The 72089-nt window shown below is 39.5% G+C and overlaps 2 protein-coding genes across 2 annotated transcripts; one reads left to right on the top strand and one right to left on the bottom strand.

Moving 5' to 3' along the window:
• The first annotated feature begins 30975 nt into the window (after positions 1–30975).
• On the top strand, positions 30976–54516 carry POU1F1 (POU class 1 homeobox 1). Its single transcript, XM_075033954.1, has 7 exons — positions 30976–31117; positions 33861–34010; positions 36004–36249; positions 38131–38295; positions 39771–39831; positions 42619–42872; positions 53569–54516. The coding sequence occupies exons 1-6, from the start codon at positions 30976–30978 to the stop codon at positions 42830–42832; spliced, it is 978 nt and encodes a 325-aa protein (XP_074890055.1). The 3' UTR covers positions 42833–42872; positions 53569–54516.
• Positions 47762–59567, bottom strand: CHMP2B (charged multivesicular body protein 2B). Its single transcript, XM_075033955.1, has 6 exons — positions 59411–59567; positions 56104–56195; positions 52941–53135; positions 50306–50408; positions 49166–49272; positions 47762–49009 (listed from the first exon to the last, which is right to left on the bottom strand). The coding sequence occupies exons 1-6, from the start codon at positions 59442–59444 to the stop codon at positions 48896–48898; spliced, it is 645 nt and encodes a 214-aa protein (XP_074890056.1). The 5' UTR covers positions 59445–59567; the 3' UTR covers positions 47762–48895.
• Between the last annotated feature and the right edge of the window lie 12522 nt (positions 59568–72089).

Raw genomic sequence — 72089 nt, 5'->3', positions numbered from 1 at the left:
TTCTTCCATGAGCACAGAAGTTTTTGAAATTACTATTTCGATATTTCTGATGTTTTTTAATATATAGCCTGAAATTTATGTCTCATATGATTTAATTATATAGTTCAGGATATAGCTCACACTGTTTTCAGTATCCTCTCTTCTGCTACTTTGTAAATAACGGGAAAAAAAAAATAATTTGACAGTTAAAGTACCCTTAGCTTCTGTACCAGTTTTCAGTTTCCAGAGTGTAAAGAACAGATGCTGCTGTTGACTTGGGCTTTGAGTTCTGTGTTTTGCCAGAGATGAGGAGGAGGGGTGCTTTGGCATTTTCCTAAAGATGCTTTCAGAGTTCATCTCGTGTCAGTTTTCCCTGCTCTCGCAGGTTTCAGTCCACTGAGGGGTCTCATCCATGAGTTACCTCAGTTTTTTTTCCCTGTGTTTGCATATGTTGTTTGCTTATTAACAGTAATTAAATATAAATGATGAAAATAAACTAGGAATAGGCAAGTGTCCTACCAGAAGTCAGTGAAGAAATTAAACTTTTTTTATTTCTTTTGTGAAAACAGTAACACCTTGTATTCAAATGGCTCTTCATCCAGGGAACTTAAAGCTCCTCAAGTTCAAATGTCTTCTTTCAGAAATGGAGCAACTGAAGGACAGATGCACAGCCAAAATCCCTTCCACAGAGTACAAAAAAAGTTCTAAAACCCAGTAGTCACTTATTCATGTGGCCCCCCACTAAAGGCACTGGATGGTGCTTAGGAACCTGAAACTTTTGGAAGGGTATGGAATACACAAACATAGATAGTAAATCTGCTTTTTCTCTTGGATATATTCCTTCCACATTCTAGAATGATCTCTGACTGCCTTTAGGATGGCCTGCAAACTTGCTTTACTCTTCTGGATCTCTACTGAGATTATCAGTGAGAATGCCAGCACTAACTTTAATGGGTTTTTGTTTGGGATCTGGATATCTGCCCATTAGGAAATTAATTGGAACAACTTGGTCTTTTAAGAATTAAGCTGGGGGAGAAAAACAATCTGCCAGTTTCAATCAATGCTTAATTCATATTTTTGCATTGTACAAGAATTAATTTTCTAAAGTCTAGATTCTGAACTCGCTGAGAATAACATTTTTGGATTTCAATGGCAGTTTTGCAAGAGCAAAGGCTCTATTTCCGCTTATCACAAACAGGGAAATGTGAATGCAGGGTAATGCAAAATTTAAAAGGCTAATTCTAGAAGGTTTCCCTTACTGTTCTCCTGGAGAGAAAACAGTTTGTCTGAGACTCGACAGATCTGAAGTCGGAGGGCCTACAAGACATCCTTTAAGGGCAACACTATGTCTTGTACTTTATGCTTGGTTTTGTGTTGTGGGTAGTTGGGTTTTTTTAATCTAAAGACTAGCTTACCTTCTGGAAAACACCTGTTTTGGCAGTTTTGCCACACTGTTTGCTTTCAAGAAAATGTTAGGCAGAAGTTTGAATATTATCCTATCTTTATTTTTCCTGGTTTAACATTTTCTTTGCTTTTATGTATAAGAATGTGCATTTGGAGCAGGGGTTGATTTAGCAAGCACTTCACAGATCACCTTCTGTTGTTTTATGAGCCACCAGCAGTCCATGAACTATGGGCTGAAAAACAATTTAACGCACTGGGCTGGAGCCCTCTCCCTGTTTTACCATGCAGAGTGGTAGGACAAAATTTTGGCCTGATGTTCAAAATCGGAGAGAAATAGAGGGAGAGGTTTGGCTGACTATATCTGTTAGTGTGCCAGGAGTCCTGATTTCTAGGCTAGTGAGTGATGGCCAGCTCTTTCCCTGCACAGCTAGGGGATTTGCTGCAGTGACTCAGGTGTCTTGTGCATAGGCTGAGGTGCCTACTGGAAGGTACACACACTGTGCTGTATGCCCTCATGGCCATTTCCTTATGTCTTAGGCAGCCTTTGATCCATAAGTAGTGAGCATTGTTTTATAATTAAGTTTCCAATTCACAGACCTGTTTATTTGCTTGTTAAGAGTATTCATTTTCTTTCTCTCTTTCTTTAAAGCATTCTAGATACTGGTGCAGCTCTCTGGAATTTTAATAATTTTCTTCATGAGCTGGTCACTTTTCTAAACCACTAAGATTCAGAAAAAGTCAGAGTCCCTGGTATTGTTACTACAATGTGCACCTTCATTGCACTATTTTTCAAACTATAAGCACATCAGTGAATTTCCAGGAGAGTCATTTCTGTTGAAGATCTGGTTTCAATGCTCAAAAGGGATGATGGTTTCTCACTATAGAGTTGGGACATCAGGCAGGAAGGGGGTCATAGTGTTAATGAAAGCAAAACAGATCCCTTAGGGGAAGGGTTGGGGAAAGCAGCTAAGGTTCAGGATCTTTCTAGACGAGGGAAATCCTCAGCAGGGGGAAATCTGAGGATCAGAATGTTAAGAGTAGGACAGATGGTCTTCCTTGTTAATACCCTGGGAAGCTGTGAACTTCCTAGCATCTATTCTCTAGTGATGATTCTCTTCTGTGCCTAGCAGTGTGTAATGCTTCCCTGCTCCATAACTGGAAATCACCATCCATCTTAGATGTAGTAGCCCTCCAGTAGAAAGAAAACTGACTGTCCTTGCTTGGAAAAGACAGGTCTTTCAGCCAGTCATGCCCTTTAAAATCATAAAGATAGCCATCTGGATGAATAGTCCAAGGAGCAGAAGATTAGGAAGTTGTCATGTACACTCACATACTGTGTCATCTCTTCTGATTATATAGAGTCAACCCTTGCTACTCCTATGTTTTATATTCTGGAAATGAATCAGGAAGTTATGGGTTATTTTAAATCTATATGCAACTATTTTCAGTGTCATCATCTAGCTGAGGTGGAATCAACTAAAGTATATTTAGACTACAGATCCTGGCTTATTGAGCCTTAGACTGATTAGGTCACTAAGAATAGCTGCCTGAAGTACAGTGGTTTCTCTTTTTTTATGTCTCTCTAGACGGACAAATATCTAAATCAGTAACTGAATATCAGATAAAGTGTCAGTGGCAGGAAGACAGATTGTATTAATATGGATGCAGTTGTGCCTAAGAAAAATATTACAGAATAATGAAGGTAAATGCAAAACCATTTGAGGTGATTACAGGTTTATTGTCTCTTATGGTTTTTTTTTTTTTATTTTTACAGCACAAAAATTCTGTTTTCAGTTCTGCCTGGTAAGATATCATACGAGGACTAATCATTTTCCTGTGACCATCAGATCCTTTCAGCAAGCATCTGTAACTTAAACATATCTTGATGGGTTTTAGACATATTAACAGTCAACATGACCCAGAAACTGATTTGACCTGATGGCCTAATAAATAATTTAAATGAAAGAGTATATTTAGGAATTGACAGAAGGAAAGTTCAATGTGAAGTTCAATGTAAATCTGTCCATTTTCTGGAGGAAACTCCTTCATTATTAAGGGTAATACTTCCTGCCACCCCCACCCTGCCAACTCTCTGTTCAGGTACTTACTGCAAACCTGGTTCTCTGCTTATCATTGTCTTTGGAAAGATTCCCCACCCTCCAACACTCAATTTTTGTATCTCTGGCTTACAAGTCTGGGCTCCATTGACATCTTGAGCTCTGGATCAGGCCCTGAGTAGCTTTGCTTCTGAAGAACTAGGCTGAAAAATGGAAATTTTCATTATATTTTTAGGATTAAGTGTGGGTCTAATTTTCTCCATCTATGCCTGGACTAAAGAGCATCTTTAAAGTTCTGGTTGTTTTTAGGCAGAGAAGGGATTCAGTTGCTGAATGCTCTCCCTTCAGCCCTCTACCTTGAGAATCTGCAGAGGAGGAGGCAATCAGGAGTCAGCATCCCCATACAGCACCTTTGGGCACCCTCTACTGGGTTGCTAGAAGTCTTTAGGTAATGGCCCATTCTTATCAGATTTATCTTCCCGACGTTATCACTATTACAGCTTTCTCTTTCAGCTGATTTTCTGGGAAACCCAAAGAGGACGTTTCCTGAATATCAAAGTAAATGCAGGGAGAGCTGTACCATACTCCCCACTTCCTCACCACATAGATGAAACCAAAGCTTTATTTGTTTTTTCAGCTCTGTTTACAAACTAGGATTGGCCATAAGAGAATAGTAATTGGTAACTGCTTCTCTCCTCCTCCCCCGCCCTCCCTTCCTCCCAATCCGTCCATGGTTACAGCGTCATTTTGGAAGGAGAACATTTTCTGCTTCTTCTGAAAATTCTCTCTACTTGTAAAATTCACAAAATTACAACCTTTTTCCAAAGCCATTTGAGGCTTTTGGTCTTATGAGAGCCATGTTAAAATTCTAGGGTATTTTATTGCTGCTGAACTCTAGTGAACACTATGAACTTTAGGTTGTCATTTCTCTAGTAATAAAGAAACCACATAGAATTTTGTGCATGAGAGATTCACTTAGTTATTGTGGTTTAAAAAAGTCACATCAGAAAAGAGTAGTCCAGCTCTAGTGGTTAATGGATGTTGCAATACCTGTGAAATATTATCTCAGACCAGTGATGTTTGCTATGGCTTATTATTACAGGTGTGACAAAAGGACTGCAATTTATCCTGGATTATTATTGATACAGGCATTATTTACGAAGGTAGAAAAGTTACTTGTAAAGTCTGCAAATCTACTGGACAAGAAAGAAATGAAAGTTTATTAATTTTTATGAAGTAAGGAAAATTAAAGGGCTACCTGCAGGTTGCATAAGAAGCTATGAACTGAATTGCAATTTGTCAGGCTAATCCAGGTTTGAATAGTCTCAGGTGCTTCCACATCTAATATTCTGGCATAAAAGAATGTAAAAAATGCTTTTTAAAGTATGGCTAGGTAGCTAGGTTTCCTAAAGAAATGAGAATTTGCAGTCCTGCTGTTTCAGTAGTTTTTGAGCTCATTGGCCAACTTCAGTCCAGTTTGACAGGAGGCTGGCAGTCTTAGAAAGCATAAGATTTCATGAAAATATTCATTTAGTTGAGTAAAATAAAGCTGAAGAAATGAGCCTATTTGGTGTGAGACATTGGGGAATTAAGGGAGGAAAAAAAATATTACTATTGCAGGAAAAGCTTCATACATGAACAGGCAATCTGTGGGAAGCCAGACATCATTTGTCATCCTGTACAAGAAATTACTTGTTTTTCTGGAGAGACTGTAGCTGTTTGATGCCACTTGAACTGGACTTCTCACTTTATTAAACTTGTATTTGAAAAAACTAGAGGGTTCATTGCTTGATTGTGGTGGATGAGAGGGAAACTCAGGTTAGGCACGAGATGAGCCCCATACACTGCCCCCATATTTACTCCATGAGACTGTGCTGGGGCTACTGCAGTGGAGCAGCTCCTCCCCAAGGACACCCTGGCAGAGTGAGGGCACAGCACAGAGGACGTCCTTGCTCAGCCCCAAGCAGGGAGTTTCAGTATTCACTGTGTCATTCAGTGTAACCTGTGCCTCAAGTGTCCCATTTTAAAGAAACTTCTAGGGTACTGTATTTTCTAAACCCTAACAGGCAGCACTTAGTGTTAGGAAAAAGGATTTTGAGAAGTGTTGGTGACAAAATCTGAGTGTCTGATATATCTTAACTTATATTTTCTAAGTTGTCTTTTTAAAGAGGGGAAAATTAGGAGTGTCAGAGAACTCAGAACTATATTTCTAGGATCTCCAAAACTGGAGGGAGCTAACTGCCACTGTAGGTTTCATGGTTTGATGACATCCCCTTAAAATAATTTTATTATTCTCCCCAAATGATTAGCCACCTTCTTCATTGAATATGAAACATCTCTTTTTCTGACAGTGTATTTCTAACACATAGCAGGGATTTAGGCTTCTGGGTTCCAGCCACTGTGATAAGAATCGAGCAGCAAAATTGCTGCTCATTGCTTTGAAACTGTGCTTTGTGCATTCTATTATACCAGTGTCAGATCCGTGCCCAGATACTCTGTCACTGTCACCCACTTCTCCACAGACAACCAAACACAGAGATGTATCAAGAGCTGGAAAACAGATCTGTTAACAATACAGAGGTTTCCATTGATTTGTCAAGTCCTTCTTTATTTCTTATCATGAAAGTTGTGATTGACCAAAGCAGCTCTTTTTTTTCCATGTAAAAGATAACAGGATATTTGCAATTTAACCTGGTAAATAACTGTGTGTGGTGGAAGCAATTCTAAGAAGGTCTGTGTGATCAGAGGATGGTTCAGAACTGACATGAGTGTGCCGATTCCTTTAAAGAGAGGGTCAGAAAGAAAATTCTTGGACTTTTCCCCCTCAAATTAGCACACACTAGTCTTTGTTCCCTTTCAGTGCAGCAGGTTTACAGAGAGGGGTAAAAAAAGGAGGTATGGAGAGCTTAGTCCGGTAAGAGAATCAAGAACAATATCTAGCTGTCTTGAGCATTAGTACTGACTCTTAAATTAAGTCATTGGTCCAGCATTAATTTAGCAACGTGGCACTGCAACTGTCGAAGCTTGAGTTGAACACAAACACACACACACAGGCTCTCTTATGTGACCCCTGGGTTGGGGTGGCTTTTTCCTACAAGTTGCTTCCACAGTCTGGAAGTTTGGAAGCACTGCTATAGTGACATAGTGATAACTATAGTGATATAGTGCCCCCTTTTTGACCATAGTTACATTTTATTCAATATTTAAAGTTCTCTTTCTGCCATGGGTCTGCAGAACAAACAATCAGTGCTGACCAGTGTTTGTTTATGTTTGTAACAGTTGTCCCACTGCTTTTAGATAGTGAAGAATTGTACACCATGCAAAATACCACTCTCTCCTTGTCCCGACTCTTCAATACGAGAAGTCTTTTGAACAGTTCACTGACACTTCCATGACTTGGCTAGTTATAAAACATTTGATTCCTTAAGTGCTCTCGTTGCAAAATGAGTATTCACGGCAGCAACACATGAAATGACAGTGTGTGTAGAAATCTGTTGGGGAGCCCAAACCATATCTGTCAACAGGTGTTTGGAAAGTCTTGCTGGTTATGGCTAAAAGTTTTGCTAAAGTTTTCTAAGGGAGAAGCTAAAAATGTACAAGTCCCTAGCAGATGTATCCTTTATTGCCTTCTCCCCCATACCTTTCTAGGCAGAAAATGTGGAAGAAGCTACCAATGTAGCTTCCATTCGTCAGCTGAACCTAAAGGAGAAGGTAGAGCTGGCAAAAATTTGGCAAAGTTAGCTGCACTGGGGATGGACTTACACTACTTTGGAGGAAGGTGTAAGCCACGTGTACAAATTGTTCTCAGGAACTTCTACCTTGAAGTGATGATCCTAGCACAATGGACAAGATTTTCAATAACAATAACTCTGAAACTCCCTAACTGCATTAAAGCTGGGACTGACTTGGATCAAGTGTTTACAGCACACTTAACTCATCTTAAAATGATGTTGCTAGGTGCTACTGTGGTTAGAATAAATACTGGATTGAAAACTGGATGGACAAAGAGTTGTAATTGTGGTGTGATTAATTGAGATGGATTAAACTATTCCCACAGGTTTATCGACTTATGCTCAATGAGATAGAAATGAATGTAATTAGCTAAATATCACGAATGAAGAAACTTTTCTTCTCAGTGAGCAATAGGCTCTTTTGAGAGCAATTATGGCTTAGTTCTGCAAGACACTAAATAAATATAGCTTTGAAACCACTGATGATGTTTAAGACTTTGGAGGATTGAACCCTTTGTGTTCAGAAATTGTCAGAGGCTTAGAGTTTAGCTTATGAGAAAAAACAGTTTGTCCTGTTCTTTCACTACCTTTACCATACATATGTCCATGAGACACTTTTATCAAAGGATTAAATCAAATACTTAGAGGCTAATTCTCTCAGCTTTACTGAGGTAGTCAACTTGATTTATTGTTCCTGACTTATACGGACAACAATTCTCAACAGAGAGAGAAATTCTCTCAACAGGTGGTCACATAATTCAACTGGATTTTTATTGCAATTAGGTACTCCATGTAAAGCATCAAGCTTTTCTTGTTTGCCAGGAATCCTTCATGTTTTAAACTAGTGTATAAGAGCAGCGAAGGTATTTGGGGGATGGGATGGAATGGCTTAAGGTCGGTAGAGAGAACTTTTATTCCTTGGAACATCTGACCTCTGCACATGGGAGGTTCTGGTTCTTCGACAGTCTGTCACACTGAAGTCTGAATGTTGGTTCCCTCAACACCTTACCCTTGTTTTCCCTCTGTTGAGATGGTGCAGCAGATAAAATCATGTTGCACTACATGTTTCCCTGCATTATTACCCCTTCAAAAATTATGGTGGTGAGTGACTGTTTGCACTTACAGTACCCATGAGGAAAGTTGGTAAAGAAAGGATCAGTGCCTATTGTACTATGTACTGTGTATTTGTATAAATAACCTCTTAGTGCACTATGAAGATTTCACGGAAAAGCTCTCAAGACAAGTCAGGTAATCTGGGGAAAGGAGAGAAATCTCCACCTGTAAGAAGTGCCTCTGACTGAATGAAATTATGGAAAACAGGCCTGGGGCACTTTAGGCATGTTGTAGCCTGAGACAGTTGACCAACAGTACAGTGGTATACATACCCTAAGTAGCTTACTGAAACACTGTGTTTGTGTACCAAAAAATAGTGCTAGGTTCATGCTTTCTTGCTTTAAAAATACAGATGGTGTTTTCATATGCTTTTCTTTCCAGCACTGCACCTCTTAAAACCTTCTCTGAAGATGCTTGTTTTTCTGGGGAGACGGAGAAACATTTTATAAGCATGTGGCTGGGTTGCTTCTGAACTGATGATATTAATGGTGCAGAGAAGTGTTAATGGCTCTTCAGAGCTCCAGGGAAGGGAAGGTTACACTGAGAAAATGTGTATAGGCCTATTATGTCTGACCTGGTTGTCCTGGATCTGCTTTACGGCCAATGGACAGAAACAGGCACTTCTTGTTGCAATTCATTTCATCTGGGAAATAAAAGTAGTCTAAAATGGGTGAGATAATTGGGTCCTGAAGTACTTATTTCTCACCGTTGATTATGAAGAGTCTAAGGTGACGGGCTCAGCTGCTGACAGCTTCGCTGTAAATTTCTAAAGTTAAGTGAAATAAATCAGCCTTGGAAATAAATGGAAAATGAATCCCACTTTGGCCACAAACATAATTTGTTTCCTGTCCTTGACTCTTTGGTCTTTAACAACTAGGCTGTTCTATGTACTTCCCTCCAGCCTGAACTATCCACACAACACTAGCCAGAGGTTTAAAACCAAGCAAGCTGTGGTAACAACGAGTCTTTCTACTGACTTCTCTGGCTTTGTATCTTTCTTATAGTCTGCTAGTTTTTGGTATTGTAGGGTTGGGGTTTTTTTTTGGTTGGTTGATTTATTTGTTTGAACAAATGAATTCTCTCTCTTGAGTGCTGGAAATATTTTAGTAATGGGTAACCCTCACCTGTCCTGGAAACTGGGGACTAGGAAGTATCACACGGTCCTGGGCACAGCTGAAACAGCGTGTGCTGAAGTAAGGATCAGTGTCTGGCATTTGAGACTCTGAGACCTGAATGAACCTGCTGATGTCCTGTGGGTTGTCAGGTCTCTGATGGGCTGAGCTTACACTGCACCTTCTCCCCCACTGAGCTTTGTGCTCAGCTGCTTTTATTTTGTAGCCAAACCTGGAAAAATGCGTACCACAGAGAGAATGTTTGATATGCAAAAAGATGTGTACACATGTGCATGTGAATGCACACAAAATGTGACTGCAGAAGCCTTGTCTTACTGAGAAACCAAGGTAGTTACTTGCTAGCTCTTGTGTTTTTTGGGGAGGAGTTTGGGGATGGGTTTTTTTTTTTTGGGGGGGGGGGGGGGAGGAGAGGTTCTAGGAGGAAAAAGGAAAAAAAATCATGCAAAAGTGTTGGTGCAGTAAATATAACCACGAGGGGGATGCCATGACACAGTGCTGTGCCTGTTTTCTGAACGTGACCCTGTGAAGATACACTGTGTGTCTCTGGAGCATTTTGTAGTGTTTTGTTGGCTGGCTATTTGGGGTTGCCACCTGCTGGTAAAAATACTGCATAGGTTGCTTTTTCATCTTGCTGGAAGGAGATGAAAGTACAAATGAGCTGCAAAACTACATGAGTATTTTTTTTCTGATTAAATTATTTCTTTTTTTCTTGGCAATTTGTTTTATGTGAGGCTATAGTTATTATTTTTTCTCAAATATCATTTATATGGTTTTACTGCTTTCTGGTTTTTGCAGATTATGCAAATTGCCAAATATTCAAAGAGCAACACTTAAATTGTGTAAATTGCCAAGGCCCAGTTCTCATTTATTGCACTTTTTTAACCACTGTAACAACTGGTTTTTCAACAGGACCTAAAAGACCTGAATTTAGCAATTCCATTAGAAGTCAAGGGTTTCAAATTGCCTACAGCAGCTTTAGAGAGCTCATCCTGAAATATGTTTCAAAAGCTGGTCAGGACAAAAAAAAGCATTTTTGTGCCCAGAGTTGAAGTCACCATGAAAAGATAACATATATTGCACAGCCTTTGTTTTTGTCCAAGGAAGATGCCTTTCATGTTAATTTTTCAATTTTTCAGTGTAACATTCTCCAGAGCATGACTGAGATGACACGAGAAGGTAGGTACTCTGGATTTCCTCCTGGAATTAAGTGTGACTGCCTAGCAGCCCATGCTGTTTCTGTCTCAAGCTCAAACACACAACTTGTGGTGATTTGCAAGTTGTCATATTAATAGTCCTACTGTGATAACTGCCCATGCTCCCTTTGCGTACACAACCTCCGCTAGCTTGAAGATCTTATGCACCACATGGCATTAAAAGCTTGCATCTCTGCTGCAGACATGTCTAGCAAATGTGCTGGGGGGCTGAGGAGATGTTCTTTGTTCAGGAAGGTGTAAGGACTCCACAGGAAATGCTGCTTATGTGTGCTACAACACTGTGCTGACCGCTGCCAGTCAACGTGGACCTACTGGTTGAAGCAGGTCAGCTTTGACAAACAGGGAACTGGGAGCCCTGGGAAGGGGGCAGTGGTGGCATTGGAGTTTGGCCCTTTACTAGCCCCCAGTGAGGGGGGTGTGCATGGGAGAGGGGGCCTTGAGGATCGTATTGCTATCTAAGTAATTACTTGTAAGTCCTGGCTTAGTGTTGCCAGCCCATTTCAGGAACTAATCTCATTGTCTTCTGCATAACATGTACTTTCGCACAGTACAATAATTATCAGCTATCTCCTGGCAATTAATAATTTTAAACCCTGTAGAGCCTGTGCCATTTGCTGCTTGAGCAGCAATTTGATGACTTGTGAAGTGGGAGCTGGGTGTGGGTGAGGTCCAAGACCTCCTGTGGCAACCACAGGGAAGAGGAGACATTTAAATGACCCATGTGAGGACCTGCAGGTCAGATGCTTGCAGGGGACTTGTCATAGCAGGGTGGTTTTATTGAAGGCCACAAAGTCTGTGCTGTCTGGTCCTGCTCCACACTACTGTTCGTGCCTGCCTTTTGCCCCTAACTGGCACAAAATTAATTTTCAGGTGGATTCAGCTGGATATGTGCGTATGAGTTCATGCAGCAGTTCTGCAAGGGGGCCTGCAGACCTCCTCTCTGCATGGGTATAGGGACAGGGCACACATAGGGTTCCCTCTGCCTTTTTTTTTTTTTTTTTTTTTTTCCCCTCCCTCCAGTTCTTGAAAGGGTTGTTTTCCACTCCTCTCTCCTCCCCTGTTGAGGTCTGTGGTGACTGGAGGCAGGGCAGGTGACGCCTTGGCCTTCAGCTTTGTTTCTTTCAAGGCATTATAACAAATGTCTATTCCCTTCCCTGATGAAAAATGGGTTGAGTTACAGCTAGGGTTGCCTGTTGTTAAGGCTGTCCAGCCCTTTGTCTGATTGTGTGTTGCTAGTGGTTATTTATAGCTGTCAGGCTTTGGCAAATCAGGATGAAATTTTTCATGCTTAGTGGGAGTCTCAGATGAATTTTTATGGACAGTTTCACCAATTCCACTTTTTGCAAGAGAAGAGCAAGGGAAATTACTTCAATCATGTTTTAAAAAAACAGCAAAACAAAAAAAAAACCCCTCTCTTAAATTGTGTCTATTTCTTCCTCATGCTTAAAATTTGGAATATGGAGAGATGTGTTTTAACGTCCCTTTGAAAATTAGCCTGTGCTTCATCAATGAAATAGCATTGAAAAACTAACTTGCTCCAAAACAGCAAAAGATTTCTGGAGGTTAAAAGGATGCAATAATGAACATTTATGAATCTTTCCTCTTGAAGAACGTGATGAGCAGTGTTGATGAGCTGGATGTGTGGGGATAAATATGAGATAGGGGCAGACTAGAGAAGGCAGGACAAGAAGGGGTCAAACATATAAAGAATCAGCAGTGAAGACCATGTACGTTTGTGCCACTAAAGCTTTCTCCAGGATATGTTTATTTTGAAGAGGTTCGGTGAAGGCATCCTTCATTTTGAGATATCTGCATTCTGAGTATTTGACTTTGCAGATAGGGTGTGTGCCTAGGCTAGAGCAGATAGTTGTTTTGATCTGCTTGTAACTAGTAGGTCTATGGTAGTCAATAGAAGTTGACCTGTTAATATGTCAGAAAAGTTTCTCTGAAGATAGGACTTACAATGTTTTCTTAAATATTTTTACTCTTTTACAATACAATCAATACCACAAAGATTACCATTCTGCCCAGAAGAAAATGCAGGTGCATATAAAGAACTGTACACTGGAGTGTGCACAGCCCCAGCAGAGCAGGAGATCAGAGGCTGTATGTTAATACGACTGCATCATGTTAGAGTAGTAACTTTCACAGCGGCCGGTGCTTTAGCAGAGATCATAGACCTCTTACACTCCTTGCTGCTTTGCAACTAAGGAACATGTACGACTATAAAATGTTTCAGGTCTGACATATGGCATTGACTTTGGATAGACACTGAATATGCTATTTGAAGGAGGAGGAGGGGAACTGAAAGGAAAGGGTAAGGAAGACCTTGTTGTTGACCACAGGAGAATGTTACGCACTCGCACCTGTATTTTAAGGGTCCATGGCGAGGCAAATGTCTCTCTCCTTTGCTGAATGCAGATGAGGAACTTTTGAAAGCAGTCCAAATAGCTACTACTGAAAGCCTAAAGCTTTCAAAGATTATGCCTTAGTGCCCCCTAACAACTGCAGCTCACCAGTGCAATACAGTCATCCTCAGACTCCAGCCCCAGGTCTCTAAGCTCCAAATATAAATGGCCCAATTTTAAAAGCTATAGTGCAATGGATGAGACTGCTGAGACCAGAAAGGTGATGCTCTTAGCAGCTCGCTTGTGGCTCTGGGGCTGCCCTTGGAGCACGTTGGAACAGCTACCAATTTCTCAGCTTTCAGAACAAATCAACTGCTCCAGGCATGGGCATTATGTACGCTCCTGGCTTGATAGGTAGGAGAAAAGGCATACATTTTTTATCTTTCTTAAATAACAACTCACTTGAATTCAAAATCAAAGCTTTTCACCCTAAGATCAGAAAAATGAACAGAGACCATACTTCACTTGTTTAGGATGGCAAAACCCACCATGGTGACCAGCATTGCACAAGGGCAGTGGTGGTATCTTCCAGTCTTACTCACTCGTGACATGTAACTTAATGTATGTCTCTGCTGTGAGGGGTGAGGTCCAAATCAGGAGCTGCTGCCCCTGGTGAAGCAGGCAAACTTAAGCTGTGTCAACAAGCCTCTTAACTTGTGCTACTAGTTCATAGCTCTGCTTTCTAAGAAGTGGATCTGCATATTATGAGAGAGGTATTCAGACAGACTAGCTTAAGTGTGTGTGATGTTGGGAAAGAAAAGGTGTGGGACACTTGCTAAGGCAAGATGTCAAGTGTTGGGTGATCTGAGTTTCCACTTCTGACAACTACTTGTTATTTTGTGAATCCTGACCTAAATTCTATAGAAAAACTTGCAACAACTGTTGGGTACCAATTCTTCGAATTGTGGGGTCAGTAGGTGCTAGCACAGCACAAAGAATTTGTTGCTTCTGCCTGAAGTATTAAGCTGACATAAAATTAGAAGAGAAGACAGTGAGATCGACCTGTAATTAAGTTTTATAGTATCTGATTGAGTTTGAGCACTGAAAACTTGCCAAATTATTTTATCATCTGTTATTCTAAAATGAAAAGAGTAATGGTGCAAACGTACACCTTGAATCTCTGTGGGCCAATTTTTTCTGGCTCTCTATAGAAAAACTAGATGAAGACTGCACAGAATTGAACTTTGGATTGACAATGAGGGGGTTGATTTATCCACTGTGCTTCAGTTTGAATATAGATATAAAATGCCTGCTGAAACAAAGAAACCTTACTTTTGATTTTTGATGTTCCAAAAATTCAAGCTAATGCTATGGAAAGAGTACAATGTAGAGATTAATGTAGAGTGTAGAGATCAGCTTTTCATAATTGGTGTCTTTGTAATGCTCGATTCACTTTTATGCTAATTTTTTCTATAGAAAACATTTGGTGTGTTGTAAAATCTGACATTAAAGACATACTGAATGCTGCCAGCTACTTCTTTTTATGAAAGATGAATCTCAAATCAGTTTTATTGTTCCTTAATTTTTCAATTACTAAAAAAAATATAAAATCCAAGCAATTCCTTTTTATTAATGTTTCACTTTACTTCATTTAACCCTAATTCCCAATTTTTTCCCTATGTATTTGACATGGTTTATCTGTTACGTGTCCGCATGTCTGTACTCTCTCTAGAGGTGATCTTGACACTGCAGCATCTGAGCACCTTCCTGTATTTGATTGACCACTGTGGCTGACTGGTGTTGTTAATGGTGATCATTAACACTAGTTCATTAAAAAAAAATTAAAGGCTTGCAACAATTTAAGGTGTGGAAGAGTGTTTTTGAAGAGCTAAGAGGAAGCGTAAATGTACGAGTGAATTAGTGAGATCTGTGATCATTCTGTGTTGAACCAGTTGCTAAGGAAGTTCTGTATGTTACACAAATAACCTTTATTCCTTAGTGAATTTCATTCAAAGGTTATACTCAGAGATCACATTGAACCTCAACTCTTGGTGATTTTTTTAAGTATATTTTGAAGTATTGTATTTAAAGTATGCAATAGCTCTCACTACCAGAGAACACAAAATTATTGGCTTAAATCCATATTCATGAACATACTCTTACATCACTTTTTACTTCCCAAATTTCAATGGAGAAGGTTGCTGTATTTAGACATTCTCAATAAAAACAGACAAAAGCTCAAAAATGGGCATGTGCTTTTTTTTTTTTTAAAAAAAAAGGCCTTCATTAAACTTTTTCCTCTCTGTAGGAATTCAGGTTGGCAGCTGAGGAAAGCGGAACAAGCTGATACGTTAGAACAGACCCATAGTCCAGCTTTCTTCCAATTATGGAAAGGGAGGGTAATTCTTTTCTTGTTTATATACAGGTTTCAGTGTTAACTTTCCAAAAGTGACCTGTTTGTTGGATGGTGTTTGGGTACGCATGAAGTTTGGAATAGAAGCTCTAAAATCCCCAAACCAACTTGCTAAAGGGAAGAAAACTTTTGAAATGGAAGTTTTTAAACAGTATTTTCTCTGAAAACAGTAGTGAAAATCATTATTTCAAATAATATTTCAGAATAAATTTGCATCACTGTAAGAACAGTGAAAAAAACTTGAATGACAATTAAGCACAAATAGATATTTATATTCTCTACCAGTTATCATAGTGCCTTGACATGCCCTGGTATCTCAGTGCTCTCAATACTTTTCTATCCTGTGCTTAATGATATGACCAAAATGTGTCAAAGCATTTTATTTTATTACTCCTACTATGCCTTTTTTGCTAATATTTTGGTTTCTTCAACTTTTCTCAAAATGGTGAATATTCATGAAAACTATGAAATTATTTGTTCGGAGTGTCCTTTCATGGAATTAACAAATATCTTAATTTTGAAAGAGGCTGTATGGATATTAAACAGCTTCTTTATTTCAACTGTATTTGTGATGTAAGCACACAATCAGCTCTTTGTCCAAAGCAAAGCTGTGAAGTATATGTACGTATTTGTACATAAACACATGTATGTTGTTAACTTTTACCATTTTTGCTCATGTATTTCCTACGCTTACAGGATGATTCTTGATCATGGAAAAATTCTGATCTTGTAGAAGTTACCTTCTGAGAGTTGACAGGCCCGCAGTGAGAGCCAAGCATGCTGCCAAAACTGCTGTCAGAATAGTAGCCTTATTTTTAACATGTAGTTTAATGTAAGAACATGGAAAATCTTACTGGATTATTTATGTGTTTAAATACAAACTCACAGTAAAATGGTGTCTTGCCTACCTCTTTCATGCCAAGTATTTTGTGTCAGCATATACCTCCTTTCTAATATCGCTCTAGTATCTTTCACTACAAAGGCGATACTTTTGAAACAGACATCACCTAATGTGATATTTTACTGGTTTATGTCATTCTTAACCATTGAGAAAATAGTGAAAATTAAATAAGCAATCTTTACCTAAGAATGATTATTTAAAGCTAAGCTATTAATAAAATCCTCTGACAGGTGGAGGCTCTTAGTAATATCAATTAGTTCTCTCTTTAGATATGAAGTATTCATTTTATAAATTTATTTATTCTCTATATAAAGTTTGTTGCCTCTTGAAAAATGGCTTGCTATTGGGAATACGTCATGCTATTCATTTAGAAGAATATTCTGTAGATGATATGGACGTGCTTTCAACAGTTTGGGGAAAAAAGAACAAGTGGCTATGTTTTGCAAACATGAAGATGAGTCTGAGTGTTGGATTAAGAAAAAGATTAAAAGATGGCTTTGTGGAAATCTTCTGCTCAGGTACCGCGTTTGCTATGTGGAGATGATAGGTTATCATAGGCATTACTAGTAACATATGTGTTTTCTATAATGCCATATTTCTTAGTTAGCTTTCTCTTTTAAAGCTTTTGTGAACTCAAAGGTAATTTGTCTCAGGCTAGTACAAAACAGTCACTGAGAGTGGTAGAATTTCATTGTAAGGATTTAATTCATCATTTGAATTGCTCAGCTGATGATCTGCATGAAAGCTGTATAGCAGAATAAATAACAATAGCTGTGAATTACATCAGTATGGGGATGTTAAAAAAATCAAATGTGTTTTTTTCCCGGGCATTTGGAAAAGTCATTATGCTCTCAGTGCACTGGAATAGAGACGAGCGATCTGATTTTGTGTTCCTTTCGCTCTGTGTTGAGGTGCATAGTGCAAACAGGGGGGCAGATGCCTGTGTGCTCTCTGGCAAGGAGCAGTCAGGTAGTTCACCAGCTTTCTTTAAACAGCTCCAACAAGACTGAAAATCAAAAGCTGGTGTTTATTCAGATCTAATGAAGCCTCTCTCCTGCGGGGAGAGTAGCTATTTAGTCAGTCTGAGACAATCCAAACGGAAGTTCTGGAAGAAATCAACTTATTGTTTATAAAACTGTTAAATAAAAGTAATTGGGATATGGTGGTATTACTATGATCTGCTTCTAGTAAATGCCAGCTGGCAGAGAAGATGCTGGTAGTTTTCACCTTTACTGTAGCTTTGTGACGGGATGTGCTGGGGTTTTCATTACTTTCTTATTTTCATTGAGGAAACAGTAATATGCCTCCCAAATTAACTTCCAGTTAAATATAAAAAGGTTAGACTGTAACTAATCTCTGAACAATTGTGCTAGAACTGGCTTTCTTTCAGACATGCCAGCTCTTTTTTTAATATATTGTATATTTTTGTTCAACTTGTAGTTTTAAGTTTTACTGCACAACAAGAAAAAGGTGGCGTCTTCTAATGCAAGTGATTTTGCACCATGTGATTGAGTCAACTGAGTAGTTGGAGGGAGCTTAGAAAAGCGAATCGGAGCCAGTTCCGAGTTGGGGGGAAGCAGGGTTTGAAAAGAGGAGGAAACAACAAAGAGAAGTAACAAGGTGGCAGAAAAGGGAAAAATTTCCTTATCTGTTTAGTCAACCAAAGGGTGTTGGGAAGATGCACTCAACTAGATTACATTTTGCAGGGTAACATGTTTCACATAGGTGCTTGGCTTGAGGTTTTTCTTGTGGTTTATAATGGATTGTGTTATGGAAATGTGAGTAAAAGTGGCCTTTTCCTTTTCTTTTTTTTTTTTTTTTTTTTTTTTTTATTCTTCACTTGAACTGTTGAAGTCCACAACTGTAAATGTATTTCATAGTGCAGTGGTGGGGATATGGCACCACTATCAGTGCAGATCTTGAGACCATGCTGAACTCGAAGACACTGTTTGCCAATCATCTCCCTGTGCTTGCTTCCCCTTTTCTTCTGAAAAGACTCATTCACACTGATCTGAACAAGGGAGGGTAAATGGGGAGCTGAATTCTGCTAGTACTCTTCCTAGACAGTGTTATGTGGATAAGGAATTCCTTTTATTTCTGTATATTTACACCCTTTGTCCCGGTAGCACATGTAGGAAAGGAGAGTATTTCCTTATGTATAACCCTTTTAGAGTATGTAGTCTACACAGAATCCTCTGTTTACTGGCTTGTTATTCAGCATCACACATAGATAATTATTATTCTTGTAAAAGAAACCCAATAGTCTGACAGTGACTTAAGAAGAATGCTATCCGTGTTTCTTGGTGTCAAGTTACTGCGACGGTTGGTTTATGCTTCCTTGCAATAACTTCCTTACTTCCCCTCATCCACTGCAATATCATGGTAAATGGTGTAAAAGTTGTAGAGAACGGTGGTCAGCTTGGGCACCCTGTTCCTACCCTACCCCATCCTTGCTATGCAGAGGAGGCTGCAATGGTGAATAGTGGAATTTCATTGTGGTAAAATACTTCCCCTCATAGGAAGGAGTGCGGGGAGAAAAATCATGTTCTAAGTCCCTAGGCTGTGTGTATTGTGCTCAGTACTATTGGAGTCCCCTGACTTAATGCATCTTTTGCAAGAGTGTCCTAATGGAGACTTCCTTAAAAGCCCAGCACCTGAGATGCTATGCAGTCCCAAGATGGGCATGGCCTGGCAGGTGAAGGAAGAGGGCATCACTTGGGAAGATCCTTTAGGTTCCTTGCGGAGCTTTTGCAGGCACTGAGGAATAACAAGCTGGGGAGTGTTTGACTGCTCTGGAGGGGAAGAAATCCCCCTCCAAAAGGGAATTCCTACAAAGTTATCTGACCACTACACCTCACGCGTGAAATGTAAGAGTTCCTTGGTGGCTTTGTCTCATGCTGATGCTCCCCAGCTGCCTGCTGGCTCCACAGGCTGGCCGACAGCACTGGGAGGAGGTGGAGACTGGCCAACTGCCTCTTCCTGATGGTGGTGGAACAGGATGAAGGCCACCATGTTGCATGACAGCTTCAGGTATGGTATGAAACAGAGGAGGTCACCCATAATTCAGTCATGCTGAGAGACATGTTCCCTACCCACAGCCTACTGCTGCTCTGCATGTAGGGCTTCTTTGCATGGGAAGAAAGAGGGGATTTCAAAGGTCTAAATGCTGTTGAGCTAAACTTAGGATTTCATTTACATGGGGTGATTCTCTGTAAAGACGCAGAAGGGCTCCCCTCTTCTGCTTCCCCCCCTCACGTACATGTTTGAGTTGTGCTTGTTTGTTTTAACACCTGGAAAATGGCATAGTATTTTATTTAAATATCAGCTCCTTCAGGCCAGCACACCTGCTGGTACAGTGAGAAGCTTCTCACTATGTGTTACACGTGTATGCTGTCAGATTAAAATGCAGTGCTGTGATTTAAAAGGAAATTTCAAAGCCCTGTTGCGCCTGCCTCCCAGCATGGTTTCCATAAGCACACTACCTGTGTGGTAGGGCTTTTTAAAAGGACAGTGAGGCCCTAGTTAGCAGAGCAGTGATGTTGTGAAAGGACTGTAGATGCAGTTCCAACAAGGAGCATTAAAATACTTGCCCTGGGGAGAAAGGAACACATCCAAATGCTTTCAAACAATAAGTACTTCTTATAGTCTCCTGCAAATTGTTTATGAAACTCTCTCCATCGTTATTGTTTAAGTTTAGCTGTGTTTTGCTTTGGGAAGGTTTCCACTTGCCAACTTTTACCTGAGCAATATTTTAAGAGGGGTGCATATATGAATGAGATCATTTTACTCTTCACCTTTAAAAAATCAGAAAGCCCCCTCTCCCTAACCCCCATTCTCACTTGTATTTGATATGAGAGGATGGATCTCCCAGCTGTCAACTTGTATTGAGACTGAAACTGCTCAGATCTTGGACAGTGGCTTCTAAATTTGGAGACTCGACAAGTATAGTCCTTTGCCCTTAGATGCACTCCAGATAGTGCAAGTCGAATTTTTGAGTCCTTATGCCCACCTAGTGAGACGTTTCAAGCTTTCCCCTATGGTATAGGAATACATTTAAAAACTGTATAGTTTTATAAGTAAAGCATTTATTGAAATGTCATTGATAGATCTGGCTGCATTCCGTAGTTTGGCCACTGGTTTTGTATTCTCTTGGGCGAGCACTTAACACATCAGTTTCCTCACCCACAAAATGGAAGCAATACCTTCAGGGACAACAACGAGGCCTTTAGGTGAAAGGAGATTTTGAAGGGCAAAGTGGCGCTATACCATGATGATTATTCTTTTACTGAGAGGGTGCACTTTTCAGGTTTAACACTGCTTGGTAATGATTAACCGGGTTGTGTGGATTAAATTTTTAGTGAGAGTTATGAAACACTTTCCTAAAGAATAATGCATTTTAAATGTTATGCGAGATTTAAGAATTAAAATTTTGTCTTGTATTTCAAAGAATTTTAAATGACCTTCAGACTGAGCCAGTCAGTGGTTTGAATATGCTAATGAAATCACTTTGCTTGCAAGTTGTTTTGTTTGGTAATGAAACTCAAAACTACTGACCGTGTTGAGCTGATGATGTTTGTCTGTCTAATACACTAATATTCATCAATGTAGTGTGCGCAGGCAAAGTTCAGGTATGAATATAGATGACTAGGATTTTCTGGGAGCTCGTGTAATAGTCTCTTTTAGGTTTTGATCCTTGTAGCCAGCTGATGACCTTTATTTTACACTGATAATGAAGGAAAGCAGCATTATTTTATCACTTAGCTCCATGAATACAGAAATCATTGAGTTCTCATCACTAATCATTTTAGCAAATTGGAAAGCCCCATTTAGCCCACATCTTGCCAGCTGTACACGTACTGAGTAGTGTTTCTGAAGTATTTTGAGACTGTTTACTGCTTAACATACTGCTCAGTGAGGATATCAAAGTCCGACCCTAATATTTTGAAAGTATTTCAGAGTCCGGTTTTGGGTTTGTTTTTTTTGGAACTGGTTGTTGCTGTCATTTTCATTAGACTGAACCTAGATGAATATAGGTAATTTTTCAGTATGCAGAATAAACATTACAGTTATCTTGGTAAGAAAGAGCAAAATGTATCTGTGTAAACTGTGATCTGAAGTATTAGAGTTGTTTAAAAAAATAAAAGGCAGTAACCTCAGAAGATTCAAATTAAATTTACAAAAATCCACAGATTTCTTTATCTGGTTCCTTTACTACTGTAAATCTTATTAAGTAACATTGTAATCCTATAATTATCACAAATTTGGATTAATCCCAAATGAGTGGATGTCTAATGTTGCAGTTTGTCTGGAAAGCTTTCCTCCTACCATTTATTCTATATAAGCTATCTGTACTATCTGCATTAAACAGCACTGGTAATGTTGCAGATCAAAAATCTTTGAATATCTTATCTAAACCAGCCTCCGGTAATTAAAAAAAAAAATAAATTATTTTATTTACTTTATGAAAGCTCATCAAAGATTCCCAGAGCATTAGGTGAGGCCTTTGATATAGTTTCTGAAATTCTGAATGACTTTTTATTAAAGGTGAAACTTTCCATTTAAATATGTTGATTTCACTTATTTTATGCCAAAATTGTTGAAACTGAAGATTTTGCTTTTAGTTTTGGAACAATTTGATAGCTGAAAAGTGTTCCTCAGTTCCGCTGGTCAGATATCCAAATATAATTGGGAACATATCAACCTGTTCCTGTTTCCCGCGACACGTGATGAAGGAGCAATGGGGAGTAGGGACAGGAGGCATGCAACAGAGGAGGGAAGCAGATGAGCACATCTGAGGGTGATTGTTATGCCAGAGGGAAAGGAAGTTAAAAAAAAAAAGAAAAAAGAGGATTCTCATTATTCATTACTTTTCCCATGAGTTTTAACTTACCCTTGTCCCAAGTTTCCAATAAAGTTGAGCAATGGGAAAAAGTATTAATCAGCCTCCCAGAATGCAATTTCAGTTGTTGCCTATCACATGCCTCTCATGCTTCCCTAGAGAGGCTTGGGTATAGGAGGCATGCATTTGCCTCTGGCTGTGAATCATGTGAAATTGCTGGCAGCTTATAGCAAGTATCTAGACTACCAAATTTTCTTTGGTATTCATTAGAATTAAGTTAATTGTAAAGAGCTGGAGATGAGCTCACATAAAGAATATATGGTAAAACACATTCTTTCACTATGTGGCATGAAGGTGGACAAGATGCTCCTGAGGAGTGTCTTGCTGTAGCAGAAACTGCTGTGATCCACCAAGAGCTGGAGATGGGCCTAAACCCAGATTATGAAATTCATCTTTGCAGGAAGATACAGAAGGTGTACATTATTCAAAGAAGGCATGTGCAGTAATGCCAAAGGCATCTTGCTGTGATAAATGGCCATGAAGGAATGTTTTGAGCCTTTAAATGTACTCTGATCTTTTCAGGAAATTTCTGAAATCCTTTCAAAAGATAGTGAGGCCTAGTATTCAATGCCCTCTCTGGGAATTAAAAAGAAATTTTGATTTTGGAGATATGTGAAGTGAAAGATAATTTCAAGAAAAATATTTGAGGGTTTGTTCATTGTCATTGTTTAATACAATTGCTTAATTGTATAAGCCCAGTTTCTGAGAAAAAGTTGTGTGTGGTAGATTTTTGTACTTTGGATAGGAGAAAGCTGGTACTGCCAGTTTAGCTTCTGGCTTTTCTGACAGATCTTGCCATCTTTAATAGTCATTGGACTAATTCACAATAAAGCTGCAGAGATTAGACGATGTGGTCTTAGGCTATATGTAATGTTGAAGAATTTCAGTATTACATCAGTAGATATTCAGATGACCTATCTGGGTAGTTCCAAGGCATTTTCTGGGGAGAGCTTCATGATCTCAGGGATCTGGGCTAGCAGCTTTACCCTGGCAAGCTGTCTCTCTTAGGTCTGATTCATTTACTGTACTTTCTTTGCCCTGGTGTGCTTATGCTCATTCCTTTACATTTTGTTTCCTTCCATCTTTGTGTCACTTCAGGGTATAAAGGGGCATTTCTGTAACATTTCAGACCTGGAGCCAGTCAATTCCCCTTCAATCAAATTTTTTTCTTTAATTGTTTTTTAAATAAACATGACTTTTTGATTGCATTTGGGGAGAAACCATTTTGCTAATGAAAGTATAAACTGAGAAGCAGGAGATTTATATGTTTGCACCCGTTTCGGGAATGTGAAGGGACCTTTAAAGTACAAGTGAATGTAACTCATTTCTATGCTATGGTAACTTTTAAATGTTAGTTTTCCAAATATTTCATGTTATTATCCAGCAGGCAAAAAAACCCATACCTAACCGTTATTTGTTTGCTCAGGTAACATGTTGAGAGTTTTCCTCTTTTTAAGAAAGTACCGTGAAATCAAATCTTAGCAAGTGATACCATTTTACAATGTTTGACCCTTGCAAAACTACTCTGATTTTCTTGTTGTTTGTTTTAATTAAGTTTCAGTAAACATATACTGTATGGTATGTATGAATGATCTGATCTTTTGAAAGTGTTTTTTTGTAGTTGGGCACACTTTTGAATCTGAAAATATCAGGAACTTCTGACTGCAGTAGTTTGATTCATAATTGACAACTCAGATGCAGCTAGATAATGAAGTCAAGTACTTGTGAAGCTGTGGGGCAATGTTGAATTTGCAAGATTAACAGTACCATTTACACTGTATTCAGTGTACGTGAATATTTACAGAAGCTTTGTGAAAGCTCTGTTTGCCTTGTAATATGAAAGGGAAAACTAGGAAAGAATTAATGGTCTGGCTACTGTAGCAAAAGCACATGTTTGCATGATAAAAACTTCCTGGTGTTACAGACACCCTTTCTGAAATGACATAAGAAAAATTGAAAGAAGTCACTTGGACAGGAATAAGAGTGCTCACTGAAAAGTTAGGTTTTTAGAAATATAGCACTGTGTGGATTTGGATTCATACCAGGAATATGAAAATCTTTTTCTGTGTGGAAAAGTTCCAATTTTCCAAATGAAAAATTACATGGAAAAAATAGACTTTTGCCACTGAAAAGCACATTATGTGGTCCTGAACTAACTGAAAATGAGTCAATGATAACACATCTGAGTTTTAAACCTGGCCTTTAACAATTGTGAAATCATTAGTAGTATTTTGTAAATGTTTTAAAGATGTTAACTATAACTTTTCTTTCCACAGACTCAGCTAAATTCATGTCTGGTATAGGTGTCCACTGTCTGGACCCAGTCATAACTGTTTGCAGCCTGATCCTACACTGCTTTTCACTGGAGTTACACTGAAATGAGCTTGGGCCACTGCTATGAAGTGTTGGGGTCTCTCTCTAGCAGTGCATGTGCATTTTGAGAAGCACCAGTCTGAGTGGGAGCATGGAGCAAACCAGTGGAACTTGTATATCTGTGTTATTTCAGTTTGTAGATTGTAGATCTTAAACATATTTTATGATGCTCCTTGTATGGGGAGCTGCTGACAACAAGGCTCACGTTGTTCTTTGAGAGCCGTGGGAACAACACCTTTCCCTGCAGATAACAGATCATGTCTGTGCTGTACGTTCAGGGGCTCTTTTCTGCAGAGATGATCTAAAGTTAAGGACAGGTGGTTGGGGGAAACAAATAATCTTATGGTTTTTTGGTCTTTATCAACTAGTCCCACTTGGTCTAAATCAGGCTTTAAGGCTATTGTTTGCTCTAATGCAATTACACATGTTTTTTACTGAGACTCCAGCGAACCAGACTTTGGCAGCAAGACCAGATAAACCAGATAGGTTTTTAAAAGTGAATTGCATTGTGCTGGTCCCTGGGAAAGTGTCTTCCCTGAAAATGTTTAATCTGCCCTCCCTCCCCATCATTTGTGGATGAAACTATCCATGGCATACACTGACAGTTAGTCAATTTATGTCTTACCTAAGAAAGATTTATTTTTTTTCCTGTGCACAGTGTAATGTACTTAGAGATGTCTTTTTCATTTACAGTGTGGGAAGTAAAGCATAAATCTTTGATATTCCTCTGTCTTTTTAGTATTTCAATAGCATGAGCATAGCAATTTCAGTTAGATCTTTGTGGATAATAAAAATAAGGGGAAGAATTGTGTAAACATGCAGATTTTTAGAGCAGTTGAGAACTACTGAAAGTATTAAAATGTTGCGAAAAATGACATAGCATCTGCAGTTATATCACTAGTGCTTATTTCTATCCAGGTCACTGGTTTTGTGTGGTAATATTGGCTTATTTAATGCTTATATTCTGAGATGTGCTGAAATCTCTCTCAGCTTTGCCTCAGTACTTCCAATGCTCAGTACTTCCAGCTCCTATTGATGCCACCTACCACTGGGACTGCTCACTCTGTGAAGACAAGTCCTTGAAAAATAAAGTGCACTTGCGATACTGAAGATCGGTTCAAGCATGTGTGTTTAAGGGGCTGCCCTCGCCATTACTGTGGGCTTCACAGACCAGCTTTCCAAAGTAGCCTGTGCAGCAATGATAGAGTATTTCTGCCTGAGACATGTGGACAGGAGGAACTCTGCACTTGCTGTTCCAATAAGGATCTTTTGGAGTCTGTGCATCTGAAATGACCTCCACTATGTTTTGCAGATGGTCTTGTTAAACAGCATAGAGCAGGCAGAGCTTGGGTGCTTCATGTGAAAGAGTTACAACGGACTCCTCAGCTTTGCATGATTGCTGAGCAATGCAGAGTGTGCCAGGAGTACAATGAATTAAGAAAATCACCTACACAGAGGAATGATACAACTGCAAGCCCTGGCAGAGCTGGGACTCTTTGGAAATCTGGAATGTTGTTGGAGCATGCTCAACCTGTTGTTATTGTTTGTCTGCCAAAAGACTGTTACTGGCAAAATAGAAACAAGTCAGAAGGTAGTTTTCTGTTTCCTTTCTATTTATTTTATAGTTTTTACGCAACCTGGTAAAAACTAACCATGAAATTATGGAATTAAATCCTGGGAAGTTACGTGTTCTGCATAAAAATGAATCATGTGACAGAGGAATTTTTACATACAAGTACATTGTGCAAAAACATACAGGGGTAACAGGATACAAATTGTAGTAGTATCAGAAAGAGTTGAAGAACCCCAACCCCACCCCATGTGCAGTAAAGGCAAAAGTGAAGCTTACTCTCCAAGGAACCAGTTGTTCTCTGAGATGCATTATTGGGAGAGAGGGATACATGGGTGTGTGTATATCTTGGAGACTCAGGAGAAGGAATGAATGAATGAATGATGCTGCCAAGACCTGCATTGTGCCTGATTTCCTTTGCAATTATGTAGCACTTGGCAAAGGTGAGGCTGAAAATCCATGGGATCATCTCTTAGAAACAGAGATGCTGTGCTCCTGTGAGCAAAATGATGGTGCTTTCCCTGGCTGTCTCACAGCCAGTCCTGAGAGCCTACAATGAGAGGTTATGTCTGAGCTGAGAAAACCATGTAAAGGGATCTTTCTGCCAAGAAAACGAATAGCTTAATTCTGTATAAACAAACACTCAAAGGTTTTTTGAAGGGTCTCTTCAGTATTTTGGGATTCAGTCAGAACAGTTTTAGGGGGAAAAGAATCAGTCTTCTGACATGAAGTAAAAATTGGAGATAACTTCCGTGAAGAAATTAAAGTGAGCTCAACGTTATCCCATAATGGACAGTGTAAAAAGGGGCTCAGTCATTAAAAAAATCTTAATTTTCCTTTGTCCTCCTTATAGAAGTAATAGCCACTTGGAAGGCCAGTTTCAACTGAGGATTCAGGATAGTGCAGATGGGCTTTACTGTGACATGTACCAACATCACATCACCATCCAAGTGGAGAATGGGGTCTGTGTCTCAGGGCAGAAAACCCCCACTGAATTTTGGAGACCACTTGCAAGCATGGGGAAGGGATGATCTCTTTCAGTTGGTGGCAGCAGGTCTGAAATTGCTGGCAGAAGCCCTCAGCTGAACTGCTACTCTTTCATTTTTAACTGTTAGGAGACAATTCAGAAATAAAGGAAGAGAGGGCTCTCTGGGTGACAATAACTTCCATGCACATTTATTGGTCCACTTGGGTATGTCCAGTGAAGCCTTTCTCATTCATAAGGCCTTTCTCACCAGAAAATGACACATACATTTGGTTTCCATTAGCTGTCCAAACTTGGGGTGCTGAGTGTTGAGATTCAGATGGTGGTTGGGATTTATTAGTACATAATTAGGACAGTCCTGCCTTTCTTTTTAAGATCTGGTCTTAGACTGCAGTTTGGAGGGAGGACAGATACAGGTCATATAACGAAGTGAGGGGGAGTATTTATGCTCTAAGGCTGTAGATAAGCTGGCACATCTTGTTAATTTCTGAGGAGGAAGAAAGGACCTTGAGTAGCCTTTACAGTCCTGTAAGATTAAGACTTTTTTTAAAAAACAACCAACCAACCTAAAAAAACCCCATCACTCCAGGTCTCCCATTTTTTTGTCTACCAACCTGGAACAACTTGGGTGTTCTCTGAGTGTAGTCAGAAGAGAGAAACTGCTGTTAGTTCAACCTGACTTCTCCAGTCCCAAAGTCTGATTGCTTATTGACACAGGAGAAGACCACTGTATCATCCTTTTTGCTTATGATTAGCAAGTTCTTGTGGCCAGAATGGAGTGTCCTTGGACAAAGACCTGGCCCAGGTTCCCAGGATGTCAGCATGGGAGTAAAGGAGGTGCTTCTTAGGTCCATGTGGCCCCAGGACCTCCCTAAACAAGCAGGAGAGTATCTATTACTGCAGATCTAGGTAGGAGATGGGATAAGAAGAGCAAATGTTGGCAAAATCCTTGTGAGTTTAAAATTGACCATGAAATTATTATCTACAGAGTCATAGGGTAACTTTGGGTAAGACACAGTCTGAAGCCCAGCCAAATTAGATGAGCGTGGCTGGCATGTCAGGGCTTCACCACCAAGGGATTCTTGACAGAACAGAAGTAGTAACAGATTAGCATCCACAGAGGGTTGTAACGAAGCTTTAGGAGAGGCGCTGTTCTCTTTAGAAAGGAGCTCCATTATTCTATCTGATGAATGGGAAATTTGTTAAACACCTAATATTGGTAACAGAGTCTAGCTATTCAGGATCCTCAGAAATGCAGCCAAATCACTTTATTTTAAACCAAATGCAAATAAAAACTCAGTCATAATCAAAACAAAAAGAAAAATATTGAAGTGGTTACCTGTAGTGAGAAGTAGGCAATGTAGCACAAACACATAAAAATAAAAATCCAAATATGAAACACAACACTGAATAGCAGTGGCATGAAAAAATCATTTGAAATGATGTCTGGGATGGTGTCACAGAACAGCTTTTTACCATACCCTGAGGCAAAGTTCAATGCTTCATGATTGCTAGCTGCATGTACTTTCCCAGTCTATCTTGGTCACAGCCTCTGCTGAGGACCCAGAGAGACTCTGTGAGCATCCTTCATGAACCTACTACAACCTCCTATGATGAACTGTGTAGGTGTGGAAAGCTTGAGCACCTGGGCAAAGTTACGTAAGTCTCCTGACCTCAGGAAAAATGGAAATCTGGAAGTGAGCTCCATCTTGCACTTGGGGAAGGTTACAACCTCTTTGCATCTAGCTATGAGTTTGCCATAGAAATATTACCTGCTGGGATTTGAGAAAAAAAGAATTGTCAAGGACAAGGCTGTAAAGTTATTCGTAGTGTTTCTTTTTCTCCCGTGGCTTCAAGGCCCCAGTAGATAGGTGGACTGAAGCCCTTCATCTATGTATCATGCTCCTTGCTGAGGGAGAAAGGGTCACCAGAGGTGAAAATGCTTAAAATAATTGTTGAATTTCCACTCAGTTGAGTAACAGTTTATGCACTTTCTATTAGGTGTAGCACTCCAGCCAAGCGTGCTACACATCTGCCATTGGGGCTAACAAAATTTTTTGTGTCATAAAAAGGATATACTATTTGAGAACTGATCATAGTCTGTAAGGTATTATAAGGCACTGCCATCATTGTTAACTTGTGTCCTAGTTTCCTTCAGTACCATGCTCTGGTCTGAGAGTATGAGTTCCAAATACACCCTCAGCTGAATGACATACAAGAGTTTAAGACTCAGTTCTCATTCATTAATTAGTGTACTTAATGAGTCCACAGACTTTAATAGATATCAGACCAAGTCCAAAGTAATATAGATGGCAGTTCATTTGATGACAGAATCTTCCATAATATTGCATGGAGTATTTTAAATTTTTTGTATATTTTGCAGTATGGAAGTGCATATATGGATAGTAGTTACGAGCATAGAGCCTCACCACTGTTAGGGCATATGTGCAATTTGCCATATGCAGTGCTTCTGAAATTTCTCAACAACCTCAGGTGCAGCCATCCTCAAAACATATGTAAAGGTAATATCAAGTATTCTACAGAATGCCTTAATCCAATACCACTTTTCTGCAATAATCTGTGAAAAAGGACAAAATAACATGTATGATTGCTCCCATATCGCATACCTGAAGTCGATGCTGCCAAAATCCTAATTTAGACATTTGAAACAGTTTGGAATACTAAACACACGGAAAGTATCATCATCTTTGCATAAAATAAATAAAAGGTCCAACCCAACAATCTTTGGTCACAAACCACCAAAAACCCACCACCCCCAAACCCCCTAAAAACCAGACTACAAAAAACCCCCTCCACATCAATACATTTTACCTCCTAAAAAATAAAAATAAATGAAATAGACCATCTCTGTCATTTTTTTCCTTTAAAATTTATGGCATATACATAGAATATGTGACTGTGGTGTACTGCAATAATTTGCATCATTTTTAGGGTAACCTGTACATTCTTCAATGCTCCAAAGTAATTCCAATCTCATGCCAGCAAATCACTTAGTAAATTCTTTGAGAAAAGATCCTGCTTTTACTTAGTGTGTAGCACAATAAAGACCAGGACCTTCTGGATGAGATTGTAGATGCTGAGGTAGCATAAATCAGTAATAGGAACTGTGAATGAGTTTTAAGTGACACTATGGCTCTTTCAAGAGTTTATCTTGGATAAACATTTAGTGCATTATGCTTATGTAAAGCTACCTGTTCAGAAACTTCCTCCTCGATACAGCTGCCCCATATTACACATCTCTGATTTATAGTAGTATATTTTAAGACAAATGATCACTGTGCAACTGCTGGGAATTAGGTTAATTTAGATTATTTTGCTATAGGTTCCTGACTATTGCAGACTTTCGATTGAGCTCTCAGCTGGGTTGCCTTCCAGACAATTGCCTGTATGAGACTTTGGGGGCAGGTGTTAACTGTGGAAACCTACTTAGTATTAAACGTACCTGTCTTATTGCTACTGACTTTGGAGACGATACTTTTTTTTTTTTTTCCCTAGTCATTGTTCTTCACAAAAGACCTAATTGAAAATATCTGTCAAATCATGTCTCTGGTTTCCCTCTTCTCTCCCCATTAATTGGACACGTATTGTGTTTGTGTGGGAAGGAAGGAGGCTCTATAGCAGTATAGTAATATTGCTGGGAAAAGAACATTAAAATGGATAAAGGGATTTCCTAGTGGTATAAATACCTGCACACGACGTCTCTGTACTCTGGAGCCCTCCTGTATACCTATATGCAGGTAAAAAGCCTGGAATAGAGTTTGAGCTGCTGTTAATCGCACAGGATCTGTTCTGTTAAAAAACAGGGGCAAGTGGCTCTTTTGCCTGTTGGAGGGTATGACTTGCCAAGCATTTTCTTCATCTGACACCTTTGTGCCCTTGAATTCTGACTCTTCTCCCTCTCTGCCTCTGATAATGCATCACAGCGCCGCAGAGTGCCTGCCGGTTTCTAACCATGCCACCAATGTTGTGTCTACAGGTACTTTTTAAAAATAATCTTGCTCTCAGTATCTCATTTGTAATGCTCTTGGATGATACGTGCTCACTGAGTTCTGCAATACTGAAAGCGTTTGGTATCAATGCTATGTGTGACTGGGACTATATTTGAGTAGAAGCATTTTCACAAAACTTTGCATGATAAGTAAATCAGGAAAAACCCAACTGTTTGTGGTTTAGCTAAATTTGTAGCTTTAAGTTTGTTACAGGATTAAGCTCAGGTATGCTACCAATGCATTAGTTTAGAACAGGCTCAAAAACTATCACTGTTTTTACGACTATACAGTCTTCAATAAAAAGTGTCATGTAAATTAATTGAAAGTTTATTTATTATGTAACCACAACTTAAGATAATATAAATTACTTTAAATAGGAGTTGTATTTAGAACAGGTCAGGTCTAAATGCCATTTGGGGAAGTTTTCAAGAAAGAAAAACACTGCTTTACAAAACATATTGCATACTGAATCAAGAATAAGATTTACATGGGATGTTCAAAATTGGTGGCAGAAGTCTCATCAATATTTTTGAATTTTGTGTGTTTGTGTATATAAGCCAATTAATTGCATTTAAATACTAGGACTATGTAATCATTGAACTCTCTGAGAGAGAGACAGAGAAAGAAAGAGAGTTTTCTTGCAGCCTTAAACCTGCAGAAGTGGGATTCTGGAATATAGGAATTGTTGATGGAAAGCTTCCAGGAACAGAAAAAGAATTAGTTTTATTTATTTGAAATTACATTAAGGTAAGAATTTTATTTGGAGTCTTAACAAGAAACTAGCCTTCTCCTGAAATGCATTGGTAATAAAACATCTTAATAGTAAGGACAAGCATGTAAGTAATGAAAACTGAGCATTGGTGATAGATAACAGGATCTTATACATTAAGCAGGAGACTCAAAATATCCTAATATGGCTGTTGGTTAACAGTGGTAGTAGGCAATAGGAGAATTTAAATTTTGTATGAGGCCAAATTTATGTATCTGTTTCATAGTAGTATTTTCTAGATTCATTTGATTCATAATAAAAAGTATATGGTGACAGCCAGCCAAAAGCATTTGCTCATTTGCTTCAGCTTTGGGTTTTGATATTTTGTAGTTACCACCCAAGGACAAATGCCACTGTAGTCAGTAAGAATTTTGTTCACAGGATCACATCTAGCAGGTGATGCTGTGAGAATGGAAGCAGTGACAGAGGGTTCTAACTATAATGAGTAAAGATTTACAAATTTCATACATAGATTCAGAAATTGTAATAAACAATGCCATTCTGGTGAAAGCATCTAAGGAGAATTTGTGCACAAAGTAGACATGAAAGAATTTTTAATAATGACTTATGTTAAATGTAAAAATTTTTTAAAGTGCATGCAATAATTCTGCATCACAAAATTAAAGTGAATATACTTCTCTTCAAATACTATACCATGTCATACAGCTGATGTTCTGCAGTATCCTCAACAATTTGATTGTTATTTAATTTAAATAGTATCATCCTCACTATTTAATTTAAAATCCTTATTAGCAAATGCATTGAAAATGTTATTTTTATGCATAAAAATTATAGTCCATGGATTATGAAAGAACAGAAAAAAACCAGCAGTAAACACTTAGATCCTACCTCAACAGAAAAGTTCTGTTGCTCTAAATGCATTAGTATTATTAATGCAATCTTTGTTTTGGGTGCATTTATACTAGTATAAGCATGCCTATTTTAGTAGATTTTATATCTGTATAAGTGTATCTAAACAGGACATTTTACTGTTAGGATTACAGTTGTAAAAAAAAAAGATTCTAATCTCTAATTAATTATATTGTTTTGAACAACTGGAACGTGTGCTCTAATGTGCAGTTTCACATATCTGAATGCTCATGAACATGAATTTTTAATATTATACTTTATAGCAGTTGTTAGAGGGGACAGTATATGCATTTCGGTGCCTACTTATGCATGAGAAACAGTCATATCTCATTTTGCATTCAGTAAAAAATTGACTGATTCTTCAGGCACTGGCAATTACTGAGCACGGATCTGAAACATCCCTGCGAAAACACTAGAGATAAATTAATTGTGTGTTTGTTGCTGCTGATCATAGAAAATGTTGATTTAGGCCTAACTTTCTAGAAGAGCCTAGACTCTATCATTCTGTTTCCCTACCACCCTGCCAAAGCACTCTAAAATGTTTTTGGTGGCTTGGCACTTAAGAAAATGCAACTTCTGGATGCCTTAAAGCAAATGTCCCAAACTGCTGCTTTTAGAAACCCAGGTCTTAAGCATGCATAAAATATTGCCTTCCTTAACGTGGGGTTTGCACGGCAGTGAAGCCAATCAATATTCTGGGAACATAGAGCAAATTGTTATGTAAGATTAAACGAAATGGTGTGTGGAAGTTGGGTGGGGAGAGGAACTGCTTTCCTCCTGGAGAGTTCAATGCTTCCCTTGCCCAGCAGTATATGTAAACTGGGTTATGCCCATAGATTATACTACAAATAATGCATTAAGACCACAGCTTGCCAATTTCTGGTTTTGGCTCAGAGGGTATCTCACTATTTATACTGGCAGTTTTGTCTGGTGTGACCTGTCCAAGTGTCTGGACTTCCAGCAGCGTTAACCTGACAGTTATGACCCAGAGTTAAACGCTTACTGAATGCACACAAAAACTACATATAAGGATACTGTCTGTCTCTGAACTTAAAGGCTGTGTCTTGAATCCTCGCACATTTTCTTACCAGTCCCGTCTGTTTTGTCTTTGATCCAAACTCCTGTATGCTCCCATATCTGCTTTGCCACGACAACTTTGGGAAATGCTCCGGCAGGTCTTCATTACTCTGTGCCTTCCTGTCATTATGGAAATCAACCAGCTACCTATGGGGTGATGGCAGGTAAGAGACATACACTCAGCTGTGTGAGCTATTAGCATGTCGATTTGGGTCAGTTTTCCTTTAGAGGGACCAATTCAAGACAGTTGCTTAAAGAAGACAGAACTGGGGTTAAGGCACTAGAAAAGGGGTTAGGAAATTAGGGGTTAGGGCCCAGACTTTCCCCAAACCTCTGCATCGCTTGGGAAATCACTCTGTATCTTATTTCTCTTTACAAGACTGGGACAGTGCTGCTCTTTTTGCTTACCTATGTCAACTGCCCCTGGTGATCATCACTTTTTGAGGGACCAGGAGTGATGTACCCAATATACCTGTGTATTACCAGTACCTGGGGTGATGGAACCCTGACTGGAGCTATAAAGTAAAATGGTGACATGGTGGAAGGGTATGCAAATCATACAGATGATCATGGATTTTTACACTTATGAATGTATGCTAGCATCCTGCTCAGTTTTCCATGTCCCAGGCTGAGTAAGAAAGAGGAATTGTTACTCTATGCAAGTTCAGGTAGCAGTCAATGAGATAATGCCAGGAACCAAGTTAACACAACCCCCAGGAAATTATCATGACTCAGAGATAATCCAAAATCAAACTCAGGATTTTATTTCACTTAAGAATGAAGGAAATATTAGAGTAAGTCAGCACAGATGAATACATCTGTATAGGGGCTTTTTAGGGACAGAGCATAGACTTCCTTCACGGTGTGCAAATGTCCAAATGCTCCTATTTCATTGTGCATCTATGTGTCTGTAGCAACCTTTCCTGGCATTGTTCACATCACCGGGAAAAGTTAATAGGTATTAAATGAAAAGTATTACTCAGAAGTTCATTTTGTTTCATTCCAAAATAAATACATATTCATTTTTCTCCTTTTTTTGCCCCTACTTTTTTTTTAGGCATCAAGCCTGCAACTCCAGAGATGCTATCAGCAAGTCTCTCCCAGAGTCGCATCTTACAGACATGCAGCATGCCACATCCCAATGTGGTAAACGGTGTCAGCACCTTGCAAAGCAAGTCCTTCTCTTTTTTAGTCTTTTCCTTTACTCTTTGAGAAAATTTTTTTGTTGTTGTTATCCTGTATGAATACATATAAAATATTCCTATGGGGTTAGAACCTCCAACGCTGATGAGAGCAATCAGGGCAGTGAAGACAAGAAAAGTAAATGAAATGGGAGGTTAATGAAGTTCTGAGTTCTGCCACAAAGTTTTATGTAATTTAGAAAATTAGGAAGATTGTTCTAAGAACCAGGAATTTACTGGCTGCTCCAGATATACTGAAGAGTGTTAATATTTCTACAATGATTCCCCCCCCCGCCCCTTCAGGTCAGAGACTCTTTAGCTCTATGTACAGTATCTAACAAAAAACCAGCTTTCACTCTTAACTGAATTTCCTTGTTAAGTCTGATATTTGTGAACAAAAAGTAGTATGAGATAGTTTGGGTTTGTCCTTCAGCAATTTCTTTTTAAGCCAGAGTGATCATTCTGAATGTGTTCTGGGTTTTGGTTTTTTTCCTTTGAGCTCTTACCTGTGTTCTTTCCTCAGACAAATTTTATGCTGAAACTAAACCAAGATATTATCTTGTCTGAGCATCAAACGGTATTTACATGGAAATATACTTTGTACCAGAAAATAGAGACTGGCACATTTTATGTGGCTCAAAATGACATACATTCATCAATCTTGTTGTGCCACTTAATTCCAGCTGAGGCCTTGGATCGTTATTTGTTTAAGTTTGGACCATTTACCATCTTATTTAAGTGCATCACAGTTAGCTAAGAAATAGGATGGCTGTGGCCTGTGAAAGTGGCTGTTCATCATTTTTCATGTATTGGGATGAGAAAGACCATATCTCCTAGGAGATTCTCACTCTTGGATACTTTTGCATATGTTATATAATAAATATTACAGACATGGATTATGAGATGATGAAGGGGTGTTTTCATTGTGTAGCAGTAGAGAATGACTATACTGAGTTTTCTTTTTGGTGTTGCTCAGGTAGCCTGACCCCTTGCCTTTACAAATTCCCGGAGCATGCCCTGAGCGCCAGCTCCTGTGCCCTTGGCCATGGCTTCACACCCATGCACCAGTCCCTCCTCACAGATGATCCCACTGCCGCAGACTTCAAGCAAGAGTTCCGCAGAAAAAGCAAGTCTGTCGAAGAGCCCGTTGACATGGACTCCCCTGAAATCAGGGAACTGGAGAAATTTGCTAATGAATTTAAGCTGCGGAGAATTAAGCTGGGTATGTGCTTCATGACTGGGAACAAAAGGCTGAAACGTTCCCGTGAAAGACCAATTATTTCTGAATGTTTTATGATCTAGCCTCTGCAGTTGTCTAATCATAACACTAATCCTGCCTTGCACTGCCAAACTTTCTCCATTCCTAGAAAACTTGCGCGGAATTAATGAACTTCAGCTTTTTGCAACTTAGTACATAGAAAATTACTTTAAACTTTCCTGCCTTTAAATTATTTGTCTTAAGTGCAGAGAAAATTATTGCTTTTCATTAAAGTACATTCAGTAACAGGTGCATTATTTTGCACAGCCCCAATTTTTCTGCAACTTAGGGCAGCACATGCTCTAACTTCTTATACCCATCCTCTTCCCCACAAAGTGCTTCATCTGATGGTGCAATGTCATTTCAGTATACGAGATGGGTGACATCCATGGCAAATCTTTCATACTAGTAGGAAGCTTCTCTTCCTGGTTTATTTTCTTGTGCCAAGACACAGGTACAGCAGCAACTGATATTTTTGTGGCTGTCTGATAACTACTGGGGCTGATGCGAGATGGATTGCATTAGAGGGTCTCCAGTGAGGTGCTTGTCTTTCACTGGACAAACATAGCTGAGGACAAAAGTAGACTGAGCCTTGCCTTTCACTGGACAAATATAGCTGAGGACAAAAGTAGACTGAGCCCTGTCTTTCTCACCTGTGGGGGATAGAGGTACATTGCAAAGTAAAAGCCTGTCTCACCCTTGTTTGAACTGTACTGAAAAAAAATAACATCCAGTGCTGCAGTTTCAGCCCACTTTATGAATATTGGGTACTCTGAATGAAGAGTTGCAATTTTGACATTATCACTTATAACATTACATTGTATCATTACAGAATAGGGCATCCTTCTAGCTTTATAAATGTAAAAAAATTACAAGGTTATTACAGGTATCTATGCATTATCTCAACAGCTAGAAAGCTTGTGTGTTCCATTTGCAGTGTAAAAGTAAGGACTGAAACAAAAATTTAGAGTTTAAAATAGTTTTGCAACTTGGTCAGTTTTGCTGTATATTATGTATTTAATGTCAGCCACAGCAATGGAGAGGTTTGCTAGGTCCCACACTGTTAATCACTGTAATTATTACTTCACTTTCATCCTGAATTTGAGGGAACAAAACTTCCTCTGATGCAAACAAATGAGACAGAGCCTGTAAGACTGGGCTTAATGGTCTGATGGGAAAAATGCAATTTGCACAGGAAAACTAATCTGAGGTTGAGCTTTACAAGGGAAGACAGAGCTAATATGGGCTGTGTGTCTGAGACTGAGACACGCAGAGTTAGTGCAATCAAAATGGAGGTAAAAAGCTGCCTCATGAGACATTCAGCATCTAAAGAGATCCTGCCAGTTCTGATGCAAAGACAGAAAGCAAGGATGATGAGCCAGACCCGTGAACATGTCAGATACACATTCAGATCACTGAACAGGGGGGAGCTGCTGTTACGAAGTCAGTGTCTGCATGGAAACTGCAGCATTTGTCTGATCGCTTCAACTTAGTTGTTGTAACAAATAACAGGACACTAGTGGTGCTGCCAGGGATTAGCTTATTGCCATTGCACCATCTACAGAAAGAAAGATATGGGGTGTTTGGATCCTTCTCAAATCCCTAATCTTGGAGTGTAAAACTCCACTAAATCAGGGTAAAACTCCACTGAAACCAACAGAAGACTGAACATGTCTCTGAGGTGAGCTCAGAGTCAGCCACAAAGACATCTACAGAAAGCCCATCCTGAAGACACTGCAGGCACACACTGTTCGGAAGAGTCAGAAGTGAAGGGCTAAGTGTATCAAGGAAAGTAACCCTTTCTAGAAAGCTCCAAAGTGACTTTTTAATCTTTGTTTTTGACAGGTTATACACAAACCAACGTTGGAGAAGCACTGGCTGCTGTGCATGGCTCGGAATTCAGCCAAACTACTATTTGCCGGTTTGAAAACTTGCAGCTGAGTTTCAAGAATGCATGCAAACTGAAATCGATACTGTCCAAGTGGCTGGAGGAAGCAGAACAAGTAGGAGGTAGAGAATTGAAATCCTCTAAATATTGATTTGCATTTAAACCAGAATCCTATATATATGTTGAAGGACTAATACATGTCTTCCATAGACTAAAGTTTTTGGTTTACCAGCTTTAAATACTATGGTGTGCTTATATTAAATTTTGGTTATCATTTTTGGGTGAGCAAGGGGGGGCAAACTGAAATGCACGGAGGGTACAGAATAGCAGAAACTTCACTGGGCCTACTGGAAGTAATTTCTTTCAGTCCCAACCCAGCAAACTAGCTCCAGTCCTGTAGCATAAGTCAGAGCCATTATTAGGATCTGCAGGACAGCCCATTTAGCAGTGTACAGGGATTCTTCACTAGCAAAGGACTCTTCCTTCCAACTTCTGGCATATGAGATATGGCCATGGAGGAAAGGATCTGAGTTCAGCTGAGGCAGTGGTCTTTAAACCCTGAAGAAGAATACCATGGCATAGAGGTTTTTGATGTGACATTTTGCTACTAGTGGATTCCCTTCCTCTTGCCCAGTTACTTTCCAGTTGCAGTAAGAGTCATGGGGTTCACTGGGTGAAGTCTACTTTAGAACAGGTTGGCTGGTTTAAAGAAAATGCGTTGCCTTAAAGAACAGCCTTTTCAGCTGGAGGAATTGCAATGCTGGGAAGCAGTATGCCTGGAGGTGACATTGAAGGCCAGGACTTCCACTGTGCAGCACTCACCTAGCATAGGAAGAAAGAGAAGATGATCTCAATGCTACTTTTTGGATTTGCTGTTGTATTCAACATGGGGAAATGTTGTTAAACAGCGGCTTCTGCCACACACTTCAGTTTCCTTTGAACAAAGGGTGGAAAGCTTACTTCCCCTGTAACTGCACTAGAAACCGGAGGCTTACCTAATGTGGCCAGCACATTGCAAGAATGGCTTGTGAGGGGTTTGTGGTGGGTAGCAGCTGCTGACTGCCTGAGCAGCGTTACAGGCTTGAGCTGCAGGGTAAGATCATGCATGCAGGCAGCATCCTCTGAGAAGTGAGGGGGGAGTTGTCCATCAGAAAGTGGGGTGGAAGAGGCAGATGAATAAATGGGGTTGGGAGCCAAGGCTGTATTTCTGAAGAAAGAGGGTGAGGTAGCCAAGGGGTATGGAAATGGACTCCATCTCCCTAGACTGCACACTGCAGGGTAGGAGAAACAAGGTATGTCAAAGGAGGGGGCTGAAGTACAGCTCAGCAGGTACATATGCACAGAGCCAGTGCTGTTTGCAGCTTTATTGGTGGCACACCATTTTTGCTTATAAGCATTTACAGGTGGAGGTAGAACAATGACCAACCATCCTAAAGAAAGAAGTGCTCCTATGTGTGATGCTGCTCTTATTCAGCGGCATTAGCTGTTAGCTTTCTTCTGTCTTCAAAGAAAGGCTTTTTTTTTCTGGAGATGATTCTGCTGCTTTTCCATTCTCTGTGGAAGGTAACTGCCAGGTTTTGTTTTGTTTTTAATACAGCTTTATACAATGAAAAAGTTGGAGTGAATGAGCGGAAGAGAAAGCGCAGAACCACCATAAGGTAATAAATATTTAGGGTGTTATATGTTAGAAACCACTTTGGCTAAGATGCTTCTTTTTGTTGGGTTCAAAATCAAAATGTTATTTTCTGTTAATGAATCTCTATAGCTAGCATTTAAAAATATTTCACTATTTTGAAACATTCCAGTGGAAATTAACAGCATAACTCTCCAAACTCCCAGTTTACTCCAAATATAATATTTTTCCCAATTAAAGACTTTTTTCAACATATGACAACACACTTTAATATGAAAAAAAAAATTATTCCAATTCTGCCCAAATTTTATGATATCTATATAGTAGTGAATAAGGTATCAGAGCATTCTTATTTTCATTTTGGGAGGTTCTACGTTGTACCAAAATAAATTACATTATTCTGCCAGAGAACAGAGGTCTGGGAAGTTTGAGGGCAAATTTTTACACCTAATACTACATCCCTGTCCCTATCGTCTGTCATTGGCTTCTTTGGAGTTCCCAAAGAAACACTTTAATGAGCTAAAGGGAAAAAACAGGGAGTTGTTCTGGGAACCTCCTTCTCCTGTTTCTCACATCTCAGGTGGCCAACATCTACTATCTATCTATCCTCAACTCCACATGGAAATCAAGTAGGCTGGTAAATCGTATTACAAAAACCAAATACCAAACAGGCAAAATGAGAACATGGGGTATTTCCTTCTTCTTTAGACATCCCAGACTCTGATAACCTTTGGTGAAGAAGAATTCACTCAAGGGGGCCTTCAAGGAGCTGTAATATTCTTCCACAGGAAGGGAATTTGTCTGACTCCGGGCACAACCCTGGTGCTGTCAGGCCCTACCTGTTACAGTAAATTGCCTGTTCTTTGAACAGGGTTCCTTCCCTGTGTGCAGTGCCACCTGCCAGAGCTGTAAGCTGCTTTATAGTCCCACAGCCGCAACATGTACCTTCTCCTCTCACATTCAACTTGAGACTTGTTTTTTGAGTTATTGCCTTTGATATAAGGAATAAAATGAAGATGTTATTTCTCTCTGACTTTTTAAATAAGTATTCCTCTGAGGGGATGCTTCTCAATTAGAGTGAAGTGGGGATGGGAGATGCTTCATAGCTCATTTGCTAATCACAGCACCTCACAAGGGATGAGGCTTTACTCTTGGGAGGCCAGATTCTCCTCTCAGCTTCTCTACAAGCCATTAAGGCCTTGAGTGGCCATGCCAAGACCTTGCCCAGTTTATCTATTATGGCCTGCGTGACAGCTGTGAGTTGAGAGCATCTCCGTCCTAGGTGTTTTCTCCTGGCTAGAGGAGCCTGCTGAAGTCTGCTCATCTAACATTGTGGGTTTTGGTGTTGTTTTTTAACAGCTTTGAGGAAATCAGTCCTCATATTAGGCATTTTTTAATTATTCCTGCTTTTACGTCTAACGCCACTGCGCTGGGAGTATCAAATATGGCAGGTTGTCAAGGGCACAGAAGATTGAGGTGAAGTTCAGGACAAAATCTCATGATTTTGTTGAGTTGTTGATGAATATGAATTGTTCCTTTGAAGGCATATAGGACCTCAGTTTGAAGACCTCAAACTAATCAGGACTTTATCCAAACTGCAGCCTTACTCATAGCAATTCTTAATGGATGTCTGAAGGCAAACTAGAGGTAAAACAAAAGTCCCACTAACCAAATTTGGTTACTCATACCCTGAGCAAAAACTGCTTAATTCGAATTTGTGGAAGCTATTTTATTTTCTGCTTTGATTAAAAAGCCTAAGAAATTGTTAGTCGAAACTAGTGATGGTTTTATACTTCTGTGTGTGCAGAACATCATGCTATTAATTAGGGAGTTCTCATAATGTTACAAAACACTGCAAAATAGACCTATAAATGAAAGACCAACAACGTATTACAGACGAATTAATGAAATAACTAAAACTCCAGAAGATACTTTGTATATTTCTGTAACAGAAATACCTGCACCTCATTTCCAGAATAATGCATGAAGTGCCCTCTTGTGTCCAAAGAAATTACAGCTACTGGTGAAGCCAGTTTTGGATGCATGCTGTTGCCACACAAGCATGTTGCAGATACTCTTTGTTTCCTGCGAATATGTAATACAAACGTTAAGGAAACTCTATCTGACAATAAGAAAAGATAGGAGTCTTAACTTATTTTGTTTATTGAACCACTCAACTTTGGTCATTGCTGATTGTGAGGAATAGATTAAGGCAGACTTTTAGAAAATGTGATGATTGCTAAAACAGATTGCTGTATTCTCCGTGATTTCTAGAAATACTAGTGCCGTCTCCATAACAAAATGAAATGCAGAACTTGAAACAACATACATTTCCCCAGTTGTAACTGATGGAGCTCTTCCCCTTTGTAAACCCAAATGATGTGACACAACCAGGTAACCCCACCGATGTGCATTTGCTTAACCCTCACAACACTGCTGTAACTGGGGCAGAATGGGTGGTCAGGCTTGTTCCAGTTCCCATGATCCTGTTCATATCTAGCTAGTAGCTGTATCTCCTCAAGAACACCTAGAAGCGCAAACATTTCATGATTACCACTGAAATTGCACTGAACTTGATGCTGGTTTTGCCTTTAAATTACTCCATGCTGAAATTCTGCATGATGTCATGCTGTTCATGTCAGCAAAGGAATAGTGTACTTTAAGCTCTGGGGGTTTTCTTTACATAGGAAAAGGGGAAACAAACCAAGTCACTAACTTCTGTGCTCTTACTTGACCCTTCTCCTGAGCTAGTGGTTAAAGCCTGAATGTGCCAGAAAAGTTTTTGAAGGTGACATTTTATCCCTTTATCCAGTATTGCTGCCAAAGAAGCCCTAGAAAGACACTTTGGAGAACAAAATAAGCCTTCTTCTCAGGAAATTATGAGGATGGCTGAGGGGCTCAATCTTGAGAAAGAAGTTGTGAGAGTTTGGTTTTGCAACAGAAGACAAAGGGAAAAAAGAGTGAAGACAAGTTTACATCAGAACACCTTTAGTTCTATTATCAAGGAGCATCATGAATGCCGGTAAAACTTTCCATGTATAGATGTGGATTTCTGTTTTGCTTTTTGTAAGTATTGTAAATACTATGTTGTTTTAAAAAAAAAAAAGAAAAGAAAAGAAAAGTCAGTAAACCACTTGTTTCTCTTACAAGCTAGTGAGCTTCAGATGAGGTGTGTTGTGGAAGACCTGATTTTAATGTAAAAGTTTGGAAACAAATTAAATGCTACTGCATATATTTAAAGTGTTGGAGGTCTCTGCTTAACTGCAAGGAACCTATTATGCATTATTCAATTAGAAATGCTTTCCAAGTTGCACAAGTAGTTGCAGGTTCCCTGTGCTGTGCCTTTCTTGCATCTGTGGTACATTTAATGATTAACGGAGAACCCCATGTAGGTACCCTAACCATCAGGAAACAAAGCTTTTGTGTTGTATGCAAAGAAAGGTTATGAAGCTTGATATCAGCAGCTATAGTAATGAAAGTATTTTGCCTCTGCATGTCCATGCATGTGCTTTACCACACCCTCCACCCCTCTCCCACCCCGTGCTAACTAGCTAACTGCGCTAACCTTTGAGAGATTGTAAGCCATTAGGCACATGGCAGGGTCCCATCTCCAGTGGTGAACACTGAGCATTAGCAAGAAATGAGAACTTCAAAGTAGAGAAGGTGAATAAGTGACCTTAAACAAGCAGTGGTGACACTGCGGAATAGCTAGTTATGGCCAAGAATGGGATATACCCATGGGATCTTATGGGACTGCCACTAGATCTGAGAGCCAGGTAGCAGAATGGTACCTGAAGACCTGCCTTTCCAAAGAACAGCTCAAACTCAGCTACCTGCTTACAACAGCTGTACACCTCTGAGTGAATCAGGTAAATTTCTTGTGTAAGTTCAGGACAAAGCTGTTAGAAATGTGCAACAATTGTTGACATTGTTTACAGTAAAGTAAGCTTACCAGTACAGAGGTGTCACCACTGTTTCTACTGTGTGCTCTGTCTCAGTGTACCATTTGACTGCTTTCAATGGGTGTCAGGTAGAAGTGACTTTTTTTTAATGCTTGTTATTAGAGGTAATTCTTGCTAATTTATTATATGCCTTGAAGTTTGATTTGGATAGGTTTAGCGATAAAATTTGGGATACAATTTACCTTACCTTAAGACTTTGTGACCTGTGGGGAAAAAACTAGAGAATTATCAGAGTTTTATTACTTTGGGCTTTCTCTCCATTGTATTTTTTTCTGATTAAATCCATGTGTGGACATACTTACACCAGAGATAGTGTGTTAAGCTAAAAAAAGAAGGCCCTTCAGCTCTGAAATAAGTACCCACACAAAGCATTTATTGCACTGCACATTCCCACTCTCTTACACCCCACTAATTGAAAATAAACCCTTTTTCATCATCCTCTAGCCTAGAGAGATAACTGGGGGGGGGGGGGAACAGTGCCAGAGATCCACCTATCAGAAAGACAGGCACTGAGAAACTGAATTAATGACTGTAGTACTCACTAGGGATAGATTATCCAGCCATCTCATCAGCCCTGCTCATTGTTATTAGAATAGCCCATTACCATATATGTATTTTTGACTGTTTTCCCAGGACTGAAATTGAGTACGTGCAAGTGGTAATGGCCAGATACATGTTATTTTTCCATAAAACAGACCTGATGATTTAGAAAATGTCTCGATAATAGGCCCACAGAAAGCAAAAGGAGTTTAATGTTCAAGACCACTTAGAAGCAGTGTGTACAAGTTAAGTGCTCTCTCTCTAGTGTACATTAAATTATCTCTGATACCTAATACAGTGACCATAGGCATATTCAGCTATGGAAATCAGGCTCCTGGATTTAAAAAAAAAAACATTTTTATGGATGAATGCATTGCTATAACCTTGATTTAGAAGAAAACTTCAATTTAATAACTCAAAGGGGAGAAATTGTGCTAAGTACTCTCTTCAGGCTGTTCTCATCACCAGCATAGCTCACCCACTGCAGCAGACCAAGCTGTAACCTTTATCCACCACATGTGTATCGACAGATCATGACTTTCCAAAAAGATGCAAGATAAATAGTTAGAAGATTAGCACTCAGTGAAGGTGGTGGCATGCATTTGTGTACCTTTCATGTTATGTGATCTAATGTTATGTATGTTGAAACTACTATCCGATATATATAAATTTTATTTATATTCCAAATTATTTTCTTAATTATAAAAGGCTTCCTAGAAATGCTATAAGCCTGTACTTCCCAACCCCCACATCCAATAAACTATTCTCATACATTTGGTATTTCAGGTAATGGTTTGTAGTTCTGTTTTGGTTAACACTTTGCTTTTTTAGTTGTGTATCATGCCAATGTGCTTATTCATTTTAGCATGCTGTAATAATTAATTCAAGAGCTGACTTACCATAACATTGTCATTTCCAGTCTTATAAAAAGTCTCAGAAGTGAAGGCTAATTGCAGAAGCATAGTAAAATAAAATGAAAGGTGACACATCATGCCATTTTCTTGCAAAAGAATGACAACAGGCCAAGTGGAGGAAGGAGCCACCACTTAAACACATCTAGCTGTTGCCATGGACATACAAACAAATTAGAATTGTTTAAAGAAAAAAAACTGGATGAAATCAACTTAATATGCTGCAACTGCAGCCATTAGACTTAAGAGAAAGCGGCAATTCTTTTTTTTTTTTTTTGTAGGAACAACTTACTGGGTAATTGCCATCAATCACTCTTGATTGGGGAAAAACCCCTAGATAAGAGTTCTGAGGGGTAGCTTTATAAACCTGCCAGTAAGAGTTTAGTTGGCCATTTGAATAACATGGGCTGCACCATTTTTCTTTGAGATGTTTGTGAGGTTTTTTCTTGCTCTTACTTTTCCCGGTGACTTTAGGCAGGATGTTACAACTAGGACAAAATGACATTATGATATTTAAATCTGTGGTTCACCTGTCTCTGAAATACCATGTAGCATTCTGTCCCCCTCATCTGAAGGACCTAGAAAAGGCCCTTATACAGGCAAAGCTAAGATCAAAGGTAAGCTGAATAGCTGTTTAAGCTACTGCATCTCTTCTACATTTAATGTGTGTGCATTGAATGCTATAGAGGTCTACTGAATTATGAGCTGTATTGAAAGGCTGGATGGAGGCAGGCTGTTCACTATCTTGCCTAATGTAAGAACTAGGAGCAAACATGTGAAGATGGCAAGAAGCTTAAGAAAAAACAAAAGTGGTGGTTCTTAATATGGTGGGGAAAAAATCTGTAGAACTCCTCTACTAAAAAATGTGGGTGCCAGAAGTTTATTTATATAGACAAGTTCACTGATGAGAAGGCCACTCAAAGCTGTTGAGGAACTCACATATGGCTCTGGAAGTGCTCCAAACTGAAAATAGTTAGAGATTGGAAGAGTATTAGGGGAGGAAGTGTCATCTACATTTATCTTGTTAACATATTTTCCTGGACATTGCTTATGGGCATTTGTGGAGTAGGATTCTGGGTGAGATGGACCTTGGGCTGCCCCAATAGAGCCATTCTTAGGCGTATGTACAATAGCATTGTTGTTCTTGGATTGAGGACATTCAGATTCAGTTGCTACTAAGGTGTCAGCAAAGATAAAGGAGTTTAAGGATTGAGTGGGGGTTTTTTTTAGTCTGCTAAGAGTGATTTAAAAGGAATTTGTTTCTAAGTAGGAGATGCAATTTTGTTAGACACCTACAACATACTAACTATAATTGAAATAAATATAAGCAAACCTGCAAACCTACAACACTTCTCACTCTACTACTGAAAGATTTTTATACAGATTAGAGCTGCAGGACTTAAAAGGTAACTATTAACAGAAACATTGGATAGATATTGACAGCAGCCCTAGTTTAACAGTCTTACTGACACCAAAAAGGAATGCTTTTATTCCTGTTCATCAAAAACCCCATAGACAGCGGACAGAACTCGTAATAGAATTACACCCAGGTCTGACAGTCATTAAAAGGATAAAGTGCACACTTCATTCAGAAAGGACATAAGACTTGGTGTTCAACCAAAATACTATCAATCAGTAATTTTATACCTAACTATTTCACATTATGGTTTCTCCTTCAATGCCTACGAGCAGTACTTGGGCACCCAGTTACAAACAGAAGGGAATGTAAACTTGATCAAGTCTTTACTGAATGTTGAGTTTAAGTCAAAGGCCCACAAGCAACTACAACAAATATTATGCTGCTTTATAGCTCAGGTCAAAGGAAAATTTATCACAGCTAACAGAAGTCCAAAGAAAGACCACTAAGAGACAGATGTGTAAGACTAACCCTACAGAGGACAAAGTCATTGTGGAATAAAAAGCCTTTTATTAGATTTTTACAAAATAACTTGTAAAAAAAAAAAAGAAAGAAAATTCACCTCATATTGGATATATGCAATATGTAAACTTACACATTCCTACCCACTACCTCACAGACTCATAGTTTGTCCATCACTTCTTCAAAGAGAAAGAACACCTGCATTTCTATGCCAAAAACAGATGAGGGCTCACCTATGTTTTTTCTCTCTCTGTTGACATCAATCCTAAAAAGCAGATGGTGCGACAACAGTAGATTCATAGAGGTTATGGTTTCCTGCTACACTTTCTCTAGCAGCAAGGTCTCTTTATGAAGTCTGTCCCCCCACAGTTATCCTGGTTTCACTCTTGGGAGGTGTTTTGCTTTTCTTTTTTCAAAGCCAAGATGATCCTGTTGTTTCTGTTCAACGAACAGCCCCACTAAATCAGCACAACTGAAGGGCAAATAATCTCCAGCAGGCTAAGGGCTGAGGAACTTCACACCATCTGGGAAGTCATAACTGGGAACTGCATTCGCAGAGTTTGTCATCTATTTAAAATATGAACAGTTCTTATTTCACTAGCCCGATGTGTTCCATTTAAAGCTAGAACCATGTTGATGCAGTTCAGAGACCATAGAAAAATCTTCACAGAACCAGAACACTTTTATTATAGTGTTTAGACAAGTAATTATGAAGTATCATCCAAAATTGTTCTCAAAACTAAAATTTAGATTTAGCTTATCAATGTGATCAATTGCATCTTAGTAAACAATACAATTATGCACAGCTACCTTCCATTAAGAAATACTGTAAAATATATACAAATGTTGTATCAGGCAAATGTCCTTTTTGCAAGTGCGCTGGTTGCATTTCTGAACAAGTGCATTTCTGAACTTCAGCAGAGTCCCATCAAGTGTACACAGAGGTCTCGCCATAGTGTTTTGTGAAACCATCTTAAGTACAAGTTTACTCACCTTTCAAAGACTCATGAAAAAAATCACAAAGATACAAGATTTATATACATAAAGGCACAGCAATTCTGTTGAAACCAGCTATGTTACAGTACAATAGAGTTCAGTCAGTGCCTTTCATGCAACAAAGTTCACTAGCAAATTTAAATCCTCTTCCAGTAAAACTAACTGCACAAGGACTATATCCTTCCCTTTCAGTAAAAAGAATAACCAGCTATTATTTAATCAACTCAAAGTTACTACAGGAATTTGAAAGAAATACATCAAATGCTTTTTCTTTCTGCCTAATTTTGCTAGACTTTCAAGGCTATTTCTCATCAAAAGAAAATAGTTTCCAACTAAGAGCAAAGGTGAAGTTTCATTTGTGCTAAGATGACAGACTATGAGTTTTTCTATAGTGATAGTTTTATAAAAATGATATATATTATATAGGTGTTGTCCTAGGAGGCATCACCACCAGCCACAGAATAGCCAATTCTAAAGATAGATCAGGAAGTGAGATAGAAGAAAACTTTGAATTCAAAGGACAGATTCAGATCAGGTATAAATGAATCTATCATTAGAACTACAGCCCTGGTTGGTCCAGTGCTCAAAAAGACTCCATGCAATGGATACACCAAGTGTACTTCTCCCTGTAAATTGATTCAAAATATTCTCCCCTTCTCTTTCCCCCAGTACCAACTTCAAGTTGTCATTTCTGAAGCTTCGGAGTTTTCCTAGACATCAGTTGCACTGAAAGAGTATTTGCACTTTTTACATCTGTCTGCAGCTGAATAATTAGAAGGCAGATTGCATATTGCCATCCAGCTAATCAACTCCCAAAGCTTTGAGCTGTCGTTCAATCTCTTCGTCTGATATGGTAGCAGCTTTTGATGTTGATGCAGATGGTAAGCCTCTGGCAGTTGATGGAGCTTTGGCCATCTAGAATAATACAGAAGTTCTCTTCAGTCAAAATAATACATATTATGACAAGCTGACTTCTAGAATAAGACTGTAGAATAAAGGCTGCTAGAATAAACTATTAAAAAAAGGGAATGAAGGGAAAGAAGCACATGAACTGGGTAAAAATAGCCATACCTTTCCAGAGATTTCAATTCCTATCTCATCAAGCACTTGGTTAACAATATCTTGGCTTTCTTCTTCTTCATCAGAAGCATCAAAAATATCATCCAGAGTATCATTAACTTAGAAGAAAGAAAAAAAATCCACACTGCTTTAAGCAAAAAGGTTACTAAAATTACCTAGCACTTTCTATCCTCCCAGAATGTAGTAGTAATACTACTGTGTAAGATACTAACAGAAAGCACCTGTATATTGGAGAGGCTTTCTTACCTCTGCCTTGCAAAGCCTGTGAGCACAGCTAGAGCAACAACAGGGTAAGGCATGACTGCTTTTATAAAAATGTTTAGTTTCACCAAAATACAGCAACTGAACTATCTCCCCCTCTACTAGGTTTTAACTTTTCTTAAAAACATCTTCTACAGTTTCATAAAAATCCCCTTCCTCTTCCTCCTCCAAGTAAATTGCTAAATTGTTAACTACTCAGCTAATTTCTGAATTGCAACAATACAGTTCTGCACAGTTGAGGTGTTCACATCTTGCTCAACAACATTGGTTTGAGTCCATACTACTTACTATGGCCAACACAGTGGCAGGGATTAGGATAGGAAGGAGACTGGGCGAGCAACACCGGGAAGTTTGGTGTTACTTAGTTTACAACAGACAGATGCAACTGGGAACAAGAAACTTGCTACCCCCCAAGAAGTTTGTGGCTTAAATATAAAAAAGAGACAAAACCATCCCATACCACCATGTTATCAATAATTTCTAAATTAAGTGTCCATCCCCAGAAGAAAAAGCACATGCAAACTACCAGCTACAGAAAGGGCAATTTTTCAAGTTCCCCTGCCAGTTATGCCAACAAGATTTTGAACTGGTCTCAAACCTTCTTCCCTTCCGTATGTTGTTTCTAGAAGTATGATGGGTGTTATGCATGAAGATGGGAAGGAACAGATTCTAGATTTAGTATCTAGAACTACTAAAAGGCCTAAAGCTCAGCTCCCCTGCTCAGACATGCATTGTTTTGTTTGCTCTTCATTTTTGCTGTCAATCTTATTGTAGAAGTAAAACTTCAAGCATCAGTATTTCTAGACTGGTTCTACCCGTCCAAGAGCACTGTGGGCTGTAGCTAGCTGTTCCCTGCAGTGCAGAACTTACTCATTTCTTCAGTCATTTCCATCTTCATGTTTTCCTTCTGGAAATTCTGCATAGTTTGTAGTGTCTTTTGTGGATCCATTTTCTTATTGACTGCTTGCATTGTCTATTAATATTGAAAAAACCCTTAATCACACAACGAGACATTAGTAAATACCAATATATACATTAAGAAGGAATAAGACTTTCCTAATAAAAAATGCTTCAGTCCAAATTTCACTTTCCTTGTACCTTTACATCCTGTGAGAACTGTAGACAAAACAGATCAACAGTACGGTCTGTACCTAGTAAGAAATATTGCTATCTACTACCCTAATAGGTACGCTTTTAAAGGTATGTGTCTGTCTTGCACCATGACCATTCTCCTGGCCTTATATTAGGAAAAATCTGCCTGATCTAAATGAAAAGAATGGGACAATATTACCTAACTTGCAGGCTATACACTTTAAAGAGGTAAATGGCTGCAGGTTTTTCTATTCAATAAGGAACATTTATTTAAACCACCACTAGAGGACAGGCATTAAATTGCAATTGTTTCTTTATGTTATAATTTAATGGAAAAATTACTTTTCTCTGAAAAGCAAATATCGAAGTGTTCAGCAAGTACATATTAGCTTAGGGTGAACCTTTGTAATGGGTAGCAATATTTCAGTGACAGTGTAATAAAACTTCACCTGTTTTACCACAAGCATGTAGCCCTGCCTTTGCAGGCACCAGTATTTAGTACTTTCTTCTTTCCTAAGAAGCAAGCTACTGTATCTCTCATGGGACACCAAAACCTAAATATAGACATGAGCAATTCAAACATAAAGTCTAACCGTCTTTAAGAAGATAAGAGAGTTGATTAATTAAAAGGGATTCTGTCAAGCTACTACAGTTGCTACTGGCTTTGTAGAAGCTCTTCTGCCTTCATCTCTGAGTTTGTTTAAAGTGATAATGTATTATGCTTCTAAAGTTACTTGAATTTCAAAGACTGTGTTCATAGTCACGATATTTGAATTTAAAAAGTTGTTCTGGACTTAGAAGGTGTTGGTTCTTTAGAATTCTTTTACAAGAGTTGTAGATGGAAATAAAAAAATATTTCCACTAAACTCATACAGAGTTTATAAATCTTCAGAAAATAAGGGTTAGATGCATGATTAAAAGAAACAGGTAATTATTAACTGGACTTTATTATGTCCAAAATTAGTGCCATACATGCTAAAAAGTATATAGAAAATACTTTGAAAACTTTGCATTCATGTATTTGTCTTGCTTGTTGAGGCAACTGTTTCCATATATTTTTCACTGATGGTTGTATGAGATGAAGAATAGTTTATTATCTTCAAAATGAACAACTGAATACTTTTCTTTTTTAAGCTCCCCATGTTGATAAGGCAAAATACTCACTTTAAAAATTACCAGAAGAATTTAACACCTTCCTCTCCAATAATGTTACACAAACTAGTCCATAGAGGTACCTGCCGTGTTTCAAAAAAAATCGCTTTTCTGGATGCTGGTTAATTTATTTTTTTTAATATTTTTGTTTTTTCTACTGACTTACCTTCATAATTAGTCTAGTGACACTTTGGTTTTGAGAAATTTAATCCAAGATGTCTCGTAGATAAAAACAAGTCAACCATGTAATAGTTAAAAAGCCAGACCAACTTGTTCACATGCAACACTGTTGTAGGAATATGGAGTAAGCTGTTTAACTTGATTGCTTGTACAGTCAGACGAGCCCCCCCTTTGTGGGTTAGTCATGGAGGATGGAAAGTTTGCTACAGAGACACAACTTTGTATCATAGAAGGGCTGATATCTGCCAACACAATGCTTCTAAAAGACATCTGACAGCAAAGCCTTAGCAGTCGTTACTTTCTGCACTAAGTTGCATTGCATTACTGTGTTTAACTGGCATGAAATGGGATTTAACTTGGACTATGATAAAAGCACAACTCGTCTACAATGATGCACGCTAATTCTGTTTCCTACACCTCAAGCTGAACAATCCTCCTTGCCAAAAGCAAACTCCCTATTTATCCATTCAAGGAAACAGGGGAAAGTTCACAACTAGCTCAGATAAGAGTCTGAAAAATCTGAGTTTATGAGATGAGATTTGTGACAAAACTTAATGCAATACTGTTTCCTTAGAGCATGGAGAGTGAGAATAACAGGGAACTCCAGATTAGGTTTCCTTAGGAACTTAAGATCCAAAGCAATAACCTACTTTTTGCACAAGCCGTAGAGCTACTGTGACACACTGCCTTGATTTCTAGATGAAGCATGCCCTACTTTTTCCCAATAAAAACTGTTTGGGACAAGGTATACAGGCCAGACATGTAGTGGCACGGTTTGGTTTTTTTTGATGTATTAAAAGAGTTCTTCCACTGGCATTCGAGTTTATTTTTTATCACGCAAACATTTCACAGATGTCTAACCCAAGAAAATATGCTTCGTTAGGTGCTAACTGGCTGGATTGACTAGGCAAAAATTTCATTATATGAATCAAATTACATTTCCCTACTGTATGCTCAACACCATTTTGGATATTAAGCAATAAGTTTTATCCCTTCAATCATCTTACACAAAATAACACAACTTAACTTTTGCAACCTTATGCTGCATTTTAATGTAAAATAATATCTTATAATGCCTTACTTTTGCTGTAGTTGACATAGCTCCTGCCATCTTCATCTGAGAGTTCATGACCTTTGTTTGAGTTGACATAGAAGTGACTTTAGAGCTAACAGCGTATGTTCGATTTTTCTGCTTCCGCAGTTGTACAAGCTGTTTTGCTAGCACTTTACAGGCTTCTTTGTTACCAGTCTTAGCCATTTTCTTTATTTCCAGTTCCTGTTAAAAAAGATATAAGATTAATTCTACAGCATTTTCATTCAAACAAAGACTATAATTAAACCTCAACACTAATAATTAAATTCCAAAAGTTAAATATCCTCTCAATTTTTATTTTTTAAGACATTTAAAGTTATATAAATAGTCTTCCTTGCTTTTCTACCAAGGCTATTTAGTAGAATAAATGCAATGCTGTTATGATTTGATGAGAAGAAAAAAACACAACAACACTGAATTATAGTATGGTAGCACACAGTTCCCCAAAAGACTTCAACTTCTGCATAATGTCACATTCACTTATATGTGCACATTAAATTCCATATCTGGATAGGGAGTAACACTTCAAAAAAAACCCCAGAAGTGAAGAAATTATTATGGCCAGCTAACTATTAGTGTCATGACTCTAATCATCTTTGATTTCTTGCATTCACAGGCAATCAAGCCACATCACACCCATGGAAGAAATGCGGAGTTCATAGGTTCTTTTTAACACTTTGTCAGCCTCGAGAGAATCTCATAACCTTTTGGGGGAAGAAGTAGATAAAGTTACATAAGCAATAATTATAGGCTCTTTGCCCACATAATTTAGCTGGACTTAACTTAGCACTTAATAGAAGTGGTATAATTTGTCTACAACAACATGTGCTTAAACCTTAAGAAAGACACTTCTGTCTTACAAAAAAACCCAAACCCCAATCTATCAATTCAAGGAGAAATAGCAAGCTACTTAGCCCAGAGGCACCAGGGAAAATTTTGGCACAAATAATCTTATCAGCTGGGTTTTTTTGAAGTATGCCTTCTGATTCGTGACTTGGTAATGTAAGCTTTTCAACTAATTTTTCCTTTTCAGCCTTTTTAAGGAGGGCTTGCCATAGTATCTCAGTTTTTTGTACATCTCCAATTGTACATTTTGATTTTTATCATCAAGTAAAAGCAGCCTTTAAAGATCAGCTTTCTCCTGTGATTCTTCAGGAGAATGTACCTGCTACAGGAATACAGTTGCTTCACTTTATGTACACTGGTAGTCCAGATAGTCCAGAAAACTGTACTTACAAGAAGATATATTGCTCTGAAAAGGTAAATACTGGTCACCAGGATATGAAAACAGTCATGTTTAAAGCAAGGGTAAACTGACCCTCTGCATTAGCTTTACTACTAGGAAAGTTCATGGTTAAATTTACTACAGAGATGGCACCAGCACAAGATCTTTTCTATAAATCCATAATTTCTGAAAGGCTGTGTCACACATACTATTTTTAATCCAAGAAGGTACAGATCAGCAAATAAGGAGCATGAGACTGTTTAAACATTAAAGGCTTGAAATATATGTAAAGCTGTCCTCTTTGTAAGTAGCTCACAGAGACCACAAAACCAAATATCTATAACATGCCCAGAATATTATCTCCTTTTCTCATACCTCAAGTATTGCAAAGGATAGAAGGGATTAGTTTGCACACTGGCAAACACTAGTTTGCACCCTAGTTTTAAGAGCAAACATTTGAAAATAGGACTTTTCGTTTCAAGAGGAAATACTTAAGTAGCATTTATAACCTGATTTTCAAAGCAAAATGCAAACCTACACCAACCATTGCTAAATCATTGCAGATAATCCAGCCGCAGAAATCAAACCCTATATATAGGTGATTTTATTCTTAATTAAGAAGATTTTGGATAAAGAGCTGAAATACATTATTCGCTTTTGAGAGGTTTGGGGCAAGCTTATTAAAGCCAGTTACGTTCTTCTGGAAAAAAATAATCAAAATTCATACAGTCATATGAGGTTACTGAACTGAAACAGAACTGTCTGCGTACTTTAAGGTATTTTTATACATTGAATTAATATAACTAGGTTTTCTCAGGGTAGTACCTCATAGTTAAGGAAAAAAAAAAGTCTTTCTGAAGAAAGTAAATAACAAAATGTTCTGAGATTGACTGACCAGCCCTTGGTCCTTTTTCACCTGATCTAACTCTGAAAATTAATATTTATTGTCCATTGATTCTCTCAACATAATAGCAATTTTTAACTTTTTCAAAGACGTATTTCACTTCTCCTTTCTTATTCTCAGAAATCCAACACTTCTGAAACAATTTACTGTAGTAATCAAAACTTCAACCTGAGTATTCAATGAAAATTAAGGTTATTTCCAGAGTCAAAATATTTCATACTGAAAAACTCCTTACCTATGAGTAGCCTATTACATCTTACATGTTCAAGGCTTCCAGAAACAATTTCTCTGACCTCTTTTAGTTTATTATTATTCCCACCTCTTGGTACTCATGCCACTTGCTGCCATGAAACACCATCTCAATAGCTACTGAAAGAGTGGCTGGATTCACATAGCTTTTCCCACAGTCTGAGCAGGTCTTCATGCATCAAACCCCACCATCTGTCACATCCATTTATCCAATTATACTGCCACACACAGGTGCAGCATCCGTTCACTGAATGCTCGATAGCTCACACACACTAAGTTTTAAATAGATCTTAATTGAGGCAGATAGTTTTACTATTATTAGCTAGTTTTAGGGAAGTTCTATATGAATGAAAGTAACACCCTATGGGGTATTCATGATACCCTATGGTTTTTCAAGTACTCTCTCGCTGGAGAATCATGGTAACATATGATAGCACTGACACTTCTTTTAGCTTTTCCACCACAAGACCACTGATTTACAAGCCTGTTAGTAAAAAACATTCTGAAGGATAGAGAATGCTAAGAATGGAAGGGAAAAATGAATGTGGTTATTTTATCTAAACATATTGTTTCAGGCTTTTCCTATTTAAAGGCTGAGAATCACTTTTAGATAGTATATTTTTTCCAACACAATTTTAATAACTGAAAAGTACAAATTTGCTGTTCAATTATTATACATTGAGTTGTATCTTCAGCACTTTGTAAGTTTTCTGTTATATTGGGGGTGTACCTTTGTTTTTAAAGGGTAGAATAAAGTTCCTTGTTCTACTTACCAGTTGTTTTTCCTGTTTTTCAAGTGCTGCTCTATCTCTGGTTATAGCCCTCTGTGTACCTCTTAACTCTCGATTTTGCTCCTTTATTATATCTGGAAAGAAAATATTTATAGCTGGGAAAAGTTTTCAATACTACATAAACATTTCATCTGCTAAGCACTCTGCGGACATGCAGTGTGTTTGGCAGCTGCCCTTTGTTCAGAATGAACTGTCAGCATTTCAAATATATGAAATATTAGCAAAATACAATTTTATGTATACAACATGATTGTGTTTCAGCAGCATAGGCCATATCCCATAACAAAAAGGCTATTTTACCTAGTATGTTTCTTTGCACCCTAGCAATAGCCTTAACCACACAGTAAGTTAGGTACACACACTTTTCTGCAAGTTCAACTAACTTAGCAATAACATCCACTGTGAACCCACTGCTTTTCAACCAGTCAGGCCTAACTGCAACAGGTAGACCAGCTGAAGAAACCTTATATATGAGATCTGAGAGCAGTTAAGGAGTTCTCAAGTCCATTAAAACAGCAAAGATACTCCTAGATGCAAGTCCTGGATCCTAGTCTTCTCTGTCCTTATTCTGGTTTGACAGAGATTACTCTCTTCCATAAACATACTGCATCTGCACAGCCCAACTTCAAGTCAGACTATAAAGCGATAGTGTTTCAATTAGCAGATGCTTAAGAATATTAAGATATGAAAGTAGAGGCCATTATAGCAAATTTAAGTTTCCTGACAACTGACATAGCCAGCAGAAGCTTGAACCCTGTCTATCAGGTGAAACGTATTATCCTTCATAGGAGTTTTGTCCACTGTACTATTTAAAAATCATTTACCAGTAACATCCACTTATTAAAGCAAGTATTATTTACAATATAGGCATCAATCATGCTAGTTGCAATTAACTTTTATTAGAATTTACAGCATGTGCTTAGGTGTGATTCACCTGGGCAAAGGTAGAGAGGTCTGCATCTGACTCAGCATCCTCTGACCTTTACAGAGGAAGTAAGTTAGTACTTTTAGGAAGAGATTCGTCTACTCCTAACGTATGCGTCTACACGACATTAGATAAACTTTGGGTGGGAGTTTAAAAGGAACAGACTGTCACATAAACTTTGTTTAGAGCTCGCTCTTCTGATCCACAGAAGTAACATGGCAGGGTACTGCTATTGTACTTGCAAAGTTTGAAGCACATGAAAGTCAATACAAACAGGCAGAGTTGCTACCGGAAATAAAGGCATGAAGGATAAATTCTAGACACTGCAGCCACCCTTTTCATTTTTTAAGGCTTGTGACAATTTTCCTACAAAAAGAAAGCAGCATTCACGTTCTTCATTTCCACAATCAGAAATACTGTAAAACATCCATCACCGAAATTATTTTGGCCTTAATAGGTTTGAACCAGAAAAAACCCAAACCTTCAGTGGCATTCTAAAGAGAGCATATACAGTAACCCCTCCCACCAATTGTTTTTGGCCAAATAAAAACATATTCCAAACAAACTCCGTGAAAAAGAGACATGTTTTTACAGCGCTACTACTGCTCCAAGAACTACACAAAAAGCATCTTCAGGAGATGTAGACTTTTCAATGGACAATAATGAAGAGCTGAAAGATGACACGGAATATAACACTGCATTCTTCACACCAGCAAAGTAGCAGTGAAAATTATACTGAAAACAATGCTACAGGCAAGTAATTTTGAAGGTAGATAAACGTATATTACTTGCACAGCTGCACTTGCGAAAATGAAAGAAAAACCTTAATAGCTACACACAAGACTGTCTATTCTAACTACAATAACTATTAAAAAAAATCTCTTCATGTTGAAAGCTTGAGAAATAAGAACTTCAAGATGATAAGAAACAAGAACTGTACTTGTCAGGAGACAATAAGGGTGAGCACGTTGCTTATTTCTGTTGTTTCTGATCTCACAAGCTCAAACTAAGGATGGCAATAAACCGAAAACAACAACTATCTGCAGTTACAGGCCCTTTCATTTGTTTTTGCAAGTGAAGGCCAAGATGAGACCTTGGTTCTTGTTTCTCTGTGATAACTGACGCAAATTCTTTACTTCAGCAGACAGAAGAAGACGGGGCATTCCTGAGACAGCCTTTTGCTGATAGCCACTCCCGTGTGTCAGGCCACTGCCTCACGCACCAGGGTAAGGAGGAAGCACCTCCATTCCTTAAAACAGGTTGGACAAGAGACACCCAGTAGGGCTTGATCTGGCTCCTACAATCCGCCTTGGTCATGGGAGAAGCTCAGTGCCATCTCCCCCTTCCTCCCCTTCCAGGTGTTGCACCAAAAACGGGAAGAGACAAGTGGCAAACGCACGTATTCTCCGTTGGTGACACACAATTGGTTGATGCACAGCGTCATTTTTGGCGAGCCATTTTCAAACGAGGACCCACCTGATTTGACACAGGGCACCCAACATGCCAGACAGCCAGCTCTGGGGCTCGCCAGCCCCCGGCCAGCCTCTGCCCCACCGCCACGCCTGGGGCACACCGATTTGGAGGCCTGACCATTGCCCACAGGACTGCTGCCAGGTAAGAGATCTTTTTCGGCTTTACTTTGGAGACGGTTACTTCTGCCTAAGTTTGAGCGTTTTGTTGACAGACCGACTACAAAAACATCAAGACCAACTTGTTTCAAAACCCGCGTACAAAGCCAAGCAAGCGGTGGCGGCTCGGCAGCCGCTCTGCGCAGCCGGGCAGCGGCTCCCGGAGCCTGCGGCCGTGCTCGGCCGCCTTCTCCCCGCCGCAGGAAGCCGGCTCCCACAGACCGGCACCGCTCCCCTCCCGGCTCCTTCTCGGCTCCAGCAACTCTTCGCCGGCCTGTTCTGTCCCCTCGCTGCCAACAAGGGACGTTCCTCCCCCTCCTCCATCACCCGCACACAGGGATCACCGGGGCCCGGCTCCCGCACCTCGCCCCGGCCCGGCCGCCCCCCAGGGCCCAATGCTCCGGGACCCCCCCCCGCCCCGCCTCGCTGTCCCAGGGAGCCGGCCCGGGGACCCTCCCCGCCGCCCCGCCTGGCCCGAACGCCGCCGGTGAGTCACCGCGGGCGGGCTGTGGCCTCCTCCTCTCCCTGCGAGTTCCCGCTGCGCCAGGACACAGAGCCCGAGGCCGTCGCCCCGCAGGCGCCGCCACCACCCCCGGGCTCCCGCTCCCCCCCCGAGCCCAGGCCGGGGCCAGCTCCGCGCCCGGGACCCTACGGGGGCTGGGGGCAGCCGCCCCCGGGCGGCGGGAGGGGCGGCGGGGCCCTCCGCCGGGCGCCGGCGGCCCCACGCCCCACTCACCGTCCACCGTCTTCTTCTTGAAGAGCGAGGCCATGGCGGCAGCCAGACCGGGAGCCGCCGGACCCCCACCGCCGCCTCAGCGGGCTCCTGCCTCCCCCTCAGGTGACCAGGAAGCGGCCGGGCCGCGGAGACCCGCCCGGCTCCGCCTCCCCGCCGGCGAGGGGCGGGCCGGGCCGCCGCGCTGCCCCCGCCTACCCGCTGGCCGCGGCGGCGCTTCGGGGCGGCCGCCGGCCGTGGCGGGCCCGGGCTGCCTCTCCCCGCCGGGGTCTGCCGCAGCAGCGGGGGCCGCGGGGTCGCTTCTCCCCCTGCGGGAGTCACTGCCCGGGGCGGGGCGCGGCAGCGGTAGCACCTCTCCGCCGGGTTTCTCTCCGCGCCTGGCTTTGGTCACCCCGGGTGGCGGGAGAGGCGCCCCGGGACCCTCCGGGGCGGCGGGGTGACGAGCCTGGGAGCCGGCTGAGGGGAGCGCGGGGAGGCCCCCGCCGGCCGTGTGCGGCCGGGCCGGGCCAGCGCGCCTTCCCGCCAGCTCCAGGCACCGCCGAGCGGTTTAGGTTTTCTTCGTGTACGTTTAATTATTAAAAACTAATTAACTTCAGCAGCGTAGTGCTCCTGGGGCTCGCCGCCCCTCGCCGTGCAGCGCCGCGCGTCAGCAGCTGCGGGGGTTTGGGCTCCGGCCGCGGGGCGTGAGACGGGGGCGCGGTGCGGCGCGTGGCGAGCAGAGCGGCCCCGCCGCCGCGGAGGCGCCCGCGGGGTTGCGGCCGGGGGGGGGGTGGCTGGTTGGGGTTTTGTTGAGGGGCGCCCCGGCTCTTGGGCCCTGGTCCCGAGCCGTCGCCGTGCCGAGGGAGCTGGTAAGGCGTTCCTCTTCTAAGATAAGCCTTTGCCTGAGGACCGCGGCCACCGTGGTGCACCAGATGTGGGAAAAGGAGCGACAGTTTTCTTGCTTTTCAGTGTCTAATTACAATCCTTAATTTTTAACAAGGTAGTTTGTAACGCAGCTGTGGTTTCATCATTGTCAATTACCTACGTACACATCATGACCTTAGAAAATAAAAAAGGAGCTACGGTAGAAAATACGGAGCTATTGGTGTGAATACTAGCTAGATATGCCTTCCCTCGCTTTAAAGCATTTGGGGGGGGGGTATGTTAATTTGCAAGAAAAAACAAGTGATTGGAATGTAGTAATGCATTTTGATAGCTAGATATAAATTTAACCTGAGGAAGAATTGTAAGTTTATGGTGGCAGTACCCTAATAAACCACACTTTTATAACCTTGCATGGAAAACCAATCTATTAGAATATTATAATAGCAGTGTGGAGATGTATGTGGATGCAGGAAGCTATAAACTGTGTATTTGGTGTAAGTATTTCTTGATTTTCTGACAATACTTACTTTATTGCAAATAGCAAGTTTTCATTGTTTTTCACGTGGCCTTTAAGTTGTTTTTCACTAATGGTGCTAGACTGAAGTCCAGATCATGTGTGATGACACGGATACTATGGAAGTTTAGCGATTCACTATGAGATAAGTTAAATAAAATACCCTTTACAAGTTTACTCCTTTATGTCTCTGCTGTCTGTTAGGTCAGATCGGTCAGAGACGAGTTAGTAAGCAAAACTGAAATCCTGGCTTTGAAAATGCACAGGTGAAGGGGAGGAGAGTGCTTGCAATTTAGATCCAGTTCCTCCCTTCCTTTGAGAGAGAGGTTGGGCAGCTTAACTATGGGCTACTCTTAAATTGTGCTAATTAGCTATGAGACCAGAAAAGCATTTTTCCACAATATTTCTTCATGAATGTTTATTTGTGATGAGGTAAGCAAAGATGTCTGTAATAGGCTTCATGATTGCGATGTATAAAGTATGCCTGAGCTATTGCTTACCAAGACTTACTTTTTTGTGCTATAAGCCTGAATGCTGGGGTTCTATCGTATACTTGATTTGAATCTTTTTTGGTAGTAGCGATAGGATAAGAGAAGGCTTTGAATTTATCTTTTAAGAGAATAATGCTTAAACTTCAGTGTTTCTCTTAGCTTCTGAGTGTCCTGTTTCAGGTTCTATTTGCAAATCAAAATATAAAAATAATATCTTAGTCCTTTATGCTATAGACAAACTAAAAATCAATCAAATGGAATAAATAGCCTTTCTTTAGTGACTGTATGCAAATATCAGTAGCAAACAAAAGCAGTGACTGTATTTTCTGGTTGTTGGATGTTGAGTGAAATAGGACACAAAAATTGGTTCAGAAGGATGGTATGATATCCTGTATTAATTTGAAATTGAGCAAAGTATGAAAAATGAATTTGGGTAATAAAAGCAGATTAACAGCAGGAAAGCTGGTCTGTGTTCTAGAGTTGTACTTAGAAAAAGGTGGTGTTTGTTTGGTTTTAAAGATAGATAGATAGATATATATATAAAAGCTACTCTAGCATTGGTCCATTGAAGTATTTAGGCACATTGTTAACTAGGTTCAGTCTGCTTAAAGCTAAACATGTTCAGGTGCTCAGATGAAATGGCTGCTATGAAGAAACCCTTGCAAATTGGCACTTTCAGGTAATGTTCTTTAGAACAGTAGATAAAGTGGCTGATTTGGAAAAATACTTTTCTGACACACTCTCAGGAGAAAAAGAAGTGAGCTTTCAGGCATGTGAGTCTTCAAGAAACTCTTAAGGTTATGCTTTAAATCTCTTCAAGCTTTCTGGCTATGTCAGCTTGTCTAATGAAAGTTATTAGTGTTCCATATCTCCCTTTCGAGGGTGAGGGAAACATTGCAAGTGAACTTTCGCTGACAAGCTAAGGCAGACTGTCTTGGGATGCTTCGTGGATAATGACCCAAATTCAGTGCTCTGTTTGATCAATTCTGGGCCTGTCTAATTTCTCAGCTGCAGATATAAGGAAATTAAATGAGGCCATGTGTGGTAAAGAATGAAGTGGGTAAGTTGAAAATTACAGGAGCCTGAATGAGATAAATAATCAAAGACTAGTATAAATGCATTGTTATATGAAATGCACAGCACTTAACATGTAAAATAAGGTTATGAGAAGTGTCTTTGTGGCCTGAGCTACTGGCCCTCTTCCAAATCCTGCAATGACTCGCTAACAGTTTATTTTATCCTGGAGGAGCTCCACTGAAATCAAATGATATGGCACTTACACGTGTAAGAGTTCACGAGATCGTGCTCTAAAGGCTACGTGACCTCATACCTTGTCGTATGAAGGGAGGCTGAGCTAGGAGGGGGACAGAAAGGAAAAGGGAGGGAGAGAATTGCAGGCCCTGTAGAAGCTCAGGCTGTGGTTCAACTCAGCGCTTCAATTTCTTTCCTAAGTAAGAATCTGCTGTGGCACAGGCTCAGTATTATGGCTGTGTTTAAATGTATGGCTCCGCTGAAGTCTGCGTGTGTGTCATGATGTTATCTCTAATTGCATTCATTAGTAATGGTACTTGGAAATTGGAGTGTGCTCTCTAGGGTGGAGAGGTGATGGCAACGTGCTCTGTGGGCAGAAGATGTGAGACGCTGGAAAGAAGATGAAGCGGAAAGAGGCAGGGGAGGATCAGTGGCCATCACAAAAGGTGTGTGTGGAAACTTTTGAAAAAGAACAAAGACTTAGAAACAATAGGAATAAATGAAGAAGGCCCTAGAGAAGAGGATAAAGAAGGTGGAGAAAAGCAGTGGAAATGGTGCAGTTGTTAAGATGCTGGAGGTTCCCTCTGGTGCTGTGGTTCTGAAATTCATTTTCTTTGCTTTGTTCAGAATGAAATCACTTATTCATGTGTACAAGTACAAAAAGTGTCTTATACAGCATATCTTGCCCCCACCTTGCAGCTTAGACAACTTTCCAGCAACTTTTGTGGAAAGCTCACGAGAACTAAAAAATACCTTGTTCGCAGGAAGAAAGGGGGAAGTCGCATCTAACAAATACACAGGTATGAAATAACCCTTAGAAACACTAAAGTAAAATTATGAGAGAGATTTTGTAAGGAAAACTATTTAACTGTCTACAAATAATGGCAGTAGTGAATTGCTGTCAATTAAGAGCAGTGCCAAAAAAGATGAGGTTGCAATGGGAATCAAGTCAGTGAGCTACAGGACAATCAGTGGATTATCTATGTGAAAATAGTTTATAATTCTAAACATTTTCATTTTCAAAAAAAGGATATTTTTCATTAATTTAAGAAAATATTGAGGAATGTGGTGAATCTGAAATATGAGTGACTGTCTTCCCTCCCATCTGTTCATTATTTAAGTTGAATTGGGCGTGTATGTGAAACAGAGAGAGTGTATTGTGGGATTTATGAATAACTTAATTGTTTCTTTCTCTGCCTAAAAAGGATCAATTGCTAATAGGCTGCTACTCATCTATGCCTTACAGTGTACAAGGTGTGCAGGATAGAGAGAAATACACATTCAGGTGTGGAAGCATGGTTTGATTGAATTTGTTCTTATGAGGACTGTGTGACATTTATGGAGGCTGCAATTGTCTTTTTATGTGAGAGGGGCTTTGTGAAGTGCATGTTTTGCCTGATAATCCACTGAATTCACTTGACAGACTTCTGAGTAAGTAAAAAATGGCAAGAATGAGTCAAAGAAAAGCTATAGTATCTTAAATGTGAAATGTTACTGTAGTTTGCCAAAGAGCTTTTAGTGAACTGGAACCCTGGACATTTAAAGGATGTTGTCTTCATCTTAATTTCTTACTCCTGAATGCATTTGTGAACAATTCTGAAAAAACAAAACACCCCCCCCCAAAACCCAACCATTCTTAATACATGTGAGAGACTAGGCAAGTTATCTTTTTTCTGTTGCAGCATATCAAAGTAAGATACTTATGTATGCAAGATTACACCTTAGTTTCAGTCACTTTCAGCATCTTCTTAATAAAGTATAAGTACTTTGCACCATTTAGTATGTGCATGAAGTTCAGTGCTTTTTGAAACCCTCTAAATGCCTAACCCCTCCTTATAGAAATCTGGTTTTAATTATTACCTTGATTGGTGATAATAAGATACTTCTAGTTGCAGACTACATCTTTCATAACCTTCACACCTGATTGCAAGGTTCTTCCTTGGTGAAAGAGTGAACGCTCCCATTATAAAATAGTGCTATTACTTTGTACAAGCAGATTTAGTTTTGCTTCAGTAATCAAGTACAGTAGGACATCATATTTCTGTAGGGCATTCATGAAATCAAGGGTTATACTTTTAAAAGCATTTGCTTGCAAATATCGTATCTTTAAATGACTTTGCCCAAGGAGAAAAGGAAATCCAGGCTAGCAACAAAATAGGTAAATACTGTTAGCATTTTATCACAAGCTTCAAGAACTCCTCAAGGCATCAAGTTTAGAAAAAAGAGCGAGAGATTATGGGGAGGATATGTATTATTACAAACCACAAAGTCAACAGGGACTGCTAAATGTTCTTACAGTCATAATAGCCTATCTCATGTTAATTCTAGCCTGAAGCTCAGTGACTCTTTATGTGCAGAGATAATGGGGGGTAAAACTGTATTTTTAGTTTAGCAGCAGATTCCTCCCAACCGCAGAAAATAAATTAGAGAGCTTTGCGAACTAAACATGATTTGGGCTTTGAAGGAATTCCCAGCAATAATATACAAGACTTATTACCCTGGGTAGTTAAAGGGTCCTGTATGTTTATGGCTGATAGTAGTAATTTTGATTGAATATTGCCTCAGTAACTTGTTTTCAAATAATTTGCCTTTAACCCAAATCTGTTGATCCTAAAGAGAAAACCTTATTGGTAATGTTCTTACTGTTTGTACTTCCTATGTGTATCTTAGATAATATTTAGTGACATTGCCCAGGCAAAATGCTGCATTAATGGTAAAGTTGTTATGTTTAACTTAGCTGGAATTCACTACACATCAAGATTTAACACATCAAGACCTGTGTTAAATAGGTTCAGGTTTGAGAATGTGTGTACAATTTTTTTTCAAGTAAAAGACACTACAAGTAGTTGTTCATAAATAATGCATTACAAACCTAGGAAATTCAGTTTAAGGTTATTACTGTTCATTATTTGTTTTACATTATTATCTAGGAACGTGGCTGCTTTGCGTTAGGAATGCTGTAAATGTTGAAGGGGGGGAAGACACTCCATCCCCCAGAGGACATGTTGTCCCAGTATAGTAAGAAGTAATATGTGGACATCAACAGACTGGACAGTGCAGAGAAACCAGAATTTCCTTATGTAGCTTCACATACTGTCTGTGCGTGGTGTCAAGGTAAAAAGATGTTAAGCATTTGAAAAAAGGTCTTTGCGTGAGTTTGTGAAGAAGTCCTTCCAACAGTGATGAGTAGGCAAGGAGAAGAGGAAAGATGGTTGTCAGAAGCAAAACATTAACAGGATGCTAAAAGCTAAAGTTAATGAGAACTGAAGGAGGGAGTCAGTGTGGACTGTGAATGTGTGGTGGTGGCGGTACGGAGACTGGGATAGGCCAGGGAGGGCCTTGAATAGAGATGCACTGTCTGTGGTGAATAACCAAAGGAACCACTTGGAAGGAGGCAATGAAAATGGCAATGTGGTCAAAGCAACCATCTAAGAAGATGGCCTTTTACAAAACATTTTGAAGGAGCTGGGTTGGATTCATCAGGGACGTGAAGAAAGATACTGTACTCATCTTGCACCGCAGTAATGAGTATCTGGACTAAAGCTTCAGCCTTGTGCCTCAATTGGAAAGGCTGGTCTAGCAGAACTGCCCTGCAAGAGGGAGTGCTAAGAGTTTTATACAGCTAAAATGATGTGGATCTGGAGATGGTGCTCAGCTGACCACCCTCAATAATGGAGGTGAAGGTGCTGGTGATTGTACTGATTAGGAAAGGGAGAAGATTGGAAGCACTGCCCTGTGGAGCTGAATATCTATAAGCTGATGGTAGGCAGAGACTGACACTTCAATTCACATTCTTCAAAAAGAAGCCTGAAGCAGAGAAACAGAACTATAAGTTATTCTAATAAGTGGGATAGTGGAGGTTTTGTACTAATGAATGAGACTCTTTAGAAACAGAATAGAGAAAAAGGAAACCAAGGACAGGTCCTCATGAAAATGAAAGGGTGCATCTTCAATGTATGGGGGGTTTTTTTAAGCATTTTTGTAATTATTGTTATGGAGGGGATGTTTTTTTTTAAGTTTGATAAAGTGGAGCCATTTACTTAATTTTATTCTAAATGAAGTGCATGATATTCTTCATCCCTTAAGAAGGTAAGATTTTTTTTTTTGTTATGATGATTTTGCAATACTTTAAAACATTTATTATTCAGTCTTTCAATGGCTGTGAGAAGAAGCAAACACTTATTTAGTGGAGTTATGATGGTATTCTTGCATTCACATGAAGACAAATTAATTTTTATATTTTTAGAAGAGTTAATGTTTCTTTGAAGTATAAAAGGAATATAAAAATATCTCTTGATACTGGAAATGTCAAATCAAGGATTCTCCATCTTGGTCTTTTTGTTAATGATTTATATTTTCACTGGGGTTCAGAATGCTGTCCTTTGAGAATAGCTATAGCTACCTAATGGTCCAATCCAACAAAAAATATGTTCAGTTCCTGTACTGCAAAAGTGTATATAAAACTCGAAATCACTAGAATCTGCTCCCAAAGCATATACTGCCAGAAAGCCAGATATATTTTATATTGCATTGGACCCTAAAGTGTTATAAAAAATGGCATATCCCTTTTTTTCATAGCTTTATGACCAGCAAGACAGCATCAAACAGTTTATTGCAGACCCTGTTTATGCCTTGCAAGAGTGCAGTGCAGTAGGCCCTTGTGCATGCTTTGGTTTTAGCACCAACTCTGGAAGCAATTTTTAATCTCATTTGATTTTAGTTGAATCTATGTTCTCTTTGTTGTCTGTGTGTGACTCAGTATTGAAAAAATTAGACCAGTGTTGTTTTCACTGTTTAAAAAGGCATTCTGTTTTATATTGGATTAGTTAAAACTCTATTTTTACATCATGATTACAATTTCTTTCTTAACTGTGTAATGCCATTGTCACTTTGTACAGCTAGGGTAAAACATGTCATTTCCAGGGATGGGATGGGGGGGCTCAGCCACATGTAAATGAGGATTCAGTTCTACAAAGCCAGGAAAGACATTTGGCCACATTAATTTCAGTGGGAATTCATATGGGTAATCCCTTTATAAATTAATTGGGATGTTTCATTGGTAGACGAGGTAGCCAGGATCCACATACAAGTGCCTGTAACCTTCTGGGAGACTCAGCTGTCACCGATGGAAGTGATGTGGAGCAGCCTCTCCTTTGCTCATACAACATCGGTCTCCTGAGCTGAGCCTTTGGATCTAATTAGATCCCTATTCGGGGGACTTACCTGGCTTAACCTTTAAATAGTAACTGAAAAAATGTGTCTCTGTGGTGGCTCTTTTTTTCTTAACTTGTATCAAGTTGTTGAAGTGACTAATGTAGCAACTGTTTGCTTGTAAAATAGTATCACTATGTTAACTTGCTCCTTGATTCCGATAGGGCTATAATTGCCAAAAAAGCGTGTGTGACAATTGTGTTCTTGGTCTGACGTTAGAGGGAGAGCATGGACCACAGGTGGTTTTGATGTCCCAGTTCAGCAAAGTTCTTCTGAATCTGTATGCAAGCCTGCATGCAAGTGCTTGATCTGTCTTTCAGCAGAAAAAGTCCTTTTATCAGGACTTGCTCCAGTTTTGGAGATGAATCGGAGATAAGGTTATTCTGCTGAAAAGGAAGACTTGGTCTGTTTTTGCTGGTTTGTATAGTGCGCAGCAAACTGTGTTACGGTGAAGTTTTGCTCTGTGGAGCAGAGGGCAAAAACTCAACTGTATTCTCCTGCTGCCCAGGAGAGCTAAATCCCTCCAAGTAGGAGGGGATCCTGTCGTTGGGGGAAATACAGCTGGCTGGGAAGTCAGGGAAGAGCAGCTCTGTTATGTGCCTTTTTTTTTTTTTCAATAGTAGTTTCCGATTGTAACTGCTCCTGGGAATTATGGATATTTTGATTTTAGGAATAGTCCCTGTACAGCAAGTATTTTACATGATGGTGACAGAATTCTGAAACAGGCTGTTTTGTTCAGAGTTCTGCTGACTACCTCACTTAATAAATGAGGTATTTTGTTATTAAGTGCCTGATCAGAACTGCTGAAATTTGTAATGTTAGCCAAATCCACCAATTTGCAATTTAGCTCTCACTGCAGTATCAATTACAGCTGGTTCTTGTGTTCATTGTTGTCATTCTTGTTCACAGAATGCCTCAATAAAGGAATAGAAAGAAGATTATCATGCACTTGCCTCTTGTACAGAAATAGATGATACAAGCACAACAATGTTGTCTCACTTACAAACAGCTCCTGGAAATAGTGGCCTGTGAGGGAATAGAGCTGATTGACTCATTTGTTGTGAATAATTTAGCCTGAAAAATTAGCATTTTTGTACATGCATTATCCATGGAGAACTGAATTTACATTCATCTATTTGTTATTCATAATCTTGCATTTAATAGTTTATGAATTGCTGTCTGAATTTTTTTGAGATGTGCTTAATTCACTGCTTTGTTACATGTGATGTGTGATGGTCCTCCGAGTCATCTTGACAGTTGCTGGGTCCTCACTGGAGGACAGAAACTTCTAGCTAGAGAACAATTAAAGCCATCCACAGTTCTTTGTGGTCACATGGAAAGCTGGCTCTCCTCTATGAAGAGGCCTCGTGCCAGTATTTTCTTAGGAAATGGATGTGGTCAGAGAGGGCAGCTGTTCAGAATTGCAGAGGTAATGAAGCCTGTTTCACAGTGATTTTTTTTAAATTCAAGTTTATGCAAGACCTTGTAATCTGTCTTTTTTTAATCAGAGCAAATTCCCTTTTTGTGAGAAGGCAGGGTAGTACAGAGTCAGTGTGGGACTGGGAAATGTGATGCCCATAGCTACAGCTCCCAAGCATGAAGCAGTGCATATAGAGATGATGGAAAGCCACTGAGTAAAGTAGTGTAAGTGCCAGGAACAGAATATGTACATGAGCATGTTATTCTACCTATTAAAAAAAAAAACAAACTCTCTCTTTCAGACTTCTAGTTCAGGAATTTCTTGGATATCTCCACTGAATTGTGTTTTGTGTATGTGTACTTACATGTGTGTATGCCCATTGTATACATACACACATATGCTGTTCACATGCCTCAGTTTCACTCTCTTACTTATTTTTGCTTTGTGTGCGAGTGGCCTTGCACAGGTCTTTTTGTCATCAGCAAATAGGAATAGCAATCATTTCCCACTTCTTTCTCAGGATTGTTGTATTTTATTAGTCCATGTTTCTGAGGTGCTGTGAGCATGCAGACCATTTGTATGGAAAACCCAATAGTGCTGGATTGCCAGGGTGCACTAATGAGTGCCAGGAGGAATTAATGTTATAATCACAGAAGCAAATATACTAAGTCACTGAATGTTAGTTTTATGCATGGTTATAATCGATGTCAAAACTATAGGATGTTGTATAATCAAATAATTTTAGGTACAGCTGGTTAACTGCTTACAGCAAAACAACCTGTAGCTTAATTGGTCCTTCTACTACACTGGTTTTATGCATGGTATTTCTGGCCCCAATACCCAAAGTAGAAAACCCTGCCTTGGGCTTCTTGAGAGTTGTGCAAGAAACAGTGGGTCATAACTCATCCATGTCACATTAATGTTGTCATGGGACATCGATGGCATAATGAAGGGAGAATAAGGGCATTAAGGAGAGTTAGTCCTTCAATAGAACTTCCCTTCTGATTTCATTGATATGCTAATTAGAATTGTATATTCCCCCCCCCCCCCAAGAAATAATGGTAATGTCTTTAAATAATTACTCTGAGGAAGAAATATGAATCTTCTTGTTTTTAAGTATTAATAATTTTGTTTCCATTCAAAATGGAATTCTTTGATACAATTAGGAATATAATAAGGGAAGTTGCCATATGCTATCAATCCTAAAATGTCTTCTCCTCTGAGGTAGTTTTTGACTAGTTCAACTATTTTACTCTACAAAGTACAAGGTTAAATGTCCTGCCCTGAGCCATGTTCAGGAATGGCAGTTCACTATTTTCATTTTATTTTCAGGATATATAGCCAGGTATGTGAAGGGTACCAATTCCTAGTTACTTGCATGCTTGGGGGTCATTCTGAACAAAACCAGGAAGGTTTCTGTGGGTCATTGATTGTAAATGAGAGAATTTGAAAAATAGTGCTTTGTTTAATCATCGAAGCCCTTCACATGAAGTGTTGGATTTTCAAAATAAGCACCTTCATTTAGGGGCATGAGTCTATTGAGGGGACAGGTAATGCTCAGTCACACAAGACTTGCCTGTGTTCAAGTTGTTCATTTACTCTATCAACACAAATAGCTGTTCAGTCCTATGGTCTAATGGTACATATATGCTTATTCCTGTTTTGAGAAGAAAACAGGCACTATTTGCTGCTTTAATTACATCTGTTCACCCTCTGTGCAGACCATTTACCATCTTCTTCCTGTGTGTCCTTCAGCTAGCATGTGTGTCATGGCAGCTGCTCCAGTGTAATTCTTAAGTCGCACCGATTATCACTACGTTCTTGTCTCTGTAGATCTAGAGGTGAGAAGCCATGAATTCTACTGTATCTTAGCACTCGTGCAAAAAAACCCTGAAATTCTATTTCATACCTACTGCTCTGACAGAGGTGTCTACCTTGGCAGAACTTGGCTGTCTCCTTGAACATTTGGTGGGTTCCTAGTTTTCACATGCATTTGAAGGGAAGAAAAAAAAAGTTGAATATTTGGTTTTCAGTTTGTGGGTTTGGCTGTCAGATCTTGCTTAAACTGTTGAATGTGGCTAATGTACTTTGTCATACACTACTTTCTGCTAATTTCTTCCAAGATAAGTAACCAGATTCACTTCTTCTATTCCTGGCAAGTTGGTTTGTTTATTTTAATCAAGGGCAATGGGAAGCTGGAAACAATCTTTCTGTTCACTTGCATGGTGAGCTGTCACTGGAGGGATTTTGTCAGAAAAAACCTAGATATGTATATGTAAGTTTCCAATTTGTTCTACAGAGCCCTCAACAAACTTAAGGCCTGTTTCTAGCAGGTCCATGAAAAGTCAGTCAGAAAAAGAAGCTCTGCAGTGGGCTTAAACTGGTTTTGCAGGTATTCCACACGTCCATGGTAAAATTCTTAAGGTGGCTTCCGAACAAAAAATGGTTGCAAACCAGTGCTATAGGGTGGTGATACACACAAAATGCTCTATGCTTATTATTTATTTGTATATTTTCTGTGGCTAATTGAATGACAACATCAAACAGGAATCATTTTCCTTCATGCCATTCTCTAACCTTGAACCTTTCTTAGTTGGAGCATCAGTTTCCCAGTTTTTCGAAGTACTTTACCAAGTGTACAGATTTAAAGGAAATCCAGCCATAAATCTTTCAAAACACTTGGCCATTTTTCCTGTTCCCACTTTCTAAAAGGCAAATTGTTTATAGAGCTCTAAACTCAGGGTACCACCAATGTAGCTCAACAAAACCACATTAAAAATCACTTGAAAGGGGAACTGTGCTTATTCACTGTATACATCAATCTGCTCTATGCTGGGAAGGAGAGACAAGGCTAACAAATACTATAACCAGTCCTGAACAGCCATCTCTGTGCTTAATGACATTTAAAGCTAGATTAGAGAAAACACAGGG

The sequence above is a fragment of the Buteo buteo genome, chromosome 8, assembly GCF_964188355.1.
Source record: "Buteo buteo chromosome 8, bButBut1.hap1.1, whole genome shotgun sequence".
NCBI lineage: Eukaryota > Metazoa > Chordata > Aves > Accipitriformes > Accipitridae > Buteo > Buteo buteo.
The sequence above is the reverse complement of the archived record's forward strand: the minus strand, read 5'-3'. Positions and strand labels throughout refer to the sequence as shown.

Excerpts from the sequence above, each read along its gene's own strand:
- CHMP2B (XM_075033955.1), bottom strand. The coding sequence starts at position 59,444 with ATGGCCTCGCTCTTCAAGAAGAAGACGGTGGACG. Across the intron at positions 56,196-59,410 it reads CAAGAAGAAGACGGTGGACG|ATATAATAAAGGAGCAAAAT; the intron begins GTGAGTGGGGCG and ends TTTTCTTTCCAG. Across the intron at positions 49,273-50,305 it reads GGAAATGACTGAAGAAATGA|TTAATGATACTCTGGATGAT; the intron begins GTAAGTTCTGCA and ends CTTTCTTCTAAG.
- POU1F1 (XM_075033954.1), top strand. The coding sequence starts at position 30,976 with ATGACTTGCCAAGCATTTTCTTCATCTGACACCTTTGTGCCCTTGAAT. Across the intron at positions 34,011-36,003 it reads TACCTATGGGGTGATGGCAG|GTAGCCTGACCCCTTGCCTT; the intron begins GTAAGAGACATA and ends GGTGTTGCTCAG. Across the intron at positions 36,250-38,130 it reads GCTGCGGAGAATTAAGCTGG|GTTATACACAAACCAACGTT; the intron begins GTATGTGCTTCA and ends TGTTTTTGACAG.